A 71,131-nucleotide genomic window follows, 5' to 3' on the forward strand; every position below is an offset into this window, starting at 1 on the left:
GCAATATATAGAAAGTCAGCGTTACATATTTGTGTAAAAGTTGCCGCATACACATACATACATGTACTTATGTATATTTATCTGCAGAATCATGTCTTCTTATGGGTTCCTGCGGTTGTTGGCAAGCAACTTGCTGGATATACTTCCAATATGGAAGCTACCGCGCAGCTACGGCTGCCTTTAGTGTTGCATATGGCATTTGTGTGTGTATGTATGGAATTCCCCCACTTTGGTTTTATCTCGGTTTTAAGCATTTTCATCTGACGGCAGCAATTTTGCAACGAAAAGCGTTCGCCAATGCCGCAAGTTGTGTTGTCGATCTTAAAGTGATTATGCAATTCAACATTTCAACACTTGAATACGAAATTTTTTTTAATCTAAAATAAATTTGCAGGCACTGCATGTTCTTGCATTCTGTGCAGAAAATGTTGTTAAAGAGTGTGGAAGTTAAAGGGTTTGAGGTACGAAGGTTTTATTCCAGTTTGCGCAGCTTTACTTGGTAGTGAAGACAAATGATGAGAAACTCCATAACAAATATTTCAGAAATAAATATTTTTTACGTTAGTCCCTACGGCTGTTTCATCACAACAAAAGCAGTAAGACAATATACATACGTTAAAATCTCCACTATTTAAGCTCATAGCTACATTAAACTTTTAAATTGCGCCACAAAGATCAAGGAGAAGCAGGAAAAAAAATAAATTCTTAAATACGTTTACAACAAGTCTTTAAACGTACGCATTAAAGCACGATTACAACAAATTTTATAGGCACTACACATTTTTCTGTTTGCCTGTCCATTTAGCGACCTATTTTTATCACTTTCATTTGCACTAATTGAATTAAAGGTGTTAATGCTCTCAACTTGTTTCCTTTTCATTCATTTTTACTACTCACTTTTGCAAAAATAAATACAAATAAAACGTAATAAAAACAAGAAAAAACGTAAACTTCGGCTGCACCGAAGCAAATATACCCTTCACAGGTGAAATTTCTTTTAGTAACTATGTGTTCGGTTTATATGGAGCTATATGCTATAGTAATCCGATCTGAACAATTTTTTCGGAGATTATATTGTTGCCTTAGAAAATAATCCATACCAAATAGTAAATAGTAAGCCGATTTGAACAATTTCTTCGGAGATTACATTGTTGCTCTAGAAAATAACCTGTGCCAACTTTTGTGAAGATACATTGTCAAATGTGAAAGTTTTCCATACAAGAACTTGATTCCGATCGTTCAGTTTGTATGGCAGCTATATGTTATAGTGGTCCGATATCGGCAGTTTCGACAAATGAGCAGCTTCTTGAAGAGAAAATGACATTTGCAAAATTTCAAAACGATATCTTAAAAACTGAGGGACTAGTTCGTATATATACAAACAGACGGACGGACGGACATGGTTAAATCGACTCAGCTCAACATACTGATCATTTATATATATACTTTATAGGGTCTCCGACGCTTCTTTCTGGGTGTAACAAGCTTCGTGACAAACTTAATATACCTTGTTCAGGGTATAAAAAACAGTGTATATAATTCCCATTCGATAAGCTGATAATGGATATCGCGCTGGAACTGCGAATCTACGTCATCACAAGTAATAAAAAAATATTTATAACAAGTAAATGGAATTACCGGAAATATTTATTTAACTAACTTATTTTTTGAGATATATAAAAATGATCCTCAACCATTAATTTTGTGTCCACATAATCAGACAAACTTAGAACTATAGGTACATATATGATATACATATATAATAATCGACCTTGGAAGAAGTAGTGATATGAGAGGCTCAGTTTTTCAGATTTTCTACATTTCAAATCTTGGAGATATTTAATTGAAGTACAGAGATAATATTTTCCTGAAAATGATATGTCTGTGTGTCAAAAATTGGATGAATCGTGCTCCCACATACCTAATACAAAGATTTTCGAACTTAGAGATAACTTCACCAAATTTGATATGGATTATTTTCCAAGGCAACGGTGTAATCTGCAAATCTACTGTTCCGATTGGAGTAATATAGCATATACATAGCTGTCATACAAACTGACGAGTTACAAACAGGATAAAGACATCTTATACTCTTTTATGCCATGAGAAATCCACTTGTGAAGTGTAATATAATTTCTGCGCAGACAAATTTTATGTCTTTTGTTTTTAATTATTTATTTATAAAAACAAAAATTTTTAATTTTTCTAATAGCATTAGTTATTAGCATTTAAAAAATATGTTTTCAATTTCACAGATTTTGGTAAAAGAATAAGGAAGGATTTTTTTCACTTTCGCTTTATCAAATTTTGATCAAAGTATTATTATTAATATTATTTTTTCAAATATTATTATTTCTAATCGAATCTAAACTTTAGACAACAAAATCTAACACCTTTTGTTTTCATTAAAGCATATTATCGCCCTTTCGAAAACGTATAATTATAATAATTATATACACACATCTGCTATCCACTCACTCTTATACGCGCTTAATAATTCTTATTGCATAAAACTCATTGAAAGCACTTAAACCGATGTTTCATTGCTAATTACAAAACATAGATACATATGTATATATGTATGTATATACGCTCTTTAAAAATGACCTAGAAAAAATATACTCATTTGCACATACATATGTACATACATATGTATATTGGTAAATATTTTTTCTGAAAACTTACCATTTGCAGCAAGCATGTTGACAGCATAAAGTGTCGTCGCGTACAAGATCCCATGACATAATTATTGCATTAAAAAGTTGGGGACAGAAAATGATATGTGGATATACAGCTTAAAAAGCGCTATCCACTGCCCGCAGGAAAACGAAGTCAGCAGTCAAGAAATATGCCACTGCAATTGTTGCAAGTGCGGCAGCTTCCGTTCTGTAGATGTCGTTTATTTATTGCCCAGTTAAGATGAATCAACGCTAGGAACGCACAAATGTAGGGCTGACTCAATATTCCAAGAAAACACTAAAAGTCGGCACAATGTGAAAGGATTTAGTATATGTATGCAACCAAGCACTCAAAAGCACAGTACAAAGGAGTTGGCGACTTTCACAAGTTACTTAGCACGCTGGCATTTCCGGCTTGCAAACGTAGGTGCAGCTGGCTATGCACTCGAATTGAAGTGCCCAAAAGTAGGTGCTGCCGTAGTCAGAACTTTTGGCAAATGCTTTACGTTGGTAGTCTTTTTTTGTATAAACTTGGTTGTTGTTAATGCTGCTGTTGCACAAAAGTGTTGTAGTGGTTTTGCGTTGAATTCCGTTCAAGTCGTGCGCTTTTTATTGTGGCACAGCACGATTTCACTAAAAATTGTCGAAAACTACTGCAAAGTCGTTGAACAACTTTGCAAGCACAAGATTGCGGTAAAACACTACCGGTTAATTATGTTGCACTCTTTACACTCGCAAAAAAACGCACTGCAATTACAGAAAAATGCACTAGTATTTATTTAATTTTATATTTTCTTAACATTTACACTAATTGGCTTGGAAATTTTCTGCACAATTCGTTTTCTCTTGCAACTGTCACCGCTCTACTCGTTACCCTTTTTGATCTACGACTTGATCTCACTTCTTTTATTTACACATACGCGCAAATGCACATTAATACATCTATATATATGTACATATGTATGTATGTTGCTTGTAATTACTTTTTACATATCTTCCTACCTTCCACTATAGGAAAACCTGCTTTCTGCCGGCACACAGTCGCACCAAGTTCATGTATGCGACTTGCTGGCAACGGACAGCAAAAATTCAAGAATGCGAACAAAGTGGAAGTAGCAATATGTGCAAAGGTGTGCGTGTAAACAGCTCGTTGTGTTTGCCGCTGATGCCACTTTTCGTATGCTGACTTCACTTTACACCTCTCTGCCTAGTGCTGGTTAGAAATGTCCGGTAACAATTGTTGTTATCGCGCTGCTGTTATACTTATCTTGTTCGTACCTTCTACTTCTATTGTTGCTTGAATTGATTGTTTTGTTTGTTGTACGTTTGAATAGCTCAAATAATTAATTTCTTACTTTTCTTCACGTTTTTTAGTGCACACTTAACTTACTTATGCTTTTTAATATCATCGACACAACTCAATAAGTTATTGACCTACGTCAACAAAGGTAAATAAATAGCAATAGCGCAGATCGTTGCAAGCATTTCTTTAGACTTTCTTTGTTACTGCTTTCTAATTGCATTTGCTCACATACACATACATACATAGATATATTAGCACTTAGTATGTACTGAGATCGGTGTGTCACTTTTATCATTTCCGGTGTTTACTAATTCATCATCACTCTACTCTTTTATTTTTATTTTATTTCCAATTGCCATTTGTTTAATAATTTATTTACTTTTAATTCTACAATTCTGTTTTGCACACACTCATTCACCACTTGGCTTACAATTGCTTTGCGCTGCGTTGGAATTTGTTTCTTTTTCCGCAGGTATGACTCAAACTAGAAACACATCAACGAATTCAACACAAATACACGCAAACTCGCACACACAATAGTAGGCGACCCGCATTTAACGCATGCAAACACCTTCAAACCGCAACGCATTCACGTAATAAGAACAACAACAAAGTAAACACCACGAAAAGAGTCCATTCGCTGTTTTGCTTCTTGTTGCTGTACTGCGAATGCCTATGCACTTTCGTTGCATTTACTAGCGGCGAATGCACTTCGCAAAGTACTGTTATTTTTTCCTACGCGTGAAATATGCAATCATTTCGTTTCGTTTGTTATGAAATGACTTAATTCTAATTGAATTTCATACTTTGCACATTTAACCAACTGTTTTCTGCCTAAATTTCGTTTACTAACACACTGAACGCGACACTGTATGGCGACGACGACACACTAGCGCACCGATCGGGAATCATGCACGAATTTTACTTTTCACTACACACTTACTTGTCCAACGGATAAAACTAAACTGAAACTAGTTTGATGATGCTTTCTTTGCTATAGTGGCCGCCGCAAGCATTGAGCAATTAACTAATAGGAGGCGCACTAGTGTTGTCTCTTTCGCTCCGAATGAGTGAAAAGTGTTTGAAGTGGCTGCCAGCTGGTTGCTTATTACTTTTTATGCGTATATAAATGTGATGGCGTTTGTTTAATGTAGGAAATCGTTTATTTTATATATTAAAATTGCTGTTATGGAGGCGGAAATGATTGATGTTGACACTTTAAGGTGTTTTAGGAATGTATGTAAATTTTATTAACTATATATTGCAAAAATATGGCAATATTCTTTATTACTAGCCACTTGTTGCACATCTGCATATTATGATTATGAGTGAAAAGGAAGGCATATCTGTTTTCAAATGTGAATTGAGTGATTTTTTGAGGTTTTTGTCTATGATAAGTGCATTTGAATTCAAATGGTAGAGAAAAAAAGTCCGTTATTTGGAACATGGAGTATGCAAAGAGGATGCAAAAAAAAACCGTTAGATGAAATATACAGTTTGCTGTTAAGCGATTTAGTCTAAAGCCATCTTGCTGAAAGTTCCGAGTTAATAATTTAAACACTGTTTGTATAATGGCTTAAAGCAGGGTTGCGATTTTTATTAATCAATAATTTTGTACTTAAAAATAGATTTTCAATTTCAATTCCAATTTTCAATTCCGATTTTTGTGAAATGAAAATTGTATTTTCAATCTCAAACTGTTTGGGTTTAAAAAAATAAAATTTACTACCGAAATTCGTGTCAGTAGCCTCAACTTTAAGAGCGCCACGTCCAATTTATATTCGTCGTAATCGTCCTGTCAGATCAACAATTGAGCGTCTAGTGGAAAAGTTTGAATTCACAGGCACAGTACAAAATGTTCCCGTGCCAGAGAGACGAGGAAGTGCGTCGAGCAGAGAATATTGCTGCAGCTAATGTATCAATTGAGGAAGATCCAAATCAGTCTCTAACACACGTCGTTTTCAAGCGTTGTGCATCTTTGTGAGGTCCGCGAAAGGATCTTGTCCTACCTCTTTGCAAGATGAAATTGACGCAATATCTGAAGCCGCTGGACCACCAGAATCGTGAATTGGGGTGAGCAACAACGATGAGGCTCATTTCTGGCTGAATGGCCCAGTCAACTGCCCGCCTCGGTCGTGCTATTTAACGCCGTTAGACTATTTCCTCTGAGGCTACATCAAGTCTATAGTCTATGCCAACAATCCAGCGACGATTGATGAAAATCGTATGAATATGGAACGTTAAATTGCAGCAGTATCGGCCTATTTATGTTTGAAAGCAGTCGAAAATTGGGTTCAGCTTCTGGACTTCTGCAGGCAAGACCGTGATGGCCATGCAAAAGAAATCGAGTTCCATACATAGTAGCTTCGAATGCACTTTCACAGAAATAAAGAATTTCATTGATATCCCAAACCGTTTCTGTAGCGCTCTTATTGAAAACCACTTTACAAGTTTCGTAAATTCATTTTTTTTTAATTTTTGCATTTGCCGGAACCTGTCTTGAGGTTTTTCAACCTTTTCTTAAGCAATTAAGACATTGGAATTTGAAAAAACGGACTTCTGTAGCATTTTAGGATTACTAAAGGTTGAAGGCAGAGCGCTTACGTATAACTAAGGGTATACATATATTGCTAACTTACAAGTGTCGAGCTGGAATCCATAATATTTTGGAAAATTTGAAATAATACCAGTTCAAGTTTTCCTCCATAAATAAAACAAATATTTCTTTGTTTGTGAATGCTTATTAATTTTATATTTTTCAAAATGATTTCATCATTAGTTTTTTGATTAATTGCGGGTTAAGTACTTATACAAATAAATGGAAAGTTATACACATGTGTATAAATATGTGAAATGCAATATTGAAAGGTACGTTGTAAAAAAAATTAATGGTACCAAAATTATTATTTTTTTAAATTAGTTTTTTTTTTACATTACAAAAATAAATTACATATGGTAATGGAGGCGAAGGATGTAAACGGAAATAATACTTAAAACATAGGAAATTTTAGCATAAAATACTAAATTAAAAATAAATAAATAATTTAGGAATTAAAAGTTGTATTAGCAAGTATGCAGTGGCAGACAAAAGTATTAATTGCAATTAATTATAATAAATTAGTAATGCCTATGAAAAATTTGCAAGACCTTAATACAAAAGAGTTAAGAAAAATCTGTGCAAATTTGTAAGTAAATACAATGAAAATATTCTTGAATTATATAAAAAAAATTTGAGCGTTTCAAGTAAAAATTATTGCTACTTTTTGATATTTGTGCTTGAAACTTGGTTACTAAGATTTTTAATATTCTTTATATATTAAATTATTGCTACTGTTACTAGAAATAGACCAGTGAAGAAGAATTTGAAAATTGGAAAACATGAAAAAATACATAGCAGGTTGAAACTCGGTGGAAAGGCAAGAAAAAATTACAAAAATTTAAGAAAATACTACAAAAATTTAAGAAAAAATTAAAAAAATTTAAGAAAATACTACAAAAATTTAAGAAAAAATTACAAAAATTTTAGAAAAAATTACAAAATTTTAAGAAAAAATTACAAAAATTGAAGAAAAAAGTAGTTTATTCAAAATTTTCATATAAATTTTGAGGTTATGTGCAAAATGATTTAATGCAAAAGTTGTAGATCATTTCATCAGCTACAGCTTCGCCAGTTAACTTTTTTCACTAGGACTCGTAGTTTTTCCGGAAATCGAGATAAACCCTTTGTAAACCTTAAAAATTCAAGCACGTTCCTTAGCTTGCTCCTACCGACCTCAGCTCAACCATAAATTGCTTCTCCTTTAATTTTTGTTATTTTTTCTTACTTTTCCAACGAGTTTCAACGTACTATGATTTTTTTATTTAAAAAATTATTTACACTGCTCTACCAAAGTAAGTGTCTTCATTTAGTTTACGTAATGCGCATACAATTTACTGAAAAAAAATATTGCAACAATTGTCTTTGTATTGCTTTTCACTTGACTCAGTCTCTGACTTTTGTTCTCCTCGAATTTGTGTATGTGTGCGTGTGTGTTAATGTCTATATTGTTGTGTTTGTATGCGTGTAGGTATAAATTTTCTTATTTTAATACTCCAAACTCGTTCGAAACAAGCGAAAAAAATATATAAAACAAAAACAAATACACTACAATTTAAAATTAATTTTACAGATTAAAAACCCGCGAACACGCCACTGCAATCCAGCAGACCCAAATCGAAATCATTCAAATACAATTGATCATCATAGTTGATATCGAAACTATTATTGCTGCTGGCCGGGCTAGCATCCAGCGAATCCAGCGGTGACATTTGCGGCGCCACCAAAGCCATCAAATCCAAGTCCACGCCATCGGACAAGCCGGTCAAAGTGGCGTCGATATTATGCGAGATGTCAGGCGTAAACTTTAAAGTCTCGTCGTCGGCATCGCCATCACCATCACCATCACCTTCAACCTCAACATCGTCATCACTTTCCGCATCGCACTCGCCGTTGTCAGCAGCTTCACGATTTTCCACTGTTATCTCCGCACATTCCTTAACACTTGCGTTTATTAGCTTCGGCTCGGGTTGTACAATGACGGCGGCGGCTGCAGCAACAGCAGCAGTTGATAATGTTGGCGGAGGCGTGGCAGTGTGCTTATCAGCCAAATCCCTGCCCACCGTGGTCTGTGTATGTGTGCTGGTCTTATGTGTGCGCATATGATATTTCAATTCGAAATTGAACATAAATACTGCCATACAGATTTCACATTGAAATTTATTGCTAATATCCTGTCCTGGCTGCTGTTCGTCCAGCAGCGCAAGATCTTCGATGTAACGTTGTTGACGTGCCGCCTGCACGGCGTTGCGTTGTCGCAAATACTTGAGCTTCGTGTGCTTGCTAGAGTTGCCACCAGCTCCGTAGCTGGGTAATTTCGTGCGGATCACGACATCAACGTCGCTATTCGTCTGTTCGATTTCGATGCGATGCACGCCATACTCATGCTTGAGCAAATGGAAACGTCGATCGAAACACTTGCCTGAAAAAAATAATAAGATTTTATACATTTTTGGTGTTTGAGGGAAAATAACGGGAGTGCTGTTGTACTAACCACAAAATTGGCACAAATGTTTGCGGTACTTATTGTCCTTTGGTATAAATTTCGTTTCCGTAGCGACGCTTACTGTTTTTGTGGGCGTAAGCTCTTGCATATGTTGAGCGTTGATTCGTTGGAGCGGTATATATTTCACTGAAACAAGTAGAAGATATAAATTGTATGGCTTTTTAATTATTAAATATTATTTAAATACACATAGAGTACGTTTATATCGTACACGATTACAAAATTTTCCGATTATTTTTATTTTTTAGAACTTTAGCGACCCTTGAAGCGAAATGAAGGAACATTTAGGGAAATAACTCCGACATGTTCGATTTATGGATCAGATAAAGTCTAAAGTCACTGCTTATTGCAGGCAAAGGATAAACCCAAAACGAGCATATTTTTTGGAGCAAATAGTTCACAATAAGGTATCTTTGGCACAACGGTCGGTAAATTCAGCCACCACGATGAAACATTCCCTAATGGGTTGAGACTGATCGATTTCGCTGGGGCCCGAAATATGGTTATCTGTAGTACTAGATTCCAGCGTAAGAAAATTCATCAAGGCACCTGGCTGTCTCCGGATCGAATAATCACCAACAAGATCGATCATGTTGTGATAGACGGAAGATACGTCTCCAGTGTTTTAGATGTGCATGCGCTCCAAGGTCCTAATATCGACTCGTACCACTACCTTGTTGCAGCCAAGATTCGCACCCGCCTCTGTGCAGCAAAAAACGCACGTCAAAAAACACAAGGAAGATTTCACGTCCGACAGACAGACGTACGATTTTCTGTTCGACTTGCCCTTCTGCTCTTTGAGAGCACTCATCAGCAACTCGGTATAAGGGAACTATGACTTGGTATTTCAAATTTGGCTTCAAACGAAAACATTGGTTTTAGGAAAAGGCAAAAGAACAGCTGGAACGATACTACCGTGTCGTAGTGGGGAGTTAACAGACTGCCTACCTCGCAATGTTACGATCGACGGTGCGGGATGGAATGGATACCGAAAGATGAAAAGGGAAGCGAGACGCATTTGCAGACAAAAAAGTGAGAGGCCAAAAAAGGGCTTGACAAGCTGGGCCACAGGGATAATGCTTGAAATTTCTACGAAAAGATGCGGCGACTAACAGAAGGTTTCAAGACCGGACCGGAACACTTCTCCAGCGTGCTGAATGGCAGTGAAATCATAGTAACACCAGGAAATGGTGAACCCGATTCCCCAATCGATGACGATGGAACGGACGTTCCATTGCCTAACCATGAAGAAGTTCGAATAGCAATTACCCGTCTGAAGAACAACGACGAAGAACTGATAAAGAGCAGCCACAGCTTCTTTGTAGAATATGGTCGGGAGAAAGTATGACCGATGATTGGAATTTAAGTGTGCTCTGCCAATCCACAAAATGGGATACTTCACAATCTGCGCAAAACTACTAGATATTCACCATTCGTAAAATCTTGAAAAGGTCTCTGAAAAGAAGATAGACCTATACCAACTCTTCTTCTATTTCGAAGCTGCTTTCGACATCAAGAAAAGACATAAAGGTCTGGATTTGGTATCACCGCAAAACTAGGCTGTGTAAACTGAAGTTGAGCAATACCAAAAGCTCCGTCAGGATCGGGAGTTTCAAACGGAGTTTCAGACAAGGCGACTCCCTATTGTGCAACTTCTTCAACGTACTGCTGGAGAAAATAATAATTTTGGGTAAAATTCAATACTTGCTTGGTATTTTCTTTCGACCGTAGGTAATAACTTTTAGTAGATTTTTTGATTTTACCGATGGATAAGGCCGGAATCACTCCAGCAGTAACTCGAACACTTTTTTTCTTCACTTCTAATTCTTTAAAGGTGTATAAATATACCCTTCAAATTTTAAAACAATTAACAAACTATATTTTTTTTTTAAATCCAAAAAGTCGCCCTTTTCAGGCTGTACCACTAAATGTTCCCCTTTTTTGAAACAAACTTGGCAGACCGATAAAAAGACGGGTCAGACTTACAATAGTATTCTAACACATTACACATCTTTCTCGCTTCTTCCATACATTGTTTTTTTTTTTTTTGAGTTTTCATAATAAAATCTTCTTTTTTTGTATCCGTATTCTATCATTTCCACCCCACCTCACTTACTCACCGCTTAGGCGCCGCTCCACCAGTACCTTGTGCACTTTGGCCATATGCTCCAAAACATTCTCACGCGTCGAACTCTTGAACGTACACATGGTGCATTTGCAAAACACTACAAAAGGCAAGAAACAGTAAACAACAATCGATATTAGATTATTTATGAAGCGTGTATTTGCTACAATGACACACCTTTGTGCGATTTTCGGTGCTGTTGCAAGCCATCATAATTGACAAAACATTCTGCACATAAATGGCAATGATATTTGGGGCTCTCCGCTGCCGCGCCGACGCCGACGCCCTGGTAACCGCGTGCGATATCACCGCCACCCCGTTCGGCACATTTTTGATTGACTACAATAACAAAAACATTAATCAAATAAAGAAATGACGTCAAAATTAATATTAATATGTAAGCATGGATACAAATATACTCGCTACTTCTGTGGTAAACAAATGAATTGTGATAAGGAAACCAATACATGCATAAATATACATACCTACATATGTAGGTATGCATTGTTTATAAAAATTATTCACGATTTTTTTTTTTTGTGGTGATACAGTTCAAGAAACCCCTTTAGCTGATAAGAGACCCTCAAATTTTTTCCACTTACGCTCTATAAAAAAATTAGTAGGGAAGGGCTAAAGCAGGCCAATCCCAGCTGTTAGACGTTCTGGGAGATTGCGAAGAATGTTGTAAAGTGGACCCGGGGGATAGGAAGAAAATACCCATATTCCTTATATATTGTATAATATACATATATGGAGTACTCAAAGCTTGAAATCGAAATTTTTCTTCACTTTCTAGTAGCGAAATGCCTTCTTATTAACCGATATATGCAGTATAAAGTCAGCCGGGAGTTCCATAATCTTTATATTATGGTCATATTATTATAAGAAAAATATGTCAGATTCAATTCATTAAAAAAATCTTACAAACCGACATTGCCGGCATAAAAATCTGACTTAGCCATAGGCCAAGATAAGTTGTCATCGAGGTCATCCAACGGTAGGCTCAGGAAACGTGCCATTTCGACGGGGTTGGAACATACGGAGAAGGGTGTCAGATGTGTAGGGTTAGCTGGGCATACAAAGAAGTGGTTAGTGTCATGTGGGGACTCGTTGTACGCTGGACATATATTTGAGCTGCGCGAGGGTCGCTCTCAATTTTCGTGGCAACTCGAGCTGGGTAGTGGTTTGACTCCAAGTACGTCATTCACTGAGAAGGAGTCGGTGAAGCTATTTATGGCTCAACTGTGAATGCCGGTCAGTGCATGTCTGAAGTTAATTGCGTTCGAAGTCTGGTCGGCGTATTGTCTTATGCCGTCGACGTAGTTGAGGAAAGACCGCTTGATGTTCCTGGGAAACGGTTCGGCTTCAAGCAGGTGACTACAGGAATGATTTCTACGAAAACACCCCAGCAGAGACTGCTTGGAGAGGAGTGCATTATGTTCCTTAACTGAGAGCATGCGGGTCTCACCGTGCAGATGTTCGATGGGAGACATCAAGAAGCATCCCGTTGAAGTCAGAAGTAAAGTATGTCTATAGCTTCCCCGTAAGGACCGATCGGCCGATTGTCTTATATGTTGTCAACAACGTTTCTTAATCTTTTCCCAATGTACTTCCGGCTAGCTATTGAGGATTTTGTTGCCGCTCTGTATTTTTGCAATAATCGCGGACGTGCGAGGAGCTGAGTCTGTTAAAAGTCACACCTAATATATTAGGGTAATTGACAGTCGGAATTTTAACGCCATCGACAAAATACATTAAACCGAATTTTATCCGGCCAAAGACTGTCGAGTGGACAGACAGAAATTTAATCCCTATCATCATTTTATTAACTGTGATATATGATATACATAACTCTGTATCTTTCTAGAGTAATTCATGGCTTAAGAAACAATCGTCAGATGCAAAAAACTATTCTACCCTATGCAACAAGAAACGATGGGTATAAAAATGTTTGCTCACACAGTGTTAGTATTAAAGCAATATAACTTATTTATAGCGATTACGCGCAAATGCGTTGTGTACTGTGACTAGAAAGTGCTGCCTACCTTCTTGCCCCTCCAAGGCGCAGTGGTGCACATTACGCATATGCTGCGCCAGTAGAAACTTGAAGTGTCCAACGAAATTGCACTTGCGGCAGCTGTGCTGTGGCGGGCCTGTTTGCATATGGAAGAATAAAGAGAAAAAGAAAAAAACAAAAACAAATATTATTGCAGTGAATGCATTCATTTATGCAGATTGCAGCGAAACAATGCGCCAGCAGCTCACCCAAATGCATTTGCAAGTGTTTGTTCAACTCCTGCCGCACGCTGCACTCAAATATGCAGAAACCGCATTTGTAAGTCGCTGGCGTGGTGGCGGCAACAGCAGCAGCAGCACCGCCTCCAGCAGACGCCTGCGGTCGGCCACTTCTGTGGAAGCGTTCGAGATCATGTGAAAGCGTTTCGGCGACCACATAAGTGTAGCCTTCATACTTCGCCAGATGGCAGCGTAACGGATACTCATTCGCGCTGCAATCGCTCGATTTGACCGAACACAAGTCTTCGTCAACTTCAATGCCACTGTCAAATGAGCGCACAAAGCTGCTCTCCACGCCGTCCAGTGCTTTGCTAATGTCCAACAATTCATCTGAAATTGCAAGAAAGAAAAGCAAATTGAGGTTGTTAGGTCATCGCATGTTCATAATTGAAGTGGGTTGAAATGAAGTCGGTATATACTTATATGTATAGTAAATATGTATATGTATATATGTAACTAGGGAGATATGTTTGTATACATACATATGTATGTACATATATATTTGTGTATTAAGTACATTCAACATGCTTATTAAAGCTGCCAATTACTTAAGCGCCGCATGTTGGCAAAGGAAATGACTTCATAAATAATCACTATGTGCTCATAACTCCCCTTCGTGCAACTTAATCAGTATAGCACCCATTAAAACCTTGCAAAGCACACTTTACCTTACTGTGATAATTTGCGCCTAGCAGCTAAATCCGCTATGTTGGTGATTACCGCGTTTATAGAGCGGAAGAGAGAATTCGTTAGACCTGTGAGGTCGACTGCTTACATATATTACAGCTGAACCTTCTACTCTCTACCATTACAGTTAGTTTAGTAAATAGTCTCAGTCGTCTTACAGTCAAGGCACACATCTAAATGGAAATGTCAGAGATGCTATGAAATATATTCTTCTTCTTCTTCTTTATTGGCGTAGACACCGCTTACGAGTTAACAACAGCGTGCCAGTCGTTTTTTTTCTTTTCGCTACGTGGCGCTAATTGGATATTCCAAGCGTAGCCAGGTCCTTCTCCACTTGGTCCTTCCAATTGTGTGGAGGTCTTACTCTTCCTCTGCCTCCCCCGGCGGGTACAGCGTCGAATACTTTCAGAGCTGGAGTGTTTTCGTCCATTCGGACAACGTGACGTAGCCAGCGTAGTCGCTGTCTTTTAATTCGCTGAACTATGTCAATGTCGTCATATATCTCATACAGCTCATCGTTCCATCGAATGCGATATTCGCCGTGGCCAACGCGCAAAGGACCGTAAGTCTTTCGCAGAACTTTTCTCTCGAAAAATCGCAGCGTCAGCTCATCAGTCCAAGCCTCTGCACCATATATCAGAACGGTAATTATGAGTGACTTATACTCGTAGAGTTTGGTTTTTGTTCGTCGAGAGAGGGCTTTACTACTCAATTGCCTACGCAGTCCGAAGTAGCACCTGTTGTCCTTAATTCGTTTGCCATGGTCGTCATCAAAAGGGGGGTTTCTCTTCCGAGGCTGTTGGTAATTTTTCATTGGTAGTGTTTTGTACGTGGCGGGTCCCAAACCCAGCGCACAACCCTATGTAGGGGATGTTTCGCCTTCTCAATTTAGCTCGCCTTCGAACGGATGTTCTTAGGCTACCCAGAGGATACTTGGTCTAAGACGTGAGCTGCTTGATCCATATGTAAAAGAATCGTTTCTGGCCACTCCCAAGTGAACTTTCAGAGAACTTTCCTCACTTGCGTGAACCGCTACACATGACCCCATACTCCACCGGGACAGATGTGAAGAAAACGATATTGGTTCACCATTTGGGCCCATTTATTCTGCAATTCGTCGACGAATCGTTCCAATAATTTGACATTGTATAGCTTCGTGACGATTTTTCCCTTATCCAGAGTAGCTGATGTGCCTTGGAAATTCTAAAAAAACTGTGAGCCCATGGAGCGTATTTGCCTTTTTCGGAATAGGTTCGCGCTTCTGTGAAGGATCGCACGATTGCGCCTGTTGTCCTGATTGTGCAGAAGCAGCACCAATCGCGCCAAGAACTTTCTAAGGACCAATATTTCACGCAGTATGTAAGCCACCTGGTCTTTTGAGATGACTATTGTCTCAAGTGTAAGATTTCAGTTATTTCGGTGTTAAACAGACTCGTAGCTGCTTAACCGTTAGTTGTGCTTTGATATGCTAAAACTACTTTCCTATTTAATTGTTGAGATACACTTCAAGCGTCCCTATGCACACTTCCAATCCACAAATTATTATTTTTTATTTATTTACATTTTATCAACCGAATCTGTGCTAGTTCCAGCTTCAGTTGATACCCACGCTTTCAAGTTCTTTAAAAAATATATGTACATATATACTTATGAGAAATCGAGATCATTGAAATATAGCTTCCATTACTCTGAAGAAGTCAGACACACAACTCTCATGAATTGTTTGACTTGATTAAACTTTGTAAAATATTATATTGGAATTCTACGTCGAATACAACAGGGCATAAGTTTGCCACGATGTCATAAACAAGAGGAAACATCGCAGACCCTATAAAGTGTTTATATGAATGATCAATGTGACGAGCTGAGTCGATTTACCCAAGCTCGTTTGCCTATCCGTCTGTATGTACGAGAACTAGTCACTCATCCTGAAATTTTACATACGACTCTTTCTCACCAAGCAGCTGCTCATTTTTCGGAACCGCCGATCTGACTGATCCTACTCAAGTCCTTATACGGAAAACTCTTTTATGTGACAAGGTATGTTTACGAAATTTGGCAAATATGAATATCCAAACCATTGCTACAATCTCGGAAGAAATTGTTTAGATCGGACAACTATAGCATATAGCTGTCCTACAAACTGAACGATCAAACTGAAGATAAGAAAAAATTTTATGATGTTCCCTTTATGCTATAGAAATGTACCTATGAAGGATATTCGGTACAGCCGTTTTTCTTGTTTAAAAACCATTTCATCCCTAGAACATAAGCCAGTAAGTTATAAAAATAGAGTGTTACGGCGAAACATTAAAAAAATCCACAAAAATTACAATTAGAGTATCGCTTAATTTATTTGATTGAGTCAGCTGAAAAGTGGATGACTCACCATCTCCCAAATCAATTAAAACAATAACGAAATTCCATGAATTGGGCTTCGAATAATAAACGAATAAACGAAACGAATCTGGCGCCCAGCAAGATTTTTGTGAACAAAAAATTTAAAAATCCCTTTCTTTAAGGGGCTACATGGGACTAAGGGTTTCAAAAAACCGAATTTTTGTTGTCTTATTAGATTCTACAACACCTCCAGAATATTTTGCTAAATTCTCAAGTTGATCCAAGTAATCGGCTAGCTAGGCTAAGTGCGTCGTCTTTGAACGAGCTTTTCACGGTTTTTGAAGTCGGTTGGCAAGATGTTTCTCGAGAACTACTGAAACGATCTGCATGAAATTTTACACAGGCACAATTCTTAAAGACTTGGGCGAAGGACTTTTTTTGATTACAACTATTTGAAAAAATGAAAGTCGCGAAATTTTAACTGAAATTTTCAGTGTTTTTTTAAATGTCTGTCAAAAATCGAATTTTCAGTTTTCTTTTCCTTCGTCCAAGTTCTAAGTTAAGGTTTTAACTAAAACACTTATTTTTTCACTTTAGATGCCTCCGTAAGGAGTTATCCTGTCAACACGGACGGAGCTTTTTTCCGTGGTGTCACCGAAAATGGCGTCACATGAAGCTTAAAATCTCACCCTTCCAACACTATATGGTATGACACAATGTGATTGGTAGCACTGGAGATATACGACTGCAACGACATCTATTGACAAAATACGAAATTACTTTTTCGACGACTAATATTCGAAAGAATAGTATAGAGACTACTTGAAATAGTCAATTAATATAAGGTATTGAGCGCAATTTCAGACTTGTTGAAACATACCACCAAATATTCCCAATTTTTCGATAAAAAAACTGCGTATGTGAGTTTGTCTATTGAGCTCAAAATATAAAAGAATATTTCTAACAGAACTCTGAGGAATCACATACTATATGTAGAGCATGAGCAGCAGTTAAAACGTTTGTGTAATTAATTAATTGACAACAAACGAACTATATATGTAAATATATACATTGTATAAATACATAAATAACGGTATGAAAGAAGGCAAACATATGAATGAAATATCTTTTCCAGTGGATGGAGACAAATTAATTAATATGAAGGGATTTCATTGTTGACCTGTGAATCACTATTTAAACCAATAAAGATATTTATTGCTATTGTTGTTGTGACAAAGCTTAGATATGGCTTGAAAAGGAGTATATAGTAATAAATTTATGTTTGTAGATATAAATATGTATGTACTATATTCATTTGCATATCTCTCGCCTATGGCACACCAGAGCGTCTAGTGGGTTTGTAGATAAATATTTATGAGTAAAATTGTGTGCGGTAGCTGACTTTTTGAATAAATTGTTTAATTTATTTGAAGCATGATGCCATATGAAGTTCAATTTGTGCTGCCTTGAGTGTGCAGACATTTGTTTTCCAATGTGGATTTGTTGCTTTATCGGAATGCAGGGCAAATATGTTGCAATTGTACTTGAATGTGGGCATACATATATGTATGTACATGCTAATATACCATTTTATATACATACATATGTATGTACATACGTATATAGTGTGTACATATCTACTTTGAGAAAATAAATGCATTGTAGTGTAAGATTATGCATTAGAAATGGCATTCGAGGGCATTGATTAATGTTGCCTGGCACATTTTTATCCACAATTCCGATGGAGAATGCAGCGAAAAAGGAATTTAGGGTTTATTTTTGATATTGTAAAATTTTACACAAATATTACAACATTCATTATATCCTAAACAGATTTTCAACGAAATTTTTAACACCCAAAAGAATATAACGGTTACTTTTAAGATAAGAGTTACTCTTTCCAATAGCCTTTTTTGGCAGATCACGCGTCGTGTCAAGCTGTCATCTTAAGGCCCAGCATTCATTATTGGATAATACTCGACCGAATAGATCACGTCTAACACGCAGTGAAGAAAATATAGCAGCCGTAGCTGAGAGTGTACACGAAGAAAGTAGAGAGTCGATTGGGCGCCGTTTGCAGCATCTCTGACTGACGTATGGTACGATTTAGCGCATTTTACGTCGAAATCTTCAATTGAAAGCGTACAAAAAGAAGCTTGTGCCAAGGACTGAACCCACTCGACATTCCCAAGTGACATCGCTTTGCTCTATGGACTCCTGAAAACTTCCAAGAAGATCTGACATTTTCGAGCCAAATTTTATTCAAGGATGAGACCCATTTCTAGCTTAATGGGTAATGTAAATAAGCAAAACCGCCACATTTGGGACGAAGAGCAACCTGCAGAGATTCAAGAGCTGCTATTTCATGCAGGAAAAAAACGGTTGGTGGAACCATCGGTCCATATTTCTTCAAAAATGATGCCGGTTAGAACGTAACTGTCATTGGAAAAAGTTATCGCGCCATTATAACCGACTATTTGACGCCTGAAATTGAAGCTCTCGATCTCGGCGACATTTGGTTTTAAAAAGACGGCGCCACTTCCCACACATTGTATCAATCAAAAGATTTATTGAGAGAACGCTTCGGTGAGCAGACAATTGCACGTTTTGGGCCAGTGGATTGGCCACCAATATGGTAGGATATCACACCTTTTTCCTGCGGGGGTATGTAAAGTCTAAAGTCTATGCGGACAAACCCGTTTCGATTCAGGCCTTGGAGCAAAACATCACGCGTGTCATTCGCCAGTTAGCAGTCGAAATGGGCGGACGAGTCAAAATTGGACTCAACGTATGGACCATGTGAGACGTAGCCGCGGCCAACATATGAAAGAGATAATCTTCAAAAAATAAATGCCAAACAATGTTCTTTCGAATGACAGTAAAGATTCCCCATTCAATTTGAAGTTACTGTGTTTTTTACTTAAAAACGGAAGGAACCTCAAATTGGATCACCATTTATATATTGAAATTATTTAAATCGGATCATTATAGCATATAGCTCTCATATAACCTGAAGGATCAGGATCAAGTTCTTGCAAGGAAACCTTTCTTATTTTACGAGATATCTTCATGAAACTTGGCACAGATTATTGACTAAACGGTAAAATCTCCAAAGAAATTGTTCAGATCGGACCACTATAGCTTAAAGCTGCCTTACAAACCGAACGTTCAAACCCAAGTTCTTGTAAGAAATCTTTTGGGTTTGTGAAGGGTATTCTGGCTTTCTTGATTTTAATGAATTTTTAGTATGTGACTTTTTCACTTTCAAGCAAATGAAATCGAAATTTTTGGTCATGAAAAGAGAAAATAAATAAATGAAATGAAATAAGTCAATAAAACAATAAAACAAGTAAATAAATGAGATCAACATATGACCGAGGAGCGCTGGATTGCGTGGGTAAATACTCCTATATGTACACATATGTATGTGTATGCGTGGCAGCCAAACCGCTACCAAAACTTCAACTCCCAAGTTAAGGCCGATCGCTCAATTGTATTTACTACCTTTAAGCCGCGGGTAATCACTTTTTTTCACATGCATGCTTAATTTTATATGTGTGTGTGTATATTTATGGCAGACAGTGAAACAGACAGTGTAGGCTTTCCCCCTTATCGAGTGCGGCTCCAACGTAGGCTGTCATGTTGACATTAGAGTTTTTAATACACAACACCCACTCAAAACTATTATGCTTCAAAATTAATTAACGGCATTGTTGTCTATGAGCTCAGCTCTAGAATGTTAAACGCAAATAGTATATGTATGTACATACATATAGTATATACCTGGTCAGTTCATTGTTTTGAAATATACACCACTTTTGATTTATTTGCGCAAATACATATGCATGGCATTAGGGTGATCACTTTTAGCTTCATAGCTTCTAAATGGTAAATTAATTGCTCTAGATTTCTTTTTATTAAGTTTGTTAGTTTATAATTAAAACACAAGTAGGCCTACCTGCTATAGAACGTCAGTTTCAGTACCTTTGGTTTTTTTTTGGTCTCAGAATAGTTTACTGCTGTATTAATAAGGGAGTGTCTCAAATACATAGTATATATTTTTTTCTAAAAAGGAGAGAATCTGATATATACCTTCCTACAATTCAAATATATACCGGAAATGAGGATTTATTGGTAAAGAAAATTTTTTAAACCCTCTGTAATTCCATTATAAAAGATAAGTCTGACAAAAAATATTATATAACATTGAAACAGTTGACAGAATAATACTCACTTTGCCTCCAATTCATGAATTCTATGAAATTTATGTATTTTCCGCCAAAAATTGTCACACCCTAACATAGCATAGTAGCAAGTATGTCTTATCACAGTTTGCGCAATTTATTTATTCTTTCTGCTCAAACGTAATGTCTTAAGACACCAAAATGGTCATGTAAATGAAATAATAAATAAGACTAATTATTTTTATTTGCCCGTACAAGCACTCATTGGTACGTACGCGAGCATTTTTATAAGCAGAGTGGGTTAAGAAGTATGTACATAAAGTACATACAAATGTGTACATACATACATATGTACATACATCACCTAATCCATATAAAATGAATAGGCATTGGCATTTAATCGCTGCATTTATTTGTACACAAATGAGTAAAAAATAATAACTCAGATCCGCGGTTGTTTCCAGGCGCGCTGCTTGTGTGGGCAGAGGAAGTTCTTTTGTAGTGGCTGTTTGGGTATGCATATGTATGTATCTAAATATTACCGCCTTTTGAATAAAAATATGAACATACATATACCATATATCATTGCAGTTGAGTCTACTTAAGTATTTTAGAATTACTTATGTATAGAATGCAAGTATGGAGGATGGAGCCATGTGTAGAAGTCACGCAAGTGAGGCAAGTTCTCTGAGTGACATTCACTTGGGAGTGGCCAGAAACGATTATTTTACATATGGCTCAAGCAGTTCACTTCCGGTATTAGAACAAGTAACCTCTGAGTAGCCCAAAAACATACCTTTAAGAAGGCGAAAAATCCCCACCAAAGGGTTATGCGCTGGATTTAGAACCCGGGTTTAAGACTACTAATGAAAAGAATAAAATAGTCTCGGAAGAGTGACCCTCCTTTCGATGACGACCCCTGAAAACGTGTTAAACATTACAAATTAAGGGACCTGAAATGTTTGGTCCCTTAATTGGGAAAGTGCCGCTGCCCAGCTGGTAGATGTCCTCGTTAGAGTAAAGGCTGTCAACACTGCCGTTCAAAAAATGCGATGGACGGGACAAGGACTGAGGCGACTAGGTCCATATGGCATTTACTACTGCCATTCACCCCGGTGGATGAACGTCTAGCTACAATTCCGCATCAAAGTGAACTTCTTTAACTCATCGCTGATTCGCGCCCACACCTCGACGGAAGAGGAGGACGATATGACCAAAGATGTCTTCTGTGAGCGCTTGAAGCGCAGCTATGAGAGCTGCCCCCACCATGATGTCAAAATAGTGACCCGAAATATGGTTATCTGTAGTACTAGGTTCCAGCATAGAAAAATTCATCAAGCTACCTGGTTATATCTGAATCGATCAGCCACCAAACAGATCGATCATGTTGTGATGGATGGAAGACACGTCTCAAGTGTTTTAGACATGCAGCAAAAAACGCACGTCAACAAACCCAAGGAAGGTTCGACGTCGAGAAGCTGCAATCACAAGAGCCAGCCGAACGTGTTTCTACCCGACTTGCACTCCTGCTCTCTGAGGCCACTCATCAGCATCTCGGTATAAGGGAACTGTTGGACGGCACTTCAAGCTCCTTACGTACAGCTACAAACGAAACCATTGGTTTTCGTAAAAGGGAAAAAAAGCAGCTGCTACGATGAGGAGTGAGGTGTCGCAGTGGAAAGAAAACAGACTGCTTGCCTTGCAACGTTGCAATCGACCACAACACGTGCTTGATACCGAGAGTTAAAGAGGGAAGAAAGACGCATTTGCAGACAAAAAATGAAATGCGTGAATACGAAAAGCTTGACAAGCTGGCCGACAGGGGTGATGCTCGAAAATTGTATACAAAGATGCGGCGACTAACAGAAGGTATCAAGACCGGAGCATACTCTTGTTGAACCCCCAGAGGCGATCAAGTGACTGATGCCCAGAGCTCACTAAAATTATGGAGGGAACACTTCTCCAACCTGCTGAATGGCAGTGAAATCATACACGATAAGATGATGAACCCGAGTCCCCAATCGATGACGATGGAGCGGACGTTCCATTGCCCGATAAAGAGGTTCGAATAGCAATTACCCGTCTGAAGAACAACAAAGCGGTGAGCCGATGGATTTGCCGGCCGAGCTATTCAAATACGGCGGCGAAGAACTGATAAGGAGCATGCATCAGATTCTTTGTAGAATATGGTCGGACGAAAGAGTGCGACAAGATATCTTCACGAAATTCAGCATGCATTATTGTTCAAAGAAAGGCTACAATCTCCGCATAAATTGTTCAGATCGGATCACTTTAGTACATAGTGGCCTTACACACTGATCGATCTAAATCGAGGTAAAGATCTTTTTATGCTATAATACAAGAATCTGTGAAGGGTATTACATATACTTTCCGAGCAGCCGAAGTTAACGTTCTTTTCTTATTTTTATTTACGCTTCACCTTACTAACTGCCTTAATAATCTTATTAGCTCGCAAAGTTGTATGGTTTAATTTTAGAATGGCAATTCAATTTCTTATTTTTTTCGAAACTTCGTAACTCATTGAAATTCACAACATTTGTTTGACACTTCTTTTCATTCATTTTGACTACTCGCCATTATCTCTCCAAATAATTTGCATAACTGAACATTTCTGCGCCGCTATGTGCCGTTGCCGCATTGTATTGAACATTCACTCCGCAGGTAGCAATAGCCCACTTGGAACGCAAGCAAATCGCAAAGCATTTACATATTTACTTGACTGCATAGAGCATAATTTCATCTTTAATAAAGCGTAGTCTTGAAGTAAATAGTGTAGAGGAAAACAAAAAGCGCTTGCCTACCGCATAGTGAAAGGGAAGTGTGATAATGATGCCTCAAAATTGACTAATGAGTAAGAAAGTAAGGCAAGTTTGTTGGTGAAAAAATCAGAGCTGCTGAACGCTTGGGCGCCTAAATGCCTTAATTGCTCAGAAAAAAACACAAAGTAAATGCTACAATGTTGTTGGTGTACAACGGCAAAACTCTAAAGAATAGCATTGAATTGTGCCAAACCAGTGGCTATTATTGGTAAAAGACCTCAGGTGCTACATTAATTAAATGCGGCACATTACTTATTGAGCCATTCTTTGAAATTATTTGTAACTGCCAGATTTCAATGATACAGATCACCGGATGTAACACTTTATGCAATTAGAACCGGTTTCTTAAATACACTTCTTATGAGATAGATGACAATATAGTTTTGGTATCTTTAAAGCGAGTGTAATAAGTAAGAACATTGAAGATTTAAGGCGTTAGGCCGGTCTAGAGCTCACAAAAAAGAACTTTGAAGAAATAAGTTCATATCAATCTTTATTACAGATATACATAGTTGAGTGTATAAAATGAGTTTATATTAATATTTGCTCTCAAAGTGGTATGATCATAAAGATCAGCTTTTTCAAGAGAATATCCAGGGGGACTTGTTTTACCTAAAACAAGATAAATAAAGAGTCCTTAACATCGTTCGGACAGTAGGCGCGGTATGTTACTGATTTTTTTTAACTACTGTATTTTATCAATTTGATAATGTTTTAAGGCCCTAAAGTGTTAGGTTAGGTTAGGTTAAAAGATCGATCCTAAGAAGGAACTCACATAGGCAACTTAGAACTTCGGTCCGTTGTGGTACTTATAAACACTTACATATGTATATACTGCTTCATAAGATCCTTACAGATCGACAAAGCGCTTTGAGCCTACTACCCTAAAGTGTATTTTAACCAAAATACAAAGGAGTAGGCTACTTAAGAAATCAATTGGTTTGGAACTTTAGCACTAAATATGCACAAGCCTAATTATTTTTTGGAAATATTTAAAACTAACTTATTGGTTAAAACTGGAAAATAATATTTTTTAAATATTACAACAAATTTAAACTCTTCAGATAAGTTGGAGTACTCACTTTCCTCGTAAGTCTAATGTATTCATTAAATATGAAAAAAATGTATACACCTACATATAAAATATTGATAAAGACCACAAAATTTATAAAAACTCTTTGATTCATTTCCCGTGGCTTGCCTTTTTGTGTCAGCTCCGATCTCATAACAGTCTTGACTGGCCTTGATAGCGACATAAAGAAGAACAAAGAAGCTCGATGTTGGGTACCACATGAATTGCCTGTGGAAAATTTAATTGACCGAATTAAAATCTGTCATTCTTTGCTGAAACGAGATGAAATCGAACCACTTCTGAAGCAATAATGTGCGAAAATGATCATGGTTCAAGCGTGGTGAAGCTCAACAAATGGTCGCAAAGCCAGGATTGACGCCTCGAAAGCTTATGCTGAATGTTTGATGGTATTGAAAAGGAATTATCCACTATGGGCTACTCCAGCCTGGTCGAACGATAGATTCTACATTTTACTGAAGCAAGAAATCGAAAAAAACGACCAGAACTCATCAACAGAAAGGGGATGCAGAACTCCCTTAATTAAGTAAAGTTGGCTTCAAAGGAAGCCTGTGAAAATTGCTTGTCGCAGTTTTTCGCCGAGAAACCAGAAACGTTTTAGACTGATTGAATAATATCTCTAACGGAAAAATGGCAAAAAGTGGTCGAACAAAATGATACATATTTGGTTCATCAAAGTTCATTATAAATGAAACAAAAATAAGTTGAAGTTTGATTAGAAATACGAAAAGACTTTTTCGACTACCCAATAATAAGTTCACCGTGAAGGTTATAACGACCAGAAACCAACGGCAGAGACCCGGTTAAATATCATATAGCTGTCATACAAACTGGCCGATCAAAATAAGAATCTCTAGATAAGAATTCTACTTTTTACTTAAGCTTTTATGCTATATTAAATGCTGTACTGTATATAGTATGTACATGTGTATTATTATTTATCCAGATACACATATGTATGTATGTACGTACTCACATTTAATTTAAATTTTTACAAAGCAATTAAATATATGTACATATGAATATACATACTTGTACATATGTATGTATGTATGCATGTTTGCATTTTGTACTAAATAGAGCATATAAGCAAATAAAAGTACATTCTGGTCATACATATACATACATATATGTACATACATACAACTCTAGTAACAATACCAGCTGACAATGTTTGCTTGCATTTTCATAATTTCACTTAAACAGCAGAATTTTTAATTTGCTTTAACTCACATACATTTTGTTCTAAAACTATATCAGCCGGCAAAAAACAATTATATAAAACTCTTTTGTTAAATAGCAACACTTTTGATTTATTTAACCAGCTTTGCAACTGCTGCAACAACTTCACCAACCACTCCACCGCATAAGCAACGCATGTTTTATATTTTTGCACACACTTCACTAAATGTAATATAAAATGCATATTTTCTTACTTTCACACAATATTTTTGCATTAAATTAAGTTTATTGAAATTCCAAAATCGCAAAATCCGCAGAATTTTTACGAAAAAACACTTGCAACAACACAGCTGACATTTTCAATCGCCTTATGTGGTGGATTAAAAGTCATACGAAGAAAACAAAAACGATAAGTAAACAAAAACAAAAACAAATGACAGTCTGACTCATGCGGCGTGCAAGGCGCATATGCACACACACACACATATATGTATATACGTTTATACAAATACATAAGTCGAAAATTTGTTATGTACTACATATTTATATAGCTTTTTTTACGCACTTACCCCTCTCAGCTGACGATGACTTTGGCGTTGACGTTACTGACAGCGCTGCTGACGCCGGCGTCGCCAACGACTTCGGCAAGGATATTGACTTGGGCGTGTTGTTGCCGAGACTTTTTGCACTGACATCGGCACGAGCGATACTCAAGCGATGTTCTTGCGACACTTTCTGTGATAAAATAGATTTTTTTACACACGTTGAATTAAAAATACATACATATTCTTTACGCAACTTCATAGTAATACACGATGTAAAACAAAAATAGCAAATGATATACATATGTACATAAGTATTTAAAGCGAGTAATGCTATTGCAATTGCAATGCAAGTATACGAGGCCACACACACACACACACACAAATATATTTATACACGTAGACACACCTCTTCGCGACGCCGCCTACGTTTCGCAGCCGGTCCCTCCTCGCCATAAACGTCAGCGCTGACAGCCGGCATGCCCGCTGCTTGGCGTTGCTGCCAATAATGTTGTTGTTGCTGTTGTCGCACCCGTTTTACCGGCAGCGCGCAGCGTCTGCGTAGAATTTTGTCCGCATTCCGTACACAACGTATGAACTCGCAGCACATCTCCAGCGTGTGACAGCAGTCAAGACAGATGTGCTGAGGCAGTTCATTGTCCGCCAGTGAAGCGCCTATTTGCGCACAAGCATTCAAACAGTCGAGCAGAGTGCTGCTGATACTACCGCTAGTAGTACTACTACCACCACTACTACTACTACTGCTGCCAGTGCGGCTGTTGTTGTTGGCAGGGCTTGTTGTTGACATACTATTGACTTTATTGCCTTTGGCCGGGTATGTCCTGCTTAACGCTGGCTTGTATGAGTCACCAGTGGCCGCTGACGACGTAGCTGCAAACCTGTCGTCGCTCAAATCCACCATGGCCAAGGTGTCCAACGGCACAAACTCCAAGTGCGCGGCCTCTTCTTCATCCAGCTCCTGCTCGGAGCACGATCCCAAAGACTGACGTGTCGCCGGCTGTTGTTCCGATAGGCAACAGCGACACATAATACGCTGTGACCGCGCCCGTTGTACTTTCGGCTGCTGCTGCTGTGGGTTGGTCTGTGGCGCCATTACTCCTACACCAACTCCTGTGCCAGCCGCGCCTGTGGCAGTTGCTCTACGCTGACTGGCGATTCGGCTGTATACCAACTTTGTCGCCTTGCAACGCTCCTCACTGCCGGCGGCGCTGTATTCACTGTAATTTCCGCTCGTGCTGCTGGCGACGCTGCTCGTGCTGCTCACGCTGTAACTCCTGCTGCCACCCATTATTCCATTTGCATTTTGATTTATTTAGCAATCTAAACAGTTATTTTTAGTGCACCTGCCTGCGCATAGGTGTATTTAAATTATATTTGGCGTCCCGGCGTTTCGTTTTGTTTGTTTATAAACAAAAAATGTTAATTAGCACAAAGCGATTCGCGTCCGAACATTGCCGCTATCGAACCAGTGTTGCGTTCGCACGACCTTACCGCACGAGTTTCCAATTCCGTACGTACACGTCGATGAGCAAATCTCTACTGGTGCAATGCTTACGAGCGAGCGTAAAAGCCAGCGAGCTGGCGAACGATGGCAATGGCGTTGACGCTGGCGAAGGCGACCTTGCTGTGCGCATATCGACCAGCTGGTACGCTACACCGATATGTGTTGGGCATGCGCATTGCTGGCAACAGCTGCTCATTGAGTGGCACTGCTGGTTGTACGGACTACCACAACCAATGTGAGGGCGATATAAAAAGTATATAAAAAATTTTTTAAGTACTAGTATGTATGTAAAGGTGACCTATGCTGATGCATCGAGAATGTGTAAGTAGTATGACTACACCAGTCATAAAAAACACCGTCATAAAAAACAAACCGGAAGTGTGTTTAGCAGAAATGGCTTGATCTATTCACTTATTAAACGATATTTGGGAAGCCCTGCACGTAACATAGGGAAATTATGACCGCTCATTGGGAAATGCTGACTCACGATTTTAATTTTGAAATACGTTTAGGTTTAAGTAATAAATAATTTATCGATAAAACATATTTTTTTCTAAATTTTATTATTTTTACCATCCATTTCTGTAGCTGCAATGGTTTTCAGCTCAACAAATTCGACTGCTGACATATTGGCGGATCATCAAACTTCTAAATGGTGATCTATTTAATGGAGAATGTTTATTATCATTCCAAAAAATCGAACAGTGCGATATCACACGATCTTGATGACCAATCGACCGGACCAAAACGTGAAATTATCTCCTAAGTTAGAATACAATTCCAAATAAATAATATAATTTATGCTCTCCCTAAAAACTTTCTGGACTCAGTCCAAGCTTTCGAACTACTTCTGCAGAAATTGAAAACACCTGTTCAACGTTGCAACCGGATTCTCAAAACTGACCAACAGTCTCACTCTCTTTTCTGACATGCACGAGATTTATGTGTTATTGTATCCGCCTAAGAACGTTCAAGCAGCAAATCGACGCCAACTTCGGTAAGCACCGCAAACCAAATTTGGTAAGTATATTTGTTGTTGGTGAGATGCGAAGTAGAATATAGCCAATTAACTCGAGCAACTACTAACAATCTACACTGACATTCTGACCGTAGAGTTCATTATACTCGTCTATGACCGAATTTGGTGATATGTGTACCATATACTTACATACATGCATATAAAAATCTCCGGTTATACGAATCGTACTCTTATTCGCACGAATACTAAGCTGACTAACTGAGAGCGCTAGCGGATACGTCATACACGAGTGGTAACACACACACATGAATGCAACTTTCAATCACAGCCGCAAAGTTAGACACACACATACATGCATATACATATACTAATATGAGTGCAATGAGTTGTAAAGCCGTTGGCGAAACTCTCAGTTATAAATTGCTGAGACAACTTGCAGTTATGCCGGCCTAATGAATGGGGCTGACACAAAAAGCCGTTGAAAGTATATATTTTTAGACATAAGTACATACATATGTACATATGTATGTCTATTGTTGGGTATACTATATGAAAGTGAGGAAAATCTAAGTGAAATGTAGGCAAAAGTTGGCAGTAAGAATAATTACTACATACATACATATGTATATTGAAATAATAAGAGCAAATGAAAATCGCATAACCTATAAAAGAAACATATGAATGGAATGGAATGAATGGAAGCATAAATGAAATTGAATATAAAATAAAATGATAAGAAAAATTAAATTAATAAGTTTTACAATACATGAAATAAAATGAGGAAATAAAATAATAATAAAAACAAGAAAATATAAATAAAATAATAGTATAAAAAATGTAAACGAAATTGAATATAAAATAGAATTATAAGAAATTATATAGTATGTATTTTTGTGTAAATAAAATAATCTACACGAAAACAAAATAAAATAAATTAATAAATTTTACAATACATAAAATAAGATGTGGAAATAAAATAGTAATAAAAACAAAAAGAAAAACATATAAAAAATATAAATAAAATATTAAAAAAACTGGTAAAAAAATTCCAAAAAATTAAAAAATTAAATAAAAATACAAAGTAAATAAATTTAAAAACAAATATTATAAGATAATATAAAAAAACCACATATAAATATAAAAATAGACAAAAAATTTATAAAAAAATAAAAGTATAACAAATACGAATTTAATTTAAATAATCATATTGAAATAATAATAAAATGATAATAAAAGAAAATTATGAAGTACGGAAATATAAATTAAATATAATAAAAAATCAAATTTTAGGAATATATTTGAATGTTTTATGTTCAAATATAGATCGAAATAATAAATTAAAATATGTACATATATATGTGGGACAAATTATTTAAATAAAAAAAAAAAAAATACAAATTCAAAGGAATGGAGTGGTTTGAAATGAAAAAAAATAAATAATAATAATAATAATAAATATAAATTATATATATACGTACATATTTTATATTTAAAAAATGTTAACATTAAATGTTAACGTTCGGCGGAACCTTAGCTGGTATGCACTTCACAGATGCATTTCTTTATAGCATAAAATATCTTTCTCTTGATTTTTAACAAACAATTTGTGCGGTTAATGCGATCCTATCAATTTTTTCGAAGATTGTACGGTTGCTTTGAACAATAATCCATTCAGAATTTCCTGAATATATCTTGTCAAATAAAATAGTTTTTCATACAAGAACTTGATTTTGATTGAGCAGTTTGTATGGCACTGAGAAAGGTTAGTACCTTTGAAATAATTATTAAAGAATCACATTGACACAAAAAATATTAGAAAAAATGTAATTTAAAAAGAAAATTTTACTACAACAAGTGCAACACAATTAAATTCATTACTTTTCACAACTATTTTCAATAGGACTGTTTTTAGGCCCCTGGTTTTATATTTGCTACATAAATTTATTATTTTAAATTATTGTTGGTGAACACGAAACATAATTTCAAGTACCACGGATAAGTCAATGTTAATAAAATTCGATACAAAACTTTCTTGAAAACACTGAGAACCTTTAAAATAATTTAAAACTTAATTTAGTGGAAAGGTCAGTCCCGATACAGTTAATGTTCTAAATTTCAAAATTTAACACCTTGCAACAGTAGAGAGATCCACAATGTGTTTTTGAGTCAGGAAAGCGTGTTCTTGTGATATTTTATTTATAATGCAGCAAATTTTAGTGCGGATAGTCTAGCACAAGGAACTTCACTTATAAGCCGCTGTATTTGGTTAAAGCTGCAAAAAAATAAATAACGATATACATATTATATGTATGTAACGGTAAAATTTAAAAATCATACCAAGTTGATTTGTTCCTTTAAGGAATACGAAAACAATGCTTTCAGTCGTCATGTATGTATATATGTAACTACTAAAATTAGTAATTTTCACTTTTAAATTTTTATTTCATTAGACAAATTGTGGATTATTTGTATATATGAATTATTGTTTCTTATTTATGATTAACAATTTGCGATATTTATATTTGTATTATATTTATATTTTAATTGATTTTAAGTAAATTTTTAATTTGTTTGCTAAATTTCTTTATACATTTTCGTATTACAAAGGTCAGAAATTAAGAATTGGTAGTTAGCGGGCTGGAAAGTTATCATTTAAAAGAAAGCTTAATGTCTAGGCTTAGTGCTAGTTTGGACCGTAAAAAATAATTGTAATTTTTTTTTTAATTTTTTCCAAATTGCGAAAAGTACTAATAATTATTTATGCATTTCTATATTTGTTTACAAGTTTTTCTTCGCTCTTCCAATTAATTTACATGTGTACAACGCGTTTAAGTAAAATGCTTATCAACTAGTTTTGTAAGTAAACCCTTTGAAATATGTTACATTTACGCATTTCATATATATTTATTTATTTATTTTTTTTTTTTTTGGTAAAATTAAATTTGAATTTTTGTTGTAAAATTAAATTTTTTTTGTGAAATTAATTTTTTTTGTAAAATCAAATTTAAAAATTTTCTTTTTTAATTTTTTAGACAGCTATTCGCCACATTGCATCAGTAAAGTAAAAAATAATTTCTTAAATTTAAACAAGAGGTTAAGCAGAAACGCACTAAAATTTGCTAACACATATTTGATGGCTTTTTGAGAAATATGGCGAAACTCAATAAAAAAAAAAAATAAAAATTATTTACGGACCTGATTTCCATTTTTTCAAACTCATAATCAGAGATAATCCTGCTCATAATCAATTTAGACTTTTCAATATTCGTGCACAATTTATTTTTGACAGTTTTAAATGATGCAATGCGGCAGTAGCGGGAAATACCATACATTATAACAACTCTCAAGCGACATATCAGCTGTTCTTTGTTTATTTTAAAAATGTAGAAAATCCAAAGGAAGGATATGGAAAAACTAAATGGAGCATTAATAAAAGACAAATTAACATATTCGCTTTCATGCGATACCACGCAGAGTTTTGCACGTGTGTGTAACATAAAATAAAAAAAAGTATTGAATATTTAAAAAAATAAATAAAAAGAATCCTAGCATTTTCTGCACCGCGCAGAAGAGACCGTAATCAGTTGTTGCGACAATCCCTTATTATCGAAATTGTTGTAAATTTGCCTAATGCACTTTTGCAAAAAATAGAGGAAGTTTAAAGTTAAAGCAATATAATTTATTATTATTAGTAGCTATTTGGCAAATTGACGTATTTTCATTTGATAATCTGTAGATATATGAGCATCTGCAACCAAGTATACAAAACACTTAATTATTAGGAAGTGATAAATACGCGTTTAATGTAATTCATGTAAAACATTGACAAATTAATGCAAATATTGTAGTTGCGAAATTAAAGTGAAAAAAACGAATATAATTAACATATGCTATAAGAAATATTGAACATTAGCAGCAAGCAGAAAATATTTGAAATGTAACCGATTATTGCGCTATATGTATGGTACTAACTAGTGCTTAGAAGTGTTATTATTGCTCACACAACGATGAGCTATCAGAAATTTTAGCATAAATAAAACTGTTGCAAAGCAAGGCTTAATTTCACATTTTTGACACTATACAAAAGACACATCACTGCAAACAGTTCGTGGATGTATGAATTTCTTCGTTTTGTTGTATTGTTCATTGCGTGATATTGGTGGTCGCCTAACTAATTTCCCAGCACATGCACATCTTCGTCTTCTTGCTCTTTCTCACGTTGGCGCACGGCCACTGCCGTCTCCACCAGCAGGTACAAACATTTAAATTTATCTTTATCGTCACGGATGACACCTGCAAAAGAAGTAATATTTATGTCAGTTTTACCGTAATTTCGGATATTTTGTGGGTAGAAAAGTGCAGACAAACCTTTCACCAGATGACTGCCAGGATGTATAACCTGTACGGTTGATGTAATTGTATTGTTATTTGTTGCATTTGCGCTATTATTATTACTGTTAGACGCATTTGAGACGCCTGATGTGACAACCGTTGCTTCGGCGCCCACTGTTACGCCCGGTTCAGCTTTACACTCGATTGGGGTGACCAGCGCATTCACATTGGCAGCCGCTATCACATTGTTGCCTGAGGGGAAAGAGATAAGTAATAGCAATTAAAGTAGATCTACACGATTATGCATCGTTTAGAGGGTAGTGCCGTACCTGTTGTTGTTGCGCCAGTAACACCTATTGCAGATTGCGCCGTCGTCGTGTGCGGATGTGATGCCGTCGTCCAATAGGTGTTATTCGTTGCAGTTGGACTAGAGGTCGTTACTTCCTCGGTACTGAAAACAGTCCCGTAAAAGAAACGTTCAATAGACGAAATAAGTTTACGCATTCATTTCGGGACGGACGGTGAAGTCACATATAACCAAAATGAAGCGGTATGAGCGTAGGAACGAGGAGGTGGGTGGGAGTTTTTTTTTTTTTTTTTGTTTGAGATGAACAACGTACAAACACACACGTGACGAAGATATTAACAAGATATTGTTGTTGGGGGTGTGTTGTTTTACGTTTACATAGGTTATATGTGTTTTGTTTTTGTAGTGGTACAATCATAGTGGCAGTAGTGATGGTGGTGGTGGTATTGATGTTGGAAAAATTTTGAAAAGTTCCAGGCAGGCAATAGACATGGGTTGTAGACCAAAAAATACGTGTAAATATCGGAAATTTTCGAAAAACATATTGAACACAAAAAAAATAGAAAGAAAATTTCAAAGAAGTATAATAGTAAAAGAGAAAATAATTGTGGGCAGCCAAATAACTACACCTTTTTTTATAACACATTAGAAAAAAAATATTGTTTTAATAAATACATAAAAAATGATGTTTTAGCAAAATTAACGTTCAAATACTCAAATTCAACATTTGTACAATAGTTAAATATCAAAGACTCAAATCTAACATTTGTACATATATACAAGAGAGCTACAATAATTTTACTACTGAGCTGTTCGCAATAGGTGTAGTTAAATGCTTTATTCGCATTGTAAAAACTTACTTCATAACGCTTTGCCAAGCGTCTGAGCTTTCAAATTTGCCTTCCTCCTCACTTTGTGGCTCGCACGAATCATATTCGTTGACGCTGTCATCTTCCGATCTGTAAGAATATAAATACATGTTATTATTAAAAACCAAAAACACAAAACCTTGGTTTGCAAAAGTACAACCAAAGTGAAATATAATTCGCTATTAAAAAATCGTAATGCTCCAAATAAAATTACACTAAATTATGATAGTACATCAACCACACAAACAGCGAAAAACTATACAATGAAATAAAAAAGCAAAGCATTTACAACACAAGCCATTGTCCGACTACCTCAACGCATTGAAATATGAATTCTTCGTTTGCGGCATACTATTCTGGATGTGAAAAATTTGATTGAGTGTTTGTGAATAGAAGTATTTCGTACTGTGCGGATACTGAGAATGTGCCGCCGCGGACGAGTTGATTGAAGATGGCGGAGAAGCTGGCAAACCTGCAACAGCAGCAATATCTGGATTTTGCATAACGCCCGTGCTAGTATTGTATGAAGGCTGTTGCATTTGTGCAGCAGCAGCAGCGGCGGTGGCTGCATTGGCGGCTGCTTGCCTTTGTTTAGCGGCTTGAATTTTTGCCAAAATTTTCGCCTGAATTTGTGGATGCAAATTTTGAAAGCCTTGCGGATTGGCAGCAATCGCCTGCTGCCACCTTTTCGCATGGTTTTAAAGCAGTTCGAATTATTCGATTTTTTGATTGATTGATTGATGACGAAATAAATGCAATATTTGGTGATTAATGAATGAGGTTGACAAGAGCAAAATACATTTATATAATATTTAAACAAAAAGAAGCAATTAATAAATATTAAACTGTCACAAGACTTCCAATTATTTTCGACATACCTATAAATTACACTATCATCGTACTCCATGTCTGGTTCAACTTTAACCATGTGACCGCCAGGCGTTTGTACGAAATGTCCTAACGCAGTTAGTACATTTGCGACGCCATCATGCACCTCATCACCCTCAACTTCCTCCGTCGCGCCAACGATCTAAAAAAATAACCAAAACAAATATTTTAAAATACATTTTTACGTGTATATGTATTAAAAATGCTTACCACTTCGGATGCTGGACTGCCGGTAATAGGATTTGGTACAATTCCACTTGCACTTAAACTATTTGATGAGTTTATTGATGAGTTCAATTTTTTACCGCGCCTTGAAATGGTGAAGTGTAAGGGGTCATTACCCTCACGTCGTATCATTTCGGGCAATATACGTCTTCGGGCGTTGATAAACCAATTGCAAACCTTTTTTCAATATATTTAAAGTTAACAAATATACATATATTACAAATATTACAGTTGATAACACACCTGCAGAACTGTCAAATTAGCTTCTTGTGATAGTGTAAATTTTTCTGCATCGCTAGGGTATGCATTGTAGCGATGTTCATACAACCAACGTTTTAAGATCTTAACAGATTGTTTTGGCAGGTTGCCGCGTCGCTTGCGCATTAAAGAATTGTCCGCATTGCCATCATTGGATTCCATTAACATATCCTTGAAATCTTTGACATCTTGCATATCAGACAAATCGTGTTCGGTCAAATCCTCTTCAACAATGCTTTCATGATGATGTACGTCATCATCATCATCGGCTTCAACAACACCCAAAACGGTGACACCGTCATGCTCAATATCTTCTTGACCATCTTCCTCGACGCTCGATGTAGATTGAAATCGATCTCGCGCTACAAATAAAGATATAAATTTGTGTTATATACGATATTGCAATTTGCGTTAATTTGTAGCACCCACTTGATGCCGCTCAAGACCGAACTGTCTTCAACAAAATATTTTCATATAATCAATACCTAAAAATGAGTCTGTTGCAAGTGTGTAAACCAAATAACTTTTTTACAATTTGGCATGCAAGTGACATTTCCTTGTCAAATAGTGTATTTTGACAAGCCGGCATGGCGATGTCAAGTGCCACCGGTCTGTCATTCCATTCTAAGCTATTGTCAACGCTACTGTCTTTCACTAAAAGTCTTAAATATCGGTACTAAGGGTTTTTGCTAGCATAACGTCACAGTATATTTATTAATAACATACAATTATAGGATTTTTATTTACCTTCGTGCGCTATAATCTGCGCTTGTATTTGCGCCTCTTGCGCCATATCCTGTATGTCTTGGCGTACTTGTCGGTCTAACGCCAAATTGACTTCTTCGTGATGCAGTGTGTCCGGTGAGAGCATTTTGAATCTTTGAAATAGTGACTGTTTCCTCTTATAACTCGCACGATCAATGCTACAGAATCATTTATATTAGCAATCTTCTTACTAACGTATGTTGGAGCAGCCCAACGTGTAACCTGGGGATGATACAAAAACGAAAACTATTTTTAAAATGTTTAATACAACTAGTGTAACCAATTTGCTTCATCAACAATGCTACAATTTATTTTTAATTCGATATTTCAAAGAAAAAAAATCAAAGCGTCTTACAAAATTCAAAAGTTGAAATATTCAGAGTCAAAATTAAAATATGCCGCCAAACGTCTGCTTACTATTTGATATATAAGTGTTCAAGTGATTTTGTCGCCTAAATACGATTAAAGCGTTTTTCTAAAATCAATTTTTTAACAAAGTTGCCTTAGGGATCACAAGTCAGCAGTTGCTTGGATGCTTCCTATAGTTTTCCTAGATAGCTCTAGACTTGCGTTTTTATCATACAGTAGTTTGCCGGCTCCAGTGGCTTTTGACATGCATTTGTATACAAAATCCACAAAACGTCAATTTCTACTGCGATTTTTGACTAATTAAACTTCAAACTTTTTTCCTTCAATAAACTTGAACGCCACGAAATATGAAGCACGCGTTTGACATTTGTCATCTATTGTTCTCCATGACGTTTTACACCATTCCAACTTGAAGAGAGAATGAAACAGATATACTCGAATTTTTTGTGTTCTTTCAACGAAAATAGAATTGATAAAAGAATAATTTAAAAGCAAAAAAAGTATTTCGTTTCTTTTGTCAAAATGGCGGAAACAAAATAATTGGTGAGAAAGTGACATATAGAAAAATGCAATTGGAAGGAAATGTCATTGGAATATTTTAAATAAGAATGAAATATATGAAGTACATAAGTAAATATAAAAATGTTCTACCACCCAGCGGGCTTTGGTATGATGCTAAGGGAGATATTTTCAACCAAAACATCACCGAACGAACCGAATCTACATGTTTTAATGTAGGAATAATTATATTCGGTTAAGTTACGCGTTTTAATTATATACTCAATATATACGAAAAAAAACAAAAAAATAGGTCAGAAGTGGAGTATACAATAGCCAAAGTTCTGCGCAAGATGGCCGAGGCCGTTGTAACATCTATGTACAGCAGGAAATTACGATATTCCAATATTTGTCTCTTTGTATCCAAACTGAAACTTTATTATTTTATTTATTTAGCCAATGTATGAGCTTTTGTAAAGATCCATAGGCGCTACGTTGACATCACCAATATCTATATTCCATACCTCAAATGTCGTTGAATGTCAAATAGAAGCAGTAGACACAGCGAAATACCGATAATTTTCACAAAGCAGAAAAAATGAAGTTTTGTCCGTCAACTAGTCAAAAATGTCAATTTGACATTTTCAACGCACAAATTTTGTTATTGTGTACACACAAAACAATTATTTAAGCTGTTCAATTTTATATACCACTTTGAAATTTATTTTCAATTTCGATTTATATGCTCGCGGAATTTTCACAGTTTTACACCGATTGCGTTAACCATACAACAAACGATTCCATTCAATACCTAAAATGCTATCAAAAAGTAGACGAAACGAACATCGAGCTAGAGCCGATTTGACAGCCGAAGCAGCGAACGAAGGCAGAATTGACTTCGCTTTTGCGCCTTTACAGTTCCGTTTTGGCAACATATTCGTGGATAAAGAATTAAAGAAGATGTAGGTGCAGTTATCCATTTGTTTTGCTATGCACTTTCTACAGGGCTGTGGAATTTGAATCACACGTATTTTGATTAATGTTGAAAGTGTATATTTTGATTTCAGTGTACTTCGTGGAACAAAATTTAAGGCGCGTTTCCTTTCATTTGCGTTGATAGTAATCGAATTTATTCTAATGAAATTTAAGCACGAATTGGAGCTCGATTTAACACTATTGCAACCCTGGATACCTATTAACCCATTATATTTTGTGTAGGGCACGTAAGTTAATTCATATGATAATAAACATGTTTTCAATAAAATGGTATATCTATCTGTATCAGGTCAGCGACTATGAGTTTTTCTTCAAAGGTGCTGTCGAACATAAAACGTTCAAATGATTCAGAAGAGGATGAATGCGATCAGCATAACGCTTCATTACTGAAAGTTTTAAATTCTATTCCTGCAACAGAATTTGATACGCTGGTGGATGTAAATCCAAGCGGTGCGGATTTCAAGGAAGAATCCGAAACTTGCATTGATCCTTTATTTAACAATGTGGAAATTACTTCACAAAATTCCTACACATACACATATCAGGATGCTGACATACTAGAAACTGATGAAAGTGAGGGTGATGATAATGAAAACAATGCAACAAGTCAACTTAACAAAAGAAAGCGACGTCAAGATGAATTCAGAGGACTTAATGGGTTTTTATGGAAAACCGCGAGAACAAATGGAGCTGAAAACGAAAAGTTTCAATCTGCACTACAATTGCTGCAACCTAGAGGCAAAGGGCCCGCCCACACAATGGGAAGTATACTGGAAATGTGGAGTTTACTTCTTGATGAACAAATTATCACTCAAATTTTGCATTACACCAACATAGAGATAAAGGAAAGGAGAGCGAAATTGCCACATCAACGGTTAATCGATGCGGTAGAGTTTCGCGCTTGGATAGGGCTTAATTATCTTTGTGGTATATTTCGTAATGCTACTCATAATGGACCACTGGACGAATTATGGTCATTGGAGTTAGGAAATGCTGTATTTCGCGCCACAATGCCTCTGAAAAGATTCAAATTTATATACGAATGCTTAAGCTTTGGAGAAAATGACGTAAATGGAAAGAAATATAATTCCCGGTCAGTATTGGATATATGGAACAAGTTTTTAGTAAACTGTCGTTCATATTATGCACCAAGTGGTAATTGTTCCGTTGACGAAGTGCTGATTAATTTGACAAATTCAAGTGAAGATTCGCAATTGTTAACGTTATGCGATGCAAAGACGCTTTATATGTGCAATGCGATTCTGCACCCAAAAGGGGCTTATACGGAACGTGACGTGCTACGACTGGTATCCGACATTAAAGGAAGCAAAAGAAATGTAGTACTTCCGCCAAAATTTATTAGCGTAGAACTAACGAATAAACTGATGGAAATGGACTTGTCTGTAGTAGGCATGTTGCCCAATAATGCTTTGGAGCTGCCAGCAGACCACGCGTCGAACAGTGGTTGGCGAAGATTATACTCGGATCATTGCACATTAATATCAAGTGAAACTTGTCCGGAAAATTTTTTGGCCAGCGGCATTCCGAAAACAATAAATGTAGAACGTTTATACAATTTAAGCTGTAATGCATGCAAAACTTACAACAAAGAATGTTGTACGTATTCAACGAGACATACAATACCATACAATGGCGTTCTTTTCTCGGCTAATTTCTTTCAGAACATGCTTGACTATGCCGCATTAAATTCATGGATACTTTTTGTGCTTTCTTCTAATGGCGATAAAAGCATAAAACAAAGAAACTTCCAACGACATCTTGGTCTATATCTAACACAGCAACAACTTAAACGACAACTTAATTCGAATCGTTTAACATTGCCACAAAAAGTACAAATCTCCGAAATTCTGGGTGAGCCAACCGACCAACTATTCGCCAGCGCCACAAGCGAGGCACATGGAGAAACTAACTTTATCTTTTTACAAACAGATAAAATGAAAATACCTGACGGTATCAAGTTATTTCCAAAAAATTTACAAAGTCGTTTATGTTGCCGAAAGTGTCCCAGTAAAAATTCGCGAAAAACAAAAACGCGGTGCCAACAATGCCTACGTCCGCTTTGCCAAAAACATTTTATACTGCGTTGCCGGGATTGTACAGGTGTCCCGGAAACAGTTGCAGCCACAGAGGCAAACAAATCAGAGACACTTATAAGTGAAAGTGATAATGAGGACGACGGGAATAATAACGACCCTTAGTATAGTAATTGCAGTATTATTTTCGATAAATGCGTTTGAATTTCTTGATGTGGATAAGTAGAAATTAATGGTCAATGCAGTTTATATTATATTTTTTTATTGGGACTTCACAGTATCAAAATCATTAAATTAAAGATTCAAATTACTTTCTGCAAGCGGTAACTTCTGGCAGTTTTGCTCATGATTTGGAAACGGAAATAAAAGTAGTAGCAAGTCGATAACAGCGATTTGTTTACGAGCCAAATATCAGCTGATTGTTATCGACAAATATACACATATGAAACGTTTAGAATTTTGAGAGAAATGTTTAAAATTTAGATCCAAGCTAAATACACATGGAAAAAATAAATGTGCCTTTGGCTCTAGTGTTTATTTTGAGGACTGGAAGGACGTACGTGCTTAGAGGCACTACGCTACCTTCCTTTGGTAACACGTTGCAATGATTATAGGATAATTAAGGATCTACCCAAATCAAATAATAAAACCTTAATTTAATTCTATAATTCCTTAACGTCGAATTTAATACTTTTAAAATATATTAATGCATTATTTATAAATAATACTTATTAATATTGAACTGTTTATTGCTTTATTTAGAACTTTGAATAGTGAACCATTAATTATTAGTGCAAGTTTACAAATATTTGTCAGGTGTAAAGTGTAACATTTCGCTATTTAACAACAAAAAATAAATACTATATGTTTCGCTTACTTCAAAAACGTTTACAGATAATTAAAAAAAAATAAAGTACCATCTGAAGTCATATTTTATTTCGCGATATTTTAAAATTTATACTGGAACTCTTTAATTGGTTTTGATTGATGACCCACATTGCGTACAGCAGTTTTTGCCGGTTGATTAAGGAACAAACTTAAAAATTGTTCATTTTGAACTGCGCTTAGCGGCATTCCTAGTTCACTGCAAGACTTAATGATCTCAGCACAAGCTCTTAAATCACTCCGCAAATCTTTAAAATTAGAACATTTTAATTCAATACTTCCTCAAAAAAAAAAAAAAAAAATTACTCACATTGGTGATTAAACAATTGACCCAGACAATTTGCGCAAGCTTCTCGTTGATCTTTTTGTAAAAACGCTTCAATTAGCCGATGTACAGCATCAACATTATTCGCACGTAAAAATGATGAACAAAGAGAACTTGAACTAGGGATGAAAATATTTGTGTTATTAACTCGTACCGTATGTACATACACAACAAAACATACCGTCGCGCGACAAGTAATTGTAGCTCTTTATAATGTTCATAAAGCTCTGCTGCGGATTTTTGGTCACAGAACCATTCACTAGCGAAACACTGTTTCCACACACAGGCGACAACAAAAATATCTTTTTGTTCTTTATATATTGAGCGTGCCACTTGCATCAGTGACACTAAGACCGCATCGCTCTTTTGCACTAATGTCTCTTCAACAATAGTACGAAATACGTTACGCGTCATTCGCCTGCCTTCATCCGTTTCCATACAGTCCCCATAGCCGCGATGCAATGTCATTAAAGCTATATCGGCACTTCCACTTCGCCATAGTGCCATTGCTTTGAACGGTGCGAAATTGGCATAGGTTTTAACAAGTGGATGTTCATGTAGCTTACACAAATCTGCCAATGAGTCAATCTGTTGCAAACGACACAATTGCATGAGGTATTTAAGACAAGCCAAGAGTACTTCATTCGATGGTAACTGTTTGTGACGTAAACATTGCCTGATTAGGTATAGAAAATCTGGTTTATTTTTTATTTCCACCGTAGATAATAATAAATTGTCCAGTTGTGCTTGAGATAAAGAACGTATATCTAGCCCCAGTTGTGGTGAACGAATAGCTTGTAAATCGCTTACAACACCTTTGGACAACATATTCACATTCTGACCGAAACTCGTAGATACCATTTCGTTGTGATCACTAAAGTTGTGTGCACTTAAATCACTTTTGTTGGTTTTCTTAATAAGCGTGTCTCGTAGTTCATCCCATTTCTTTGAATTGCGACTCACTAGTTCATTCGTTAAACAATCAATTGTGTCCAGTTGGGTGGACTTACGCTGTATTCTATTGTCTTGAGATGTACCTGAATGCAATGACGGCCAGAGAAAGGATATGCAGTTTTGAAAACGTTGTAAAGCTTTCGGTGAGCCGGGTGATGTACGACGCGTCAACATTGCCATGATGAACACCGTACGTCGCACCAATTCGACTCACTGACGTTGTATTGATTATTTAAAAAATAACTTTATTTCATTTTCAACTATTATTCAATGCAAATTTACGTATTTGGGGCTGTTTGGAAAAAAACAGAAGAACGCGAATTAATAATCGATTGTTTTGGTCAGAAGAAATCAGCTGTTTGTCAAAGTGAAAGGAGAAAAGTGTAGCTGCCAATTATTCGTTATTACATATCACAACTTAGGTAACACAGAATTATTTTGATTGAGTACTTTGGGAACTATTTAATGCCTCCAAAGCCTCCATTTAACAAATTCTTTATGATCTAACTATTTATTACATAATCTGAAAATATTATGCGTTAAAAGCACAGCAAAGGATTATTGGTATATTTGGATTTTTAGGTATTCCAACCGGTTATACGTTTATATAGTTACTAATTTTGGTTTGAGGTGACAAGTTTAAAACTAGAAGAAAATTTTAACAGTTACATTGTTTTATTATAATTTAGCATCTCAAGTCACAGCTACCGAATTATAATCTCACAATTGGAAAAACTGTTTGTTGCGTGCAATTAACCAGAATTCTTTCAGTCTATTATCAATAAAAATTAGCTCCAAATTCCTTTTTATCAGTTTTTATTTTTTTTCTATTTTAATACTTTTAACGCGTCAATTAATTGTGGTGTTAAAACTTTTTTATATATAATCGAAAATTTTAATAACCATGACCACCAGCACCATATCCGCCTTGTCCACCAAAGCCGCCTTGCCCACCGTAACCGCCGTTTCCACCATAGTTGCCTTGTCCTCCTCCAACTCCAGCACCACCGTGACCACCTCCTGAGCCACCACGTCCGCCTCCTAGACCACCTTGGCCGCCACCAAAACCACCTTGACCGCCTCCTAGACCACCTTGGCCGCCATTAAAACCACCTTGACCGTAACCTCCTTGACCGCCTCCTAGACCACCTTGACCGCCATTAAAACCACCTTGACCGTAACCGCCTTGACCGTAACCACCTTGACCGTGACCACCTCGACCGCCACCATGACCTGGATACGCCATTGTCACGGCGACGCAAACAGCGAGGATTATCTGAAAAGTACAAGTATAACGGTAAATAATTTATACATATTAAAATGGCACGGATTTGTTACCATTAGCTTAGCCATTCTTCAAATAGGCTTCAAATTGTCACTTGTGTAATTATGAAATCTTTGAATGAAACTGAACATTTTAAAAAATGTTGGTGCTTTTATATTGGAAAGCAGAAGCTGATAGGATGAATTCAAATCTAGAAAACACACTTGGTGGGATTATCAGTAATCGACATTGTTTTTGAGAAAAAACCCCGAAATATAATAAAAAAAATTAGTATTTGTTTACAATGATAACATGAAACTGTCTTTGCTGTGATTGTTGTTCCTGCCAGTTTTGCAGCCAAATGAATGAATGAAACCAAAATACCCGACAATGATAATGATTAAGCCTCAATTTTTGGTGTTTGTTTGACCTTCGGTTTTTAAAAACTAAAAAGATGTCTGCGTATACATATATACATACATACATATATTTGTGTTTATTTTCATATTTTAATCAAGACAAATAAAATCTTAGAAAAAATTAAAGCTTACTTTACTTTAATTAAAGTCTGCTAGAACAACAAAGAGAAATGTGCAATGATTAATGACTTGAAGATTCGACACATACATAATTGAATAGCCTAATTCCTTTAAAAACTATTATCCATTTATCTACTTATATGCATATATAAAAATTTTTTTAAATGATCAACTATCTTCGATTTTCGAAAGTCTATCTGCCTGTCGACCGACCGTCTGTGCGAACAACGAATAACTCGAGTAAAAATTAGTATGTATATCCTGGCATCTTACAGATGTAGATGTACGGAATCGAAGCATTGTTAAAAATTTTTGAAAGGCGAACATAACTCCTTTCTCTTAAATGTTTTACGTATATTACGCTATCCTGTAAGCTACTACAATTGTGCCAACAAAACTCGGCGGAGTACAGAACTTAGCCGTTACTAAATATTAAAAATTTGTATGGAATAAGGCCAGAAACGTCAAATTCAAGGAAGATACGGCAAGTAATCAGGTGGATTGAGTTCAAAATGGCTCTTCACTGCTATGAGAAAAATCATATCGACAGATAAATTTCAATAAAATAAAACGGGATTACATTACATTTTATCAGTAACTTGTAGATACCATTAGTTTTTGTGCGTTTAAATCACTTTTGTCGATCCTTTCCAAAAAGCGTATCTCTGCGGAAGGTTAGGCTAGGTTAAGTTCAATAGCTGATCCTCAAGTTGACAATCACTCTTCGGTTGCTATCGTTTGTGAAATCATAAAATAGGATTCTTGTAATCAGATCTTATAAGTCGACAAAGCGCTTTGTGGTCCATAGACGTTTAATTTCTATTTCCTTCAGCTCAGTGAAATCTCAATGATGGAACAGCCAAAAAAGAAGTGCACAGCTGGTTTTGCTTAGTTTTCTTTCAAACAGATTCCACAACTGGCATTCGGAAAAATTCTCAACCCTACCGCTTGGACCCCGATAGCGTACTGTCTAATTATATCACCTACAACTAGGGAAAGGCAATCCTTACTGAAGGCGGAGAGGTCAGTGGACTACTTGCACACCATCCACCTAGGTTAGTGTAGGGTCGAAAGGACCTTGCGATAGGGCAGCGTAGCCTAGTGCTGGCCAAGCTCTCACGAAGCCCAACTATTAAGTAGAAAAATGTACGAAGAGAGCTTTGTACGTTACCATTCTACAGATAGGGTGACTTTTCTTGCCAGCTCATCAGTCTTGCAGTTATCTGCGATTCCGCTGTGGCGTCGAACCCATCCTAATCTTATCGGAAAATGTCTCGATACCATAGATAGCGAGGTTAGGTATTAGGCACTGCAGGGTTAGTGAATTCATGACTTATATATATATGTATATGTATCACCGCTCTGCTAACAGTGTGGATGATCAAGAAGAAGGAGGCTGTACTCCAGAGTAATAGATCTATCGCTATCTTAATGGCAGTTGCTGGATAATTTCTGACATCCCCCCAGCAACCTTTCCCCCAATCTTTGGCCCAACCGTTAAGAAGCTCACTGATCCTCTCCTCCAGCGGCTTCTACCGTCACACATGTCCCTCGCAAGTATGTGGGCACACCGCCCATTGGCGACTCCATAATCCAGAAGCTCCGGTAAAAAGGCAAAGCGGGCGAGGATTTCTGAGTGTACTGATACATTTTCATTAAGAAACGTAGGTTCTGACTGTGTTAGGAACTTCCGCGACCATATCTTTCGGGTTAGATTTGTGAGAGTGACATGCAGAATGACATAAAGTGCCACGGTTGGTATGGACCATAGTGCAGCACATATGCTGATGAGCGGATGAGCTTCGTTGCAAGCTTTTGAGCTTCTCAGCCAGTGTAACTTTTTCTAGCGCCCTTCAGCACACAAACAGGCCATAGAATATAATGGACTTGACTATGTTGCTGTAGAGCCAAAGGATTACTTTGGAAACCATTTTTGTCAATTAAATATGCTTTATTTTCTTTCTCCTTGATATTGGTCTTCTATGAAATCTTTTTCTACAGAAGATGCTTCTTATCTCCTTGTAAATATATAATATATAATATACAATTTGTAATAGCCGATTACCGAATAGGAATTTCCAAAAACGACTTCATGCTGTGTGGTCATATGTATATGTAAGTAGGTATATTTATTTTTTATAAGTATGTATAAGTTTTTAGACGCACATATTTTAATAGCTTCCAACATACCTACAGTTCGAAAAATTAACAACAAGTAAGTAAGGGCTAATTTCGGTTATAACCGAACATTTCATGCTCTTGCAATTTGCACGGATTGCACAGGCAGGGGCATAGCTTCAGAGGGCTTGTTAGTTATTTAGGGTCCAGGGCAAGTTTTCGCTCGATTTTATCCATTCTAAGCTAATTTTATTAATATAACTCACATATTGGCCGATATATGTGGTATAAAGTTAACCGGAAGTCCGAAAATTTATATTTATAGGGTTTAAAGGAAGTATTGACCCTATCCAACCCATTTTTGATACACAGATATACTATTATCAAGAAAGGTCTTTCCAAATTTCAATTATATACATATCTCACACTACTACCTATATTTTCTGTAAAAAGTCAACTATAAGCGCTGGGTAAGCGTAACAGTGGTCGATTAGTAAGTTTCATCAAGATATCTCCATTTTTACTCAAGTTACAGCGTCTAAAAAATCATTTTGCAAACATTTTATGCTTGGATTTTTACGTTCACTTTAATTGTTCTTATTATTTCGAACACGTGTATGAATCTGTATGTATGAATGTGTATGCAATGTTACATACATATGTGCATGCATGTGGGCGTGTGTGCATTAGGGTGCTTCAAACAAATTTTTTGATTTTATTTTTTCAACTCTTACCCCCTAAAATGTTAGTGATTGACAAACAAAAAATCCTCCCTCAAGCCAGGCGCTGTAGCTTAACTCTAAGGGGTCGCTATTTTTTTTTAGGTTCCCATACATTTAATATAGGAATTTTCGTTTTTTCATTCAAACTAAAATTTCACCAACTAATTTTCGTTTCTCAAAAATAGCCATCACATATTCATAAAGTTGGCTTTTCAAACTTTAAAAATTCCCGCGACAAAATTATTATTCTCAGAAACTTTTTTTATTTTTATTGAAAAAATTCCAAATTTCAAATTACTATGTTTTATTGTCTAATTGAGATAATCAAACTAATACCCTTCACATATACAAAAAATACCTTAAAATATCTCAAAAACTGTTAGACTAGTTCCCGTATAAACCGAGAGACGGACTGACAGACAGACATGACTAAATCGACTCAGCTCGTCAAACGATTGTGGTCGCGTTTTGAAATAAGTCGAAATACTCGAATGAGTCATCGAAAATTGGACTCATCGGATGGAGCATCTGAGACGTAGTCACGGCCAACATTTGGAAGAGATAATTAATCTTCAAAAAATAAATGACAAAGAATTTTCTTTCGAATGATAATAAACAATCCCCATTAAATTTAGAGTTTCTGTGTTTTTTCTTTAAAAAAGTAGGGGACCTCGAAATGGATCACCCTTTATATACCAGTCTTAGATTCCAAGACCTCATTTTGTATAGACAGAGGAATATTTCACGCACCTTATTCTCTCACAATTTCTGAGAGCATCGAACATTTGGTTTCACCAAAACTTTATGCTTATTTAACAATTCTGAAGAAACTATACGTTGGGCAGCCATCATGTATATGTAGCTAACAGGAATTCCTTTTATCTATTTTATGATAAGCAAAATTAGCTAGAAATTCTTTTTTTAACGGTTTTTATTTTTTCTTTATGAATACTTTTAATACGTCAATTGATTTATAGCCTTAGAAAAGTTTTAGTAGCCACCGCCACCATATCCACCACGGCCGCTACCTCCGTATCCACCACCACTGCCACCACCACCATGTCCGCCTTGTCTGCCGCCATAACCACTACCACCACCTTGTCCACCATATCCGCCTAGACCGCCACCATAACCACCACCGCTTTGTCCACCAAAGCCGCCTTCACCGCCACCGTAACCACCACCACCACCGTGTCCGCCTAGACTACCACCACCGTAACCACCTTGACCGCCACCAATTCCTCCACGACCACCATAACCATCTGGATGCGCCATTGCTAAGGCAACGCAAACAGCGAGGATTATCTGTAAAGTACAAGTATAACGGTAAATAATTTGTACATATTAAAACGACACGGATTTGTTACCATTAGCTTAGCCATTCTTCAAATAGGCGATATTGTCACTTGTGTAATTATTAAATCTTGCAATGAAACTGAATAAATTTCAAGAACTTTTGGTGCTTTTATACCTGTGTGGAGGAGTTGTTGGGATGAACAAAAAATAGAAAACACGTTTGGTGGGTTATCAGCGAAATGCCGAAATAACAAAACCATAACAAATGACGAAATTTTACATTCAAACGGGAACAATTTTTTTTTGTATATATAAAAAATAAATAATTGCACTTTTTAAACCCAATGCGCAGTTAATCATTGCAATTATCAAAAAATTTTCGAGAATTTAAGAGTTTTTGAGATCTGCACAAACAAAGCAAGAAAAACTGTGAACTTCGGTTGCTATCGAATTTATGATAATCTCCTCAAATGAAAAATTTTCCATTTTCTCGGTTTTGATCGATCAGTTTGTATGACAGCTATGTATATGTATGTTACAGTGGTCCGCTCGGAAAATCTTTTTCGGAGATTTTTTCCGTTACCTTGGACAATAATCAATGTTAAACTTCGTAAAGATATCTCGGCATGTAAGAAGAAATTCCATACAAGATCTTGAGTTGAAAAAGACATGTACAAATCCAAGATCAATAACTCAAAAACTGAGACAATAGTTCGCATACATTAAGCGGGTTGATTTACAGTGAGCCAAAAAGACGGAAATATGACTTATGCGGAAAATATTCTACAGATAATTCTGAACAACTTTGCCTAAGAGACTATAGATCCAAAACCGGTTTCGAGCCAGTTTTAGTGCAAGCCGAAAATACAGCGTTCGTTAGAGCAGAAGAACGCGATTAAATTCAGTGTTAAACTCGTTAAATCTGCGACACAGACGTTTGATATGATTAAGCAGGCTTACCCAGATCTTGCTTTTGCAAGAAGTGGTGTGTTTCGGTGGCACCAGGCCTTTTTGGAGGACTGTGAAGAAATCGCTGATGAATGAGCAGATCCAAAGTAAAAACGATGCTCATTGTCTTTCGTCAAAGGCATCGTTCACCATGAATTTGTTCATCTTGGACAAACCGTTAACGCCAAGTTTTACGTGGAGGTCCTAAGAGACTCTAACCAACGGTCAACTGGGTCCGACAAGACATCGCAGCCCGTTGGAAGTTGCACCTCGACAACGTCTCGGTTCACACCGCTTTTCTTGCAAACAGCTACCTAACCAAGGCCAACGCTTCTGCAGCCGCCCTACAGCCCAGATGTGGCTTCCCCGGACTTTTTTTTTTGTTTCCATGCCTGAAAAGGCCGATGAAAGGCAAGCATTTTGAGACGACAGAGGGGATCCAAGCAGCATGCAACTCGGCTCCCAAGGCTTTTCCAGAGAATGTCTTCCGTGGCGCCTTCAATGCTTGGAAATCTCGCTGGCGGCGCTGCATTGACGCAGAAGAAGCCTATTTTGAAAGTTTTTATATTTCAGTCCTATTACTTTCCGGACAATCCCTATATATCCCATAAAACCGATTAATCCGATCTCCTTCGTCTTAAAATCGGTGGCTCGAAACCGTTTTGAGACACTTAGGCTCCGAGGCAAAGTTGTTCAGAATGAGCCGTAGAATATTTCTCGCATACGCGATTTTGTAGAAAAAAATCGACCTGCTCTAGTACACATACAGACAGACAGCTGGACGGACGGACGACTATTATCCTGTACGAATTTTGTCGGCATGATCCGATCCACATTGGCCGACATAAAATATTCACCCACCAAGTAGACACTGTGAATCAACTGACATGCAAATTCACTCACTGGGTTTAAAAATATTATATTCTCGCCTATTTGATTGAATTATAATATGTGCATCTTAAAAAAACAATGAAAACAATAATAAACGCGTTGTTTTTGAGAAGAAAAAAAAACTTAAGAAACAATCAAAAAAAGTAACATTTATTTATAATGATAACGCGAACTGTGTTTGGTGTAGTTGTTGTTCCTGCTGGTTTTGAAGCCGAAATTGAAGCGTAAATGCCGGAACGTGATAATGATTAAGCCTCAGTTTTAGGTGTTTGTTTGACCTTCATTTATACACCCCTTAAATATACATATATACATACAAATATGTCATATACGATTAAAAAAAGATAATTGATTCCCTAAAAAATTAATCCTAATCTAACGTTAATTAAACAGAAACTGCAAAAGCGGCAAGATAGGCATGATTCGATCAAATGTCGCTTAGAGCTTTGCTTCTGACATGTTTAAATACACTAATACGTAGGTTGCCTTTTATATTTCGGGATTTGGTTGCCCTAGTGTTGCAATCTGGCAACTCACAACTTTATCGTAAATTTTGACATTTTTGTTGTTATCCTTACTCAGAACGTTTTGACATACGAGCGTTATCTGCGTTGCTTACAGTAACTTGAAATATGCATCTCAGCCAAAAAATTCAATTAAACTGCAAAAATTTTCGAGCGATTATTTTTCTCAACTTTCGACGTGGATCTACCCAGCAACAGTGCATCGATGAACGTAATTCAGTTTTTGGCGATAAAGCTCCATCAAGGGTCAGTGTTTATCGATGGTATGGTGAAATCAATCGAAGTTCTAGATCACTCCAAGACGGCTTTCGTGAAGGTCGTCCTAAATCTGTTGCTGTTCCGGAAACTATTGATAATGTGCGCGAAGAGATATTGCAAGATCGTCATGTGACCTACCGTGAGGATAGTGGCTACTACAAGTATTAGTGGTACTAGCATACATTTAATATTGCATGGACATTTGACTGTAAAAACAATTCAAGTTGGATCCCACAACATTTGTTCGATCGTCATCAGAAATGTTAAAAAATACGCCAGCTGTGCTTCGAAACATGTCTATGAAATCGTGACAGGTGATAAATCGTGGATTTATGCGTATGAGCCCGAAAGTAAAGACCAGTCGACTGCATGCATGTTTCAAGATGAGCCGAATCCAACAAAAGTTGTTCGCGCACGAAGCATTTTCAAGTAGATGTTGTCCTGCTGTTATATAAAATCCGAACATTTTGCAACCATACCACTAGAACAATGCAGAACAGTAAATTCTGTGTAATACAAAAATATTTGTTTGCCAGTTGTCTTTCGAGAAATCAGAAAAACCAACCGCCGAAGACGAGCCACTCTTCACCACGACTATGCGAAATTTCACACATCGACTGAAACAACTGCATTTTTCAGCACTCGAAACATCCATTCGATCATCAATTCGGCTTTGAATGACTTTTATTTCCGTCCTTAAAAAATAGACAAATTGGTCAACGTTTATCGACACCTGCAGAGGCGGTTGATACGTTCGAAAGGCATGTTTTGGAGATACCTCAATCAGAATGGCAAAAGTACTTCGAAAATTGGTTCAAACGCATGCAAAAGTGTACAGATCTTAATGAATAATATTTTGAAAAACAATAAAGCGAATTTCGATTACTCAAATTTGTTTTTGTTTTCGGATCCCGAACTATAAAAGGCACCTATGTACCATACGTATATAGTTGCAATTATCAAAATGATAACAATAGCGAAGTGAATTGATTGCCGGAAGTCTGTCGGCCGTCCGTCTGTCCAACAAGCGATAATTTGAACAAAAATTGATAAATCTTTAAGCACGTGTAACAAAACATCTCAAAGATGTATTTGTGCGCAATCGAACTATTGCCACACCTACAAACCGAAATTTTTGTGACAAAAAAGTACCAGGAAATTGTAAATAAAATGTAAATTTTTTAATGATCCATCAATATTTATTTGGTCGCCTTTAAAGTAATCCCCACCAGATGTAACACATTTATGAGAACGATTTTTCCAGTCCTCAAAACACTTTTCAGAAGCACTTTTTGGGATGGCCTTCAACTCCTTCAACGAATTTTGTTTTATCTCTTCGATCGACTGAAAACTGGTTCCATGGAGCGGCAATTTCTGTTTAGGTAACAAAAAAAATCACACGGAGCCAAATCTGGTGAATACGGTGGTTGATCCATGGTATTCCTTGCCTTTTTGGGTTTAAATTCGATAACAATCGTACTCTGTTTGAAAAAAAATTCGGGTTTATCGGGGCAAGCCGAGCAAGAACACGTTTCATACCCAAAATATCCACCAAAATCATTCGAACGGACTCGAAAGAGATGTCGAGCTCTCTTGCCATATCTCTAATACTTGCCTAACGTTTCGCAAGCACCATATTCTTCACTTTTTTAAGATTTTCATCAGTTGGAGAGGTCAGAACGAGGCATGTCTTCAACGAAATCTCTTTGAGGAATTTGTACCACCGAATCACCGTTAGCCTTTTCCAACATTTGCAAAGATTCCGCACATGAAATTTTGTTATTCCATTGTATAGTACTAATACTTCATAATTTTAAAGTTTTTAATTTATTCTTCAAAATCAATGTCGTCTCAAAGTAATCCCCCTTGATCCCAATACATTTGGGCCAATTGACTCAAAACGGTTTCCCCGGAGCGAACTCAAACGTTTGCTGAATAGCCAGAAGTCGGAGCTAAATCAGGCGAATACGGTGGTTGCGGCACGATATTGTCTGAAAATTTGGCGAAAAACTCACAAAGAATCAATGTCGTGGTGCAAAATCGAGAGTTGTCGGCCCATAATTCCGGCCTCTTTTTACGAATAGCTTTGCGCAAACGACGCATAACACTCAAATAGTATTCCTTGTACAGTTTGGCCGGTCGGAAGGAATTCGATAATCGAATAAAACTGCCAACGTAACGTTGATTTTTCACCTGCTTTGACGTGGTTATTTCCGCTTCGGCTCACCATTGCCACGATAATCGGCCGATTGATCGCCTGTTTCTGGATCGTAAGCATAGATCTAAGACTCATCGGCAGTAATAAGACGTTTCGTGATAACTTGGTAGTCGGAAAGCATTATTTCACAGACGTTAACGCGACGCTGTTTTTCGAAAAAATTAAGTGATTTTGGAAACAATAGTTCTTTTAATTTTATTAGGTCTAAATGATCTTTTAAAATGGTTTTCACTGATCCCTCCGATATACCAACGATGCCAGTAAGATCGCTGGCTGTTAATCTTCGATTCCCAAGCGCCAATTCCTTTATTCTACTCTCGCAACAAAGTTGCTAAGGAGAGTATTATAGTTTTGTTCACATAACGGTTGTTTGTAAGTCCTAAAACTATAAGAGTCAGATATAGGGTTATATATACCAAAGTGACCAGGGTGACGAGTGGAGTTGAAATCCGGATGACTGTCTGTCCGTCCGTCTGTCCGTCCATCCGTGCAAGCTGTAACTTGAGTAAAAATTTAGATATCATGATGAAACTTGGTACACGTATTTCTTGGCTCCATAAGAAGGTTAAGTTCGAAGATTGGCAAAATCGGCCCACTGCCACGCTCACAAAATGGCGAAAACCGAAAACCTATAAAGTGTCATAACTAAGCCATAAATAAAGATATTAAAGTGAAATTTGGCACAAGGGATCGCATTTGGGAGGGGCATATTTGGAAAAGTGGCGTGGCCCCGCCCCATATCTCGGAAACTACTATAGCTATGTCAACCAAACTCTACAGAGTCGTTTTCTTCAGGCATTTCCATATACAGTTCAAAAATGGAAGAAATCGGATAATAACCACGCCCACCTCCCATACAAAGGTTATGTTGAAAATCACTAAAAGTGCCTTAACCGACTAACAAAACACGTCAGAAACACTAAATTTTACGGAAGAAATGGCAGAAGGAAGCTGCATCCAGGCTTTTTTAAAAATTGAAAATGGGCGTGGCGTCGCCCACTTATGGACCAAAAACCATATCTCAGGAACTATTAGACCGATTTCAATGAAATTTGGTACATAATATTTTCTTAACACCCTAATGACATGTACGAAATATAGGTGAAATCGGTTCACAACCACGCCTTCTTCCAATGTAAGGCTATTTTGAATTCCTTCAGATGCCTTCTCTGTATAATATATACATTAGGAACCAATGATGATAGCGGAAAAAACTTTACACAAATACGGTATTTGAAAAATATGTAAATGACGGATAATGAAATCTCACCCGAACTAAGCCCTTCCTCACTTGTTTTTTTTTCTATAAGTGTTGATCATTGATGTTCGTCCTGGACGTGCCGCGTCGTCAGCCCATTCTCGACCCTATTTTAATGTACATAAATATTTTCAACCTTTTAGTTGATTTTATAGAGAACGTATTGATTTTTCAGTGATTTATCTCAATGCACTTAAAAGGAAAAGTTGTAACAATGCGGCTTGTTGTCAAGATTGGACCAAACCATTTCTATTTGCCCCCAACTGCGCTCAAGTAGTAATTCATTTTATAGCACTCATTATTTAAAGTTTTAATATAGAGAAAATATATTTGTAATATACACATATATGTACGTAAGTACCATAACCGTTAAGCGATGCCTTTAATACTGATGATGAGCAGATATTTATATACTTGTAGTAATACTATCAACCCCACACTGGATAAATGGGACGTCGATAGAAACCACCGCCATAACCGCCTCCGTAGCCACCATACCCACCATAACCGCCATAACCGTGGTAGCCGCCATAACCCCAGCGCCCGCCGTAACCATAGCCGCCATAACCTAAGCCATGACCATATAGACCACCACCGCCAATCACACCCGGATAGTAGCCAAAACCAAAGGTTTCCGAACCCTTCAAATCGGCATCTGCCTCAGCAGACGCCACAGCAAGGGCACCGGCGTTGTCACCACTGGATCGCTAAAAAATTTAATACTTTTAGTAAAAGATTATGTGCTCGGCATAAATGTAATGGACACAACGTACCGCATCTGCGCTTGCCAGCGCAGTAGCCTTAGCAGCTTGAGGATACCCACTAACGCTTTTATATTGGCCAACAAGCAACAGGAGGCCAACAATTAAAAGGTACTGTATGCGAAAAATATAAAATTTTATTAGACATCTTGTTATTGTTGATACATTTAAGTGTTCGTTTACCTTTCCGCTGTTAATCCCCATATTTCGACTAAGTGTTTACACTATTAATTACCACCAAATTCATAAATTAATTAACGCCTTTCAAACGTTGAACTTGCTGGAGCGGCAACGTTCAGAATTCGTTAAGAAGTGATTTGTTTACTCCTAAATTGCAATCGGAACTGATCTGGGTGCACAGGTTGACGCATCTTTTATAGTGAAATCGGCGCATCGTAATGCATGAGGATCAGAAATCGAAATCGCATGAAAAGCTGGCTTTTAGATTTTATATTTTATTTCTCATTCGAGTGCATATGTATATGGAAAAGCATACATATGTATGTATATGTAAGTATATGTGTGTTAAATATATGTGTGTTAAATATTTCTAGGCGTACATACATATGTAAATGTATGTCCACTTGTAACGCATTGGGGGATTTTTGTAAGCAGTAGACATTTTCTACTTGTGACAAAAAGAATCTGACAACTATTCAAGTCTTTTAATGGTTCTTGCAGCGATGATCTTCAGACTTAATATCTATGGATTGCAAAAGCCATTATTGCTTTAACGACAGTGACTGCTGTTACTGTATAGGACAAGGTTACAGTGCCCTATTTACTATATTGCAGGTATTTATAGTTGAATATATACAATCATATCAACATATGTACACATACATAAGTATGTTATAAATACACATGAATGTCATGTTAATGTTAAATTGTGGATCCTTATAATGCTAACATCGTTCGCATAACAGTTACTTCCACAATATTGGAACAAATTAGATGTCCAATCTTGCACTAGTACAAAGTCGAGGTAGTGCTACTTCTAATATTCTTGACCCTTAAAGCAAAAATCACTTATTAAGAAATCCGTTCTCCCGACAGAAAGCGTAGCCCGAACGAATAGTTTGGCTATTTATCCCGCCAAGGACTTAAGTTGTCTAGACTTGAGTTGATAGCCTCAAATTATTTGGCAAATTAACACTTACAGTTGTCGATCAAAACAAGGTCAAATCGCCGACATAATAGCGTTTGTCCGAAGAAATCTGAAAAATATCCCAAAAAACCAAATTATCTCAAAATTTATGTTTCCCATTGACAAAGGTTATAAAAAATGCCCTTTTGACAACACTCTCGATTCAAAGAGATCATCATACATTTATGTTAACCATGGAAACTGTTGCTTTGGGAGTTGGAAATTGTTTCTGTCGTTCTTTTCTAGATCAACAATAACAATTTTCTAAAGAATGTAGCTGAATTACCAACCGATATTGCGATTTTTTCTTTTTCTAAAACTCCGGACCTACCCGCTTTCACACAAAGTCGTAACAAAAATATAGTACTTCTTCTTTATTAGCGTAGACATCGCTTGCGCGGTTATAGCCGGGTTTACAACATTCGGACAACATGACCTAGCCAGCGTAGCCGCTGTCTCTTGATTCGCTTAACTATGGTTCTTCCACAGAATTTTTCTCTCGAAAACTCGTAACGCAAGCTTATCAGATGTTGTCATCGTCCATGGCTCTGCACCACATAGCAGACCGGTAATTATGAGTGTCTTGTAGAGTTTAGTTTTTGTTCGTCGAGAGAGGACTTTACTTCTCAATTGCCTACTCAGTCTAAAGTAGCAAAACGCGTACGCTAGCAGTACACACATCAACTGATGCATCCTTATCAGTTCTTCGCCGCCGTGTTTGAATAGCTCGACCGGCAATCCATCGGCTCCCGCCGCTTCGATATTCTTCAGACGTATAATTGCTATTCGAACTTCTTCATGGTCGGGAAATGCAACGTCTTCTTCATCGTCATCGATTGGAGAATCGAGTTCACCATGTCGTTATGCTTTCGCAGGTTGGAGAAGTGTTCCCTCCATAATTTCAGTAAAGTCTAGGCACTAGACTCCCTCTGGGAGTCCTACAATAGTGTACTCTATAGCGATCCGATCTGAAAAATTTCTTCGAAAAATGCAGCATTGTCTAAGATCATATCAAATGAAAAACTTTCTATGCAAGCACTTGTTTCCGATTGTTCAGTTTGTGCAGCTATATGGTGTGGTAAGTGGTCCGATATAGGCGATTCTGACAAATGAGCAGCTTCTTGGCGAGAAAAGAACTTGTACAAAATTTTAAATCGGTATCTTAAAAACGGAGGAACTACATAGTTCGCGCAAATGCAAAGGAACATGACTAAATCAACTCACTTCGTCATACTAATATATAAGTATATATATATAATACCTAAACTTAATTAATGTTTTCCAACAGATACTGCGATTTTTCATTACTGGGTTACTTATATGACACACGCATATACATAGTATATGTACATATTTTTTCTGGTTTGTTGTCATCTGGTTTTCGTCTCGGATTTATACATATTTGTTGTTGCAATGCTGAGTTTGTCAAATCGTCGACCAATACAACCGCTGCCCTTGCACCAAAGCAATATGCTAAATCGATTGTGCGGTGTTTTGAAAAACGATGTTCGATTTGCGTTTCGTTGCTGACAGATTCACCAAAATGGTGGCAACACAGTTGAAAGCAATAGCGCTTAATGGTGGTGCATTTTGGTGTGCTTACTTTTGTTGTTTTTGCATAGGTTGGCTGTTGTTTGGCAACAGTTGATAAAAAAGGAAAAAGCAAACGAAAGTTGATTGAAGCAAATCGTGAATTTTGGTATCGATGGTGAATGCAGATTTTCCGCAAATGATTTAAAACTCATAAATTAAAGAAAAAAATAACTAGATCACTTAAATACCTTAAGGGATATAAAATGAAATCAAAGCGAAACAAAACTGAACCACAATTCGAAGAAAATGGTGACTCTGAAGCCGCAGACTGCAACGAAACCGGTGAAAATTGGGAGATACAATCGCCTCAAGCGCAAACCCGGTGGACACCAGAATGCACACGAGTTATGCTGCAATTGCGTTTTGAAAGGCAACTAGAGTTCCAACAACGTATTAGACAGAAAAAAGAACTGTGGTCTGAGATTGCCACTGAAATGAGACGGCAAGGTTTGTGCGACTTTTCATTAACTGCGGAAGTCTGTGATTTGAAATATCGAAATATGCTGCAAACTTATAAGAAGAATAGATTGAAGGAAGATAGTGGTATGCAGTCTTTAATTGCGTGGGAGTATTATGATATTTTCAAGGAGGCATTAACGGCATCTGATGACTTGGATGCATACCAAGAGGGGCAGGAACGTGTTGTGCCATCATTGTTTTGTGAATCTGTATGTGAGGTAACTAACGAAGACGAGATATGGTCGGAAGCAAACGAGGCAGATTCCAAACTGACACTTGGCGATTCAACAGTTAATGTTAAAACAAGTGCTTTAGAAAATGGAATAGATGATGCTAAAGCTATAACAAATGTAAGTAAGTTAAAAAAATAAATTGCAGTTTTTAAAATATTTTTGTTTTTAGACTAATGCCAATAGCAGAAAAAGGAGCAGAAGGTCTATGATGAAATCTGAAGCGGTTAGCCCTTCCCCAACAAGACAACTGGATACAATATCAACTAACGAGTCAAAAACAGCTATTCAACGTCAAAATTCAAAACCAGAAACTGTTGCGCTCGCCAACCCAAATGATGAAATGGTAAAAAAATTACTTCTTTTAAGTTTTGATTTTATACGAAATAACCTATTGCATTTTAGAATCCACCTCACGCTAATGTTAAGCCGGATACATCTTTTCGCGTTCAACGGAAGCGTGTCTGCTCGTCTATTGGTGTTCCACCAATTTCTATAAATGTAGAAGCTACAAGGGCAGATATAGAACCTCATAGCCAAGTTTCAATAAATGCCATACAAAATGATCCCATCATATCGTCTACTTCTGCCGCAACAATGCCCATTCCAAATATAATACACGCACCACCTCTACAACCGCAAACACCACAACCGCCACAATCTGCCGTCCCACCACTTGTTAATCAAACACCCATTACCATTGTTCATCCAAATCAATTGCAAGCCGTACCGATTGGCTTAGCACCTTCTGAAATGCGCGAGTGTCAAGTGTTTGGTGAAAGTATTGGTTTACAATTGGCCAATGTTAGGGAACCGCACATACGAGCGATGCTACAATTAAAAATACAAGAACTTCTTTATTTAGCGAAAACTGGAAAACTTGTGGAAACAACTCGCTTTTGATATGTGGATTAAAAAGGGTTGACCAGGGCCTATAACGAGTGTATATGTTCGATTTTTATTGCATATGAAAAAAGGAATACGAAATTAAAAGTCATTTAAAAACTAAATATATGTTTATTGTCGACAACGAAATATAAAAATTTGTGTCTTTAAGGAATTTAAACAACAGACATTACAAACAAATAAATTTCAATATTTTCATTAGTGCCCAATATAAACTCCCGCTGAGCATTCTCTAGTGTCGAAATACCTTTCTTTTAACATATTTTTAGAGGTGGTAGCAACATTTCTTTAGGTTAAGTTAGACCACTGGTCTGTTGTGGTACCTAACTTTTCGGCCAAATGCGATAAATTCTTAATTCCCTGGTATTTATTTTTTATTGTAGATTATAAATATATATGCATAATCTGGCACCACTGATTTTTTGACGTTTTCTTATAACACACTATTTTGATTGTGGTGAATTGGCGATTCGTGTTTATGTCGGAATTTGGTTAGTTGAATTTGTGTCAGTTGATGAGAAATCGAGTTTGCCAGTTTAGCAGTTCACCAGTCTACCGGAATTCGTCGTCAGATTAGTGAGTTTAGTTTTTATTCGTAATCAGTCGGAAATCGGCAGTCGGGAGTTTTCTTCATTCGTTCTTGTTGGATTTTCTTCTTTCCCCTTAAAATTTTTTTAAAAGTTCTCAATTCTTTCAAAATAGAAATTTTACACGGATGAAATTTGTACACCAACTGTGCAACAAAGCTATTTGAATTTATTTTAGCTACACGGGAAACTTTGTGCGCGTTTCGTTTGTGATAAAGGGAAATTGAAAGAATCCAAAGTGAATCCTAAAGAAAAGTGAGTGAATGTGAAACGCTGAGCGGCAATTTTTTTGTATTTCATATATATTTTTTGAGATATTCTCTGCGTCAAGCGCAAAGTGTTGACGTGATTTGTGCTGTTGTGGGTCAATTTTGTGTTGTCAGTGTAATAATGCTAACAAATTAAAAATGTAATTAAATTACATATAACAAAATGATTACATCCAAATAGGACAATAAATAAATGCCTAAAGGATTGCTAACTAAAACACCGGAGTGGTGAAAAATACTTTGTGGCAGTTTTAATATATGTATGTTTTTTTTCACTTTTACGCAAAACACTCAAGGTATGTATGTGTGTGCTGATGTGTGCTTCTGGTCGCTTAACTTGTGTGCGTGCGGAATTCGCACATTTGCAGTGCCAAGAGTACGTTAGAGTAAACGAAGCAACTATCGTGTTGGTTATTTTTTTGCCATGGTGATTTCTTGCTCACACACCGCGCCGTATCCGCAAGATAAACGCGAGAGTGTGTTATCTGAGTCCAACACCCAAAAAAGGGAATAAAAATGTTGCTGCCTCTGTCGATTGGTACTGCACTGCTCCCCGCATGCTGTTTGCAACACGTAAGCTTCTATATTTTACTTGGGAGCGCCGTAAATTTTGAGAGAATGCAATATTTTTGTTTGTTTTGTTAAATTTTTGCTGTCAATGCATTCTAATTCATAAATATACATTGTTTTGTTTAGAAATAGCAGCCGCAAAATTACACAAAACATATTTTCTTATACATATCTTGAATATGCAAAACGTAACGGAATATTGTTTCACATTTTATAGATACCTACATGTATGTATGTATATTTACACATGGCACATACACTTGGTCATTGCAATAGGCCTAATGTGCAACAAGTCGAAAGTCATTCTACACAAGGACATTTGTACAGTGCATTGTTTTTGTAGTTGCTAGAAAAGGGCGAAAACCGGCGAATGTTCTTTTTACGTTAAGAATTCAAGTGTACTAAAGCCAAACGACAAATGTATTTAAACCACAAGTAAAAGGGAAAACTGAAATTATATAAATAATAATTGCTATACGGTTACTTAAAATATGTTTGCACATTAAATAAATATTAATAAAAAATATGAATGTCATCTATTAAAGAGCTGATAATAAATATTTCCTATTAAATAATTTAACTTCAGTTGCTATAAGATATAATACCCTTTATAAATAAAAAAGTTTCTGTACAAGAATTTGATTTTAACCGTTTAGTTTGCATGGCATCCGATCTGAAATATTTTTATCCGGCCAAGGACTCTCTTACTCTACAACATCAATAATTTATGTCAATTTGGAGCATATAAACATGAGCATGAATTTTATCTTTAAGTTTGCATGACAGCTTGTGCTGTAGACGTCCGATATTGATAGTTCCGACAAATGAGCAGCTCCATTCCCACGAATTTTACCCGACCAAGGGCTGTCAACTCGGCAGAATTCTGCCGCTACAACAACAACTACAATACAAATAAGCAGCTTCTTGGGGAGTTTAAAATTTCACATCAATATCTCAAAAAACTGATGGATCAGTTCACTTGTAAATATACAGACAGACGGACGAACGGAAGACAAACGAAGTTCATCATGCAGATCGCAGAAAACTTAATTTACCGTTTTGTTAAAATAAATAGAGATTATTTTTAATATATACCTATTTCACGAAAGCTTTTGCTGATTTGGAAATGCCAATATTACTTTGCAATTTTTTCTTTTCAAACGTAATTGCATTTTAAAGTCAGAGCCGATTTTATGGACATCATTTAAGTGTTAGCTCTAAGCATGGGGACTCTTGCATCGAACAACTCGCACTGACTCATCGTGATAATGGCAAAACTACGTTCGTTCACATAAAAAAAGTGTGCGCCAACGGGTAAACGAACCGTCTACCATATGAGATGGGGCGCCACACATCTCCCCACACGCACTACTCGACTAATTATTGCACAGCTACCAATGTATAATACATTAATGTACGTAGATATGTATGTATGTATTTATATATACTCATACGTTTGTAGATACATACATACATATGTATGTATGTGCCAGCGAACAGTAGCCGGCATGCAAATATAGCAAATAATAACTGCTAAAGTCATTAAGAAATGATAAATGTGTAGCAAAAAAGGAAAATAATAACAGCAACAACAACAAAAATCATGTAAAGCAAAGGTTAACATCAAATGGCTAAGCAAGTGTGAAAACAAATCGACAACGTGACCTCCAACTGTGAAAGAGTGCGGCAAGAAATCGAGGTGAAGTGAGTGGCGCTGTTTTGTTAAAGCGCTGGAGCGCTTGCGCGCAAACGTGTGTTCACGTCCAAAGTCGTCTGCATCATATGGCTGTCGAGACTGTGTATGAATGTAGTGTTTGTATGTTTGCTGGCTGTGGTTAGTGCCCCCACGCACAGCACCAAAGAACGGCATACTGCGGCCGACTGCCTATCTATATATGGCATAAGTAGGAAAGCCGGACAAACGAAAAATTAAGTAAATTTTGTAACGTATTTGCAGACTAATAAAAATGCTATATGTTTATCTGCTATTAAATTCAAAATTTTGCACTTTGTAGGCAGTAGGAACCTAAATAAATATGCGACTTTCATAGCTATGTACATATATACATATGTACATATGTATGTTTGTATGAAATTACTTTCCAGTGGACGAAAATATTCAGATATACACAAATACATCTATTACTATGTAGAAATCTAATTAACATTGATTATCAACGCATATGTACATACATACGTACATATGTACTATATGTTCGGTAGCTCACGAGATTTATGGAGTTTCATAATGTACTCTAGAATATTGTGATTTTACAAATTATCTGATAATAAAATTTCCATTTACAATTTAAAAACCGATTAAAAATTAGAAATTCAGTTAAATCCATAAGTAGAACATACCCAAAGAACATATTAATATATAAAACGGCAAATTAAGCAAAACCAAAAAGAAATCAACAAAAAGTACTCGACTTGTTTTAAAATTAGAAATAGAGTTCCACTTTCACACACTGGCATGCAACCAATGTGACGCAGGCGAGCAAGCATTCATGCGCAGACTAACCATAGCCTAGTCAGCATAGCGGACGCAGGCATATTTCGAAAACTCAAAATGAAACCACAAGCAGCAACATCACCAAAGTGGTATTATCAAAAATGTGATTTAGCAACGCAATGCTTCAACGCCTTGAGCAACTTGTCAACTTGCGGCAATGCAATCGACCATCAGCCAGTGAGGCAGGCCGGCAGGCAGGCAGTCAGTCAGTCAGTCAGTCATTCAGATATACAACTAACAAACAGCAGCGTACAAACCTATTAAAACAACTACAAAATAGATAAATGCATACATATTCATATGAGTGTAGCTAAAGATAGCTGCCGAGCCGAGTTGGACAGCGGCAGACATTTAACTAACAGGCGGACTGGCAGACAAACAGACAGACAGAAAGAATATACATACATATGTATATGCAACTATTTAGTGTAACAAAGTGTCTCAGAGACAAACAGGCAGACACTTGGCACTTTTGTCACCAGAAGCAATATTAATTTGAAAAAGCTTTATAAATGCAGTAATCATTAGCACACTGGAGCTGGTGAATGTGCAACACACATGCAAAAAAAATGTAATAATTTATAGCAATAGCAAAAAGGGCAAAATTAACTACTCATTTGTGTGTGTGTGTGTGTGTAAATGTTTGTGTGTGATATGGATTCGAAGCGAATGCGTCATCATCCTTATTGCCTACCACAGGGCCCCGTACACAGCAGCTGCATTAGCAGCACCAGCAGTGGTGCTAGCGCGAGCGTGGAGACTCATTGCAAGTGATTGTGTCGTCTTTATCAGCGCATTGGCATTGCTCATCATTGCAATGTACGCTTTTGCTGTGCTGCCTTAGTCGTCTCCATGTCTTCGATTGCATTTTGGCTACTGTATCGCAAACTTTACATATACACATGAGTATATGTGTTTGTGCATTTATATATTTGTACAAATATACATATGTACATAAGTATGTGCGTATGACTGATCTTAGATATTGTTGATGTCTCCTGCAGCAGCGTGTTGATTTACGATCTTCTATAGTAGTCACAATTAATATTTATTTAGTAGATATTTGGATATAATTATAAAGTTAAAAGAAGAAAATACGTTAAATTTGGTTGGAAGCTATTATACCCTTCACACGTAAATTTCTTTTAGCAAAATGCGGTATAAAAGGATATTTATCTTGATTTTGATCGGTAGGTTGGAATGTATATATATACATATATCATCAAATAAAAAACCTTTCCATACAGGAACTTGATTTTGATCGGTCATATCTTATATCTTTTATGGCAACTATGTATATGCTAAAGTGTTTGTTGTTTTTGTTGTAGATACTGAAAACATTCACGGACGAATTTCGAAACATGGTACCGAAAAGACAGTCCTCGGACTGAATAGAATCTGGGTCCGTTCCGGTTACTTAGACCCGACTGTCTTGTGAACGGATGCTATAGTGGTCCGATATCGACTCAGCTCGTAACTTTAATTAGTTATATGAAGGCAAACCTCTGCTTGCGGACACTGCCAAAAAGCGAAAAAGAATCAGGATCCAAGTTTTATGTCAGATTTTCAGAAAACATTCCACTCTACCAAAGAGACATACGGAGATTTGTGTTCAATACGAAAGCCACGAATGCGAAGATCATAAATTATGTTCATTGGTATTCCTTAATACGGCATTTTTGCACAAACTTGGAAAGAAGCAATAGTCTTTTTCTATTAAAAAGCTTTTTATAAAACCCATCAACTGTTTATAGACTACTATAAACTAGAACCTCCTTTTGATAGATAAAAAAACATTTGTTGACTTATCTTTGATGGTGAATTAAGAAAATTATTTGCAAATTTTTATGCAAATAATTTTGGTAATGCTACCGGGTTGCCTCTTCTTGGCAGAATGGATGTAAATTTGGTCCACCTACCTTTAAGTAGCACCAACTGCTGTGGCAATTACGTTAATAGGCGTGTCAACGTTACCGGAATCGACCAGGATCTTATATGGCCGTCGATCTGTTCCGTTCCCACTAGTCCGATCTAAGTGATCGGGGCGGACTTTTATCCGGCCAGTGACTGTCAACTCGGTATCATTCGTCGAAATTACTTCAGGAATTTTTTCTGTCGCTACAAAAACAAAACTATCTTACCTTGTTTGGTTCCATAAGTAATGGGTGGTAGTTGCGGCAGCAATATCTGCAATTAGTCATAAATTTCAGTGACTTAGCGTTTACTGCTGACACTTTCGTAACACATAAAATGTATACTATGTACTAATATTTGAGTATAATTTAATCAAGTACATATATAAATATGTAGATATGATAAAGTTATCATTTATATTAGTTGTTATTTTTGTATAGACACTGTATTAATTGCTATTGTTTCTGCTTCCATTTTTATCACTTTGCTTTATACATTCTCGCAAAAAAAAAAAAATCATTTCATCGGCTGGATGACATCATGGCATGAAATGTGTTTTAATAATTTATTCATCGATTTGATTATACTTATTGTTTTAATATAAATTTCTCAACACAAATCTGATAAGCAATCGATAGCCAAATTTGTACTAAAATGCTTATGGCATAAATATGACTGCGATTGCAGATTGTGAGCGACGAAATATTAAGACGAAAGGTTTTGTGAAATGTCCACCAGAATATGGTTACGAGCTTGTAGACAAACGTTGCAGGTCGGTTCGGTGTACATATACATATGTACATATGTATAAATATGTGTATGTATTTTTTTTAGATGCAACTGCATTTCGATGCCTAAAACTATGAATTGTCATATGGAAATAATTTAAATTGTGACTAAAAAGTACCCGGAAATTGTGAATTAAACGCAAAATATTCTTAATTATCCATCAATATATATTTTGTCGTCTTCAAAGTAATCCCCATCAGAAGTAATACACTTATAGCAACGATTTTTCTGGTAACCCTTTTTGAGATGGCCTTCAGCTCTTTCAGCGAATTTTGTTTTATCTCTTCATCGACTGAAAATGGATTCTATTCCTATGATTATTGACTTGTTTGCATGTCAAACTCATAAACCCATGTCTCATCGGCAGTTATAATACTATCCATGAATGTGGGATCGGAATTCGTACTATAAAGCATGTCCAAAGAGACTTATTTACGGTACTCTTTTTGAAAAAAAATCAGTTTTATCGGGGCCAGTCGAACAAGAACGCGTTTCATACATAAAATAATGTATCCACTAAAATCATTCAAACGGATTCTAGCACTTGCCTGACGATTTTCAAGCACCATATCCTTCACTCTTTTAATATTTTCATCACAATTGAGGACAGTCCTATCAACTTTGCAAAATAAATTTTTTTGAATTTCCTGGTGCTTTTTTGTCTTAATGTACATACTTTAATATATTTTTGTGCTTAAAAAATCGACTTATGTGGGTCTTTTTGTAACTGTATCTAGTTCTTTTCATTTAATGACGAATTTTCAACACATTTTTTTTCTTCGAATAATGTTATCAATAATATCCGTAATATTTACTTTGATAAGACAAGTTAAATAAATGAAGGTGTAGGTTGCACTAGGTGAGTGTACATGTTAGTCCAATAATTTGCAATTAGATTAATAAAATATTATTCTATAATTTTTTTTTCTTAATATTTATTATTTTAATAATTCATGGAAAAATTGAAAGTCAACGAGTTTGTGCCAATACATTGTCTTGATACTTGTTGCAGAAATGCACTTTATGCAATGAACCGCTTTTACTTTAACCACATCGTGCTTCAGTACATTTAAACTTATTATACCGTTAGTTTATACATAGGTTGCCTTTTCTATTTCGGCTTTCGAGAATGAAAACAAATTTTAATCATCGAAATTCGCATTATTGTATTCAAAATATTTTTCATTAAGATCTGTACACTTTTACACGCATTTGAATCAATTGACGAAGAACTTTTGCCACTCTGATTGAGTTATCTCCAAAACGTGCCTTTTGAACGCATCAACCGTCTCCTCAGGTGTAGAAAATCGTTGACCTCTTAGATTATTTTTTCCGTACGTGAATAAAAAGAAGTCATTCAGTGCCATGTCAGGACTTTATGAAGAACGACTTATCAAACCAATGGTTTGGGTACTCAAAAATGCAGTTGTTACAGTCGATTTGGGAGAGCTAGCATTCTCGTGATGAAGAATGTCTTGTGTGGTATTCAACGTGTACAAATTTTTTTTTTTACAGTCGAATACAATATTAAATGTATGCTAGTCCCACCAATGTCCATAGTTGTCTCAATCTCATGATAGGTCACATGACGATCTTGCAATATTACTTTGATCATAGCATCAATAGTTTCCCGAACAACAACTGATTAAGGACGACCTTCCCGAAATGCGTTTTGGAGTGATTTACGACCTTTATTGAATTCACCATATCATTGATGAACATTGGCCGTATATAGAACTTCAACGCCATAGTCCACGTTCAAATTGGTAAAAACTGTGAACAACGCAAATAGCAGTCGTGTATCAAAACCTACTTCAAACATGTCAAACTTTAAGTTAAAATTGTGGGTTTCCAGATTGCAACACTAGGCCTTATACTCGACTATAACCGCGTAAGCGGTGCCTACGCCAGTAAAGAATAAAAATGCTATAATAAATCCATGAAGGGCATTATAGTTTCGGTTTAAGCGAAGTTACCGTTTTTTCTTGCCTTACTTTTTTTTTTTGCTATTTTTCCATCGCCGATACCGAATGGTTGTGATGTGTCATCAGCAGCAAAAATATGCGGCAGCAGTAGAGGCAAATGTGGTTTCTTATCGCGTTGCAGACATCAGTGAAATATTTTTACACAATTAAACCAACTACTTACTACAGCGGTACGCTCCCTCACATATTGTGTGCATTTTTTACAAGACGCTCGCATTTTACGAGCAAGTACACTCGCCGCTAACACTTGTACTGTCGCTATATACTCCAAACGTGTATGGCATATTGTGTTGTAATTATGCAACAAGTTCTTTCGTGGTCACTCCGCAATGCATTAGTACTGTTTTTATTAAAAAATAATAATAATAGATATAAACTTTTCAAAATGGTTCCTTAAACGTGCAGATTAGTCATTTAAAATTTGAAGCTGGTGCTGTCAGTTGATACCGTTTAATATCGATTAATATGCTGCTAAGTTGCCATCTCATTCGTTGAGAGTAAACAACAACTTTGTAATTAATTACACACTGAAACGAAATAGTTTGCTAAATGTGTGAAAAAATTGCAATCGCAATTAAACTTGAAATATTTTCACGTTGCAGCATAACGCTTGCCACGCTTTAGCAATGCTGTCATCCACGTTGGCTTTTGCGATGTCTGCCGTTGTGTCCGCCTTGTTTTGGTATGCAATGGAGCGTTATTAAATGGCTATTGCGCGTGCAAATACAGAATTTATGATGCGCGTATTTTTATTTATGATTTCATAGACAAATTAGGAGCAAATTGACAATATCAACGAGTGCAGTGAATGCATAGAATGCAAAGGGGAGCGTGAAGTGCAAGAAAAGCACACATTTTTTCGATTTCACTAAAAACTAGCAAGTTATATGTTTACAATTAGTTTTTACTATTAATATTCATTACGTTATTGTATATATACATTAGGGTGCGCGTTAGTTACCCAAGTTGATTTTTTTTGTAAATGCCCCCTGAAATTTTAGTTTTTGCTCTAAAAAGGATATCTCGAAAACTGAGAGACTGGTGCGCGTATATACACGGTCACGGCTAAATCGACTCTCAGTCACGCTTATCATTTATACGTATGTTTTCTTCTTCCTTATTGGCGTAGACAGTGTATACATACATAAGTCACCGACGTTTCCCCCGTTCAGGGTATAATAAAGCTCTTGAAGCATCTGGGGTTGGCAGAAAAATAATAATTTTATAAATTAACGAACACCCTAATACATAATGTATGTATATATGTATGTATGTAACGCTAATCTGTTGCTTGCAAGTGCATTTTGGTTTCACTGTCTGCCACATTCTCGTGCTAAATGTCAGAATTTTATATCAGTAGCTGTACATACATACATAATAAAGTCGTGCTGCACACAGTTATGTGTAAATGTCAGACTTGTTGCATATGCATGAAGTGGAAAAGTGTGCTTTATCTCAGAACAAGAACAGTATGCGGTCGTTAAATGCCAATGCTGACTTTTATCGACTTCCGTATAAGAGTCGGCTAATGTTCTTATTTGTATGTATATACTTATCTTGGTTATGTATTTTTTCTTGAATGCTAAGCGCACATAGAGTTATGATTTGTAAAGCGTGGATTGCGATTGACTTATCTCATTATAAAAACAGACGGCAGAAAGTGAATGCAGATTTACTACTGTCTGCTTGTGTTTCCATATTCACGTATGTATGTATGTATGTATGTAAGTATGTATGGACACGCTAACATTTTGATGTTATCCAACCAAGGCATAAGATTTGAACCCACGACTTATCGGTGGCAGTCAAGCGCTGTGTTTGCCGTTATCTGTGTGGAAAAATATCAGCAACTCCCTATACACACACAATTTAAACTATCGAACTGTGTCAACCAAATTTATTGAATAACCAAAATTTTATGGTTTTTACCTTTACATATGCATGGTATAATATGTACATGCATGTATGTACATACATATGTATATGACACAAGCCCATTGACTAAACATCTTTGAATGCGTTGTTTGCGCAACAGAAATTATGGCAACACGCTAGACCGTCCGTGTTAAGCGTTGAAAAAGTGGGTTAACGCTTAACAAATAACATAAATACATAAGTATGTTGGTAAAAAAGAATAAATAATATTAAAAAAAAAACTTATTGTTTAAATATTTGTATTGTTTATCAATTCAAAAGTTATGCTAAATAAGTAATATTGTTTTTTATTTTGTTTTTGTTTTTGTTTTTTTTTATTATTTCGTTTTTGTTTTTTTATTATTTCTTTTTTAGTTTTTCTTTTAATTTTTTTTTTTACTTTTATTTAATTTTTTTTCTATCGCCTTTTTCTTATTTTGTTTTATACTTTTTGACTTTTTCCTTTTACCGAAGGTCAAAAAATGTACGAGGTGTTGAATAAGAAATTATGACAAAATTTTCTTTAAATACATACATACATACATATTGACTCATCAAATTGTTCGTCAGAAATTATAGTGGTGCTATCGCGCCATTTCCGTTTTAGTGGCAACTGAAATGTAGTATATGCACAAGAAAATAGAAACAGAATGTATCGTAAAACAGGCGCGTTTTGAAAGCTTTATTTCCGAAAACTTGTAAACTTAAAACTGAATACTTTATTTTCGATATTTTATTATTTGATATAGAAACTATCTAGCATTTCTGTCAGATCAGGAAATTGAAGGAGCGTTTATGATTTTACTGACCTTGAAAAATGTACAAAGAAATTAATTAGTTTTGTTAAAAAATAAAATCA

General features: G+C 36.5%; 8 protein-coding genes across 16 annotated transcripts in view; 2 read left to right on the forward strand and 6 right to left on the reverse strand.

Moving 5' to 3' along the window:
• The window catches only part of LOC120773108 (sodium/potassium-transporting ATPase subunit beta-1-interacting protein), a 180,674-nt gene extending 175,753 nt beyond the window's left edge, over window positions 1–4,921 (reverse strand). For 3 of the 6 annotated variants that reach the window (XR_005705124.1, XM_040102086.1, XM_040102087.1), the window contains exon 1: window positions 2,686–4,268. Coding sequence is in view for 5 of the 6 variants with exons in the window: in XM_040102086.1 (XP_039958020.1) it covers window positions 2,686–2,739 (54 nt within the window). In the remaining variant the exon portion in view is untranslated. Of the gene's footprint in view, window positions 1–2,685; window positions 4,269–4,787 lie in introns of those variants that run through there. The other 3 variants (XM_040102083.1, XM_040102085.1, XM_040102084.1) reach the window with 3 other exon arrangements.
• Window positions 4,922–7,564: 2,643 nt separating this feature from the next.
• LOC120772261 lies at window positions 7,565–27,891 on the reverse strand. Its single transcript, XM_040100763.1, has 8 exons — window positions 26,778–27,891; window positions 26,396–26,561; window positions 13,474–13,833; window positions 13,254–13,361; window positions 11,386–11,547; window positions 11,204–11,308; window positions 9,072–9,209; window positions 7,565–8,999 (listed from the first exon to the last, which is right to left on the reverse strand). The coding sequence occupies exons 1-8, from the start codon at window positions 27,675–27,677 to the stop codon at window positions 8,152–8,154; spliced, it is 2,787 nt and encodes a 928-aa protein (XP_039956697.1). The 5' UTR covers window positions 27,678–27,891; the 3' UTR covers window positions 7,565–8,151.
• Window positions 27,892–32,379: 4,488 nt separating this feature from the next.
• On the reverse strand, window positions 32,380–38,179 carry LOC120770043 (homeobox protein Mohawk). 3 transcript variants are annotated; one of them, XM_040097158.1, is made up of 9 exons: window positions 37,908–38,179; window positions 36,499–36,738; window positions 35,737–36,113; window positions 35,479–35,670; window positions 35,259–35,410; window positions 34,372–34,470; window positions 33,534–33,667; window positions 33,241–33,456; window positions 32,380–33,165 (listed from the first exon to the last, which is right to left on the reverse strand). In XM_040097158.1, the coding sequence occupies exons 2-9, from the start codon at window positions 36,620–36,622 to the stop codon at window positions 33,044–33,046; spliced, it is 1,416 nt and encodes a 471-aa protein (XP_039953092.1). In that variant the 5' UTR covers window positions 36,623–36,738; window positions 37,908–38,179; the 3' UTR covers window positions 32,380–33,043. The 3 variants fall into 3 exon arrangements, with proteins under 3 accessions (XP_039953092.1, XP_039953094.1, XP_039953093.1); XM_040097160.1 differs by having other exon boundaries at window positions 33,534–33,655; window positions 37,908–38,177; XM_040097159.1 differs by lacking the exon at window positions 37,908–38,179 and adding an exon at window positions 36,934–37,285.
• Window positions 38,180–38,240: 61 nt separating this feature from the next.
• Window positions 38,241–41,137, forward strand: LOC120770042. Its single transcript, XM_040097157.1, has 3 exons — window positions 38,241–38,345; window positions 38,451–38,606; window positions 38,669–41,137. The coding sequence occupies exon 3, from the start codon at window positions 38,679–38,681 to the stop codon at window positions 40,596–40,598; it is 1,920 nt and encodes a 639-aa protein (XP_039953091.1). The 5' UTR covers window positions 38,241–38,345; window positions 38,451–38,606; window positions 38,669–38,678; the 3' UTR covers window positions 40,599–41,137.
• Window positions 41,138–41,168: 31 nt separating this feature from the next.
• On the reverse strand, window positions 41,169–42,924 carry LOC120770044. Its single transcript, XM_040097161.1, has 3 exons — window positions 41,825–42,924; window positions 41,629–41,762; window positions 41,169–41,566 (listed from the first exon to the last, which is right to left on the reverse strand). Exons 1-3 carry the CDS (start codon window positions 42,775–42,777, stop codon window positions 41,382–41,384), a joined length of 1,272 nt encoding a protein of 423 aa, XP_039953095.1. The 5' UTR covers window positions 42,778–42,924; the 3' UTR covers window positions 41,169–41,381.
• A 476-nt stretch (window positions 42,925–43,400) lies between these two features.
• Window positions 43,401–44,075, reverse strand: LOC120772513 (ctenidin-1-like). Of its 2 annotated transcripts, XM_040101160.1 has the most exons (3): window positions 43,936–44,075; window positions 43,780–43,873; window positions 43,401–43,722 (listed from the first exon to the last, which is right to left on the reverse strand). In XM_040101160.1, exons 1-3 carry the CDS (start codon window positions 43,948–43,950, stop codon window positions 43,493–43,495), a joined length of 339 nt encoding a protein of 112 aa, XP_039957094.1. In that variant the 5' UTR covers window positions 43,951–44,075; the 3' UTR covers window positions 43,401–43,492. The 2 variants fall into 2 exon arrangements, with proteins under 2 accessions (XP_039957094.1, XP_039957093.1); XM_040101159.1 differs by having other exon boundaries at window positions 43,401–43,873.
• A 4,155-nt stretch (window positions 44,076–48,230) lies between these two features.
• LOC120773132 (acanthoscurrin-2-like) lies at window positions 48,231–55,715 on the reverse strand. The gene is made up of 4 exons (XM_040102127.1): window positions 55,578–55,715; window positions 55,407–55,508; window positions 55,100–55,340; window positions 48,231–48,502 (listed from the first exon to the last, which is right to left on the reverse strand). The coding sequence occupies exons 1-4, from the start codon at window positions 55,596–55,598 to the stop codon at window positions 48,231–48,233; spliced, it is 636 nt and encodes a 211-aa protein (XP_039958061.1). The 5' UTR covers window positions 55,599–55,715.
• Window positions 55,716–57,997: 2,282 nt separating this feature from the next.
• Window positions 57,998–59,944, forward strand: LOC120770847. The gene is made up of 3 exons (XM_040098449.1): window positions 57,998–58,943; window positions 58,996–59,169; window positions 59,229–59,944. The coding sequence occupies exons 1-3, from the start codon at window positions 58,338–58,340 to the stop codon at window positions 59,724–59,726; spliced, it is 1,278 nt and encodes a 425-aa protein (XP_039954383.1). The 5' UTR covers window positions 57,998–58,337; the 3' UTR covers window positions 59,727–59,944.
• The last annotated feature ends 11,187 nt before the right edge of the window (window positions 59,945–71,131 follow it).

This window comes from Bactrocera tryoni, chromosome 3 (assembly GCF_016617805.1).
Source record: "Bactrocera tryoni isolate S06 chromosome 3, CSIRO_BtryS06_freeze2, whole genome shotgun sequence".
NCBI classification, from domain to species: Eukaryota; Metazoa; Arthropoda; class Insecta; order Diptera; family Tephritidae; genus Bactrocera; species Bactrocera tryoni.

What these genes read in the sequence shown, in the direction of transcription:
- LOC120772261 (XM_040100763.1), bottom strand. Translation starts at nt 27,677, where the DNA reads ATGGGTGGCAGCAGGAGTTACAGCGTGAGCAGCACGAGCAGCGTCGCC. An exon ending in GTAGGCGGCGTCGCGAAGAG is followed by an intron (nt 26,562 to 26,777) that starts GTGTGTCTACGT and finishes ATTTTATCACAG; the next exon opens with AAAGTGTCGCAAGAACATCG. An exon ending in CGCCTTGGAGGGGCAAGAAG is followed by an intron (nt 11,548 to 13,253) that starts GTAGGCAGCACT and finishes TTGTTATTGTAG; the next exon opens with TCAATCAAAAATGTGCCGAA.
- LOC120770043 (XM_040097158.1), bottom strand. Translation starts at nt 36,622, where the DNA reads ATGCTCTCACCGGACACACTGCATCACGAAGAAGTCAATTTGGCGTTA. An exon ending in GCAGATTATAGCGCACGAAG is followed by an intron (nt 36,114 to 36,498) that starts GTAAATAAAAAT and finishes CTTTATTTGTAG; the next exon opens with CGCGAGATCGATTTCAATCT. An exon ending in GCAGTCCAGCATCCGAAGTG is followed by an intron (nt 35,411 to 35,478) that starts GTAAGCATTTTT and finishes TTATTTTTTTAG; the next exon opens with ATCGTTGGCGCGACGGAGGA.
- LOC120770042 (XM_040097157.1), top strand. Translation starts at nt 38,679, where the DNA reads ATGAGTTTTTCTTCAAAGGTGCTGTCGAACATAAAACGTTCAAATGAT.
- LOC120770044 (XM_040097161.1), bottom strand. Translation starts at nt 42,777, where the DNA reads ATGGCAATGTTGACGCGTCGTACATCACCCGGCTCACCGAAAGCTTTA. An exon ending in CAATTACTTGTCGCGCGACG is followed by an intron (nt 41,763 to 41,824) that starts GTATGTTTTGTT and finishes TTTCATCCCTAG; the next exon opens with TTCAAGTTCTCTTTGTTCAT. An exon ending in TCAATTGTTTAATCACCAAT is followed by an intron (nt 41,567 to 41,628) that starts GTGAGTAATTTT and finishes CTAATTTTAAAG; the next exon opens with ATTTGCGGAGTGATTTAAGA.
- LOC120773132 (XM_040102127.1), bottom strand. Translation starts at nt 55,598, where the DNA reads ATGGGGATTAACAGCGGAAAG. An exon ending in TGGGGATTAACAGCGGAAAG is followed by an intron (nt 55,509 to 55,577) that starts GTAAACGAACAC and finishes TTTCGCATACAG; the next exon opens with TACCTTTTAATTGTTGGCCT. An exon ending in CGCTGGCAAGCGCAGATGCG is followed by an intron (nt 55,341 to 55,406) that starts GTACGTTGTGTC and finishes TAAATTTTTTAG; the next exon opens with CGATCCAGTGGTGACAACGC.
- LOC120770847 (XM_040098449.1), top strand. Translation starts at nt 58,338, where the DNA reads ATGAAATCAAAGCGAAACAAAACTGAACCACAATTCGAAGAAAATGGT. An exon ending in ATGCTAAAGCTATAACAAAT is followed by an intron (nt 58,944 to 58,995) that starts GTAAGTAAGTTA and finishes TTTTGTTTTTAG; the next exon opens with ACTAATGCCAATAGCAGAAA. An exon ending in CCAACCCAAATGATGAAATG is followed by an intron (nt 59,170 to 59,228) that starts GTAAAAAAATTA and finishes ATTGCATTTTAG; the next exon opens with AATCCACCTCACGCTAATGT.